Source organism: Brachionichthys hirsutus, chromosome 10 (genome assembly GCF_040956055.1).
Source record: "Brachionichthys hirsutus isolate HB-005 chromosome 10, CSIRO-AGI_Bhir_v1, whole genome shotgun sequence".
Taxonomy (NCBI): Eukaryota; Metazoa; Chordata; class Actinopteri; order Lophiiformes; family Brachionichthyidae; genus Brachionichthys; species Brachionichthys hirsutus.
In genome coordinates this window covers 6,814,553-6,883,919 of record NC_090906.1, presented here as the reverse complement: position 1 = coordinate 6,883,919, position 69,367 = coordinate 6,814,553, and the positions used below count along the sequence as shown (strand labels likewise).

Here is a 69,367-nt window from a genome sequence, read left to right as displayed (position 1 = left end):
AGCAAGGCATTAAAGATATCAAGCTTTTTTTGGAATCCGATCCATAAAAGGAGGACAAGACGAAGGCATCTTTTCTGTCATCATTTGTTGAGTTGGGTGCATTTGAAGCCACGTGGATCGCCAAGTGAGATTCCAGAAGAGAACTGTGGATCGATAGTTGCCACCTTTCACCCAGAAGGCTTAAAGCGACCCTGTAACTATTGTAAATACTGTATAGGTGTACCCGTGTCCTTGCTGACTGATGATGCCGACGCTGAAACGAGGCCGTGTGTTGCTAGCAAAACGTTTTCTAATTTAGACCCCAGCCCTGGCTGTTTTTAATGTATTATTTATTACTATTGCCATCTCTTTAGAAAACATCTCATCACAAAATCAACACTATAAAGCTTGGATATACAAACTGCTCTTGGCCATTCTTACCTTGTTTCCCCCCCCCCCCCAAACATTACAGTCTGCAAGTAGATCATCTGGTAGAGACTGACCACCTGTGTCTGTTACCTGTGGGACTGTCCACGTCCTCTCGCCGTGTGGACCGATCCAATGAACTAACCAAAGAAAGGACTGCTTTACGTTCACATCTGTCTGTCTTTTGTTTTAATAATGTGTTTGCCTGAAAAATAAAATATCAGAACGGCTTTGATGTAATCTGGGACGCAAGAAGTCTGACGGTAAACGGGACAATTAAATTAATTTCTGAAGTTATGAGTTTAGTTTCAAATGCCCCTTGGTCACGTTTTATTTGTTTGCTTTTAACTTTAGATGACTAATTCACAAACTGTTCTTGCCCACGGCGAGATGAGCGGCGTCGCTTCTCGTGGCTCTTGTTTGCTTTTTCTGAATGGCTTTGCGCCGTTTGGTTGGACGCTGCGAGCAACAGGCGGGGCTGCGGGTCTCTGGGTCCCCTCCTCCATCCGAACGAGACCAGATGTAACGCGACACCTGAGTCCGTGTCCTCCTCGCCACCTGTGAAGAGCCACGCGGCGCCGCAGACCACCGTGGGGCTGAAACGGATTGGAAGCCTCTAATCTGTCGTCGCGGCCGGACGACCCGCTCCATGCGCTCCGCATAGGAAACGCGTCACTCAAGGTACAGCGCGTTAGCTCGAGCTGCGTGCGTGCGTGCGTGCGCCGCACGCGGTTACGCAATAGCAGAGCTTCTATTTACTCCGCGTGGCTGTGTTCAACGTGCGCGAAGTTAAATGGCTGCGAGCGCGTCCACGTTTCGTGTGCCATACGGTCGCTTCTCCCGCGCCCGTTATTACGCGCGTTGCAGGATTTCATTCATGGTTCGCATAAAGTCTCGTTGCGTGGTTCTCCGTTCAGGAGCGGAGCTTGTAGTCCGAGAAGAAGAGACTCCTGACTGGGTTGGACAGGAGCTGCTCCCCCCCCTCCCCTGGGGCTGTTGCTGCCTGGGAGGCGGGGGGGGGGGAGAGTTGGGTGTTTTACGCGTTGGAGTGAAAGTGAAGCGTCCAGTCGTCACGAATTCAGAGGAAGCGGGTGGAGAAAGGACTTCCACAAAGGTATCAGTACCATAACCCCCCCCCCAGAGCCAACTTCAGAAGAGTCCAAGTATCAATGGTTGGAAGCTAAAGGTGCGTGGAGCGTTCCCTCCATCACCTCTGAGCGACGTGGACGCTGCGGTTCAGAGCCATTCCAGGGGTTGAACGTGTCCAATGGTGGGACAGGCCAACACAAACACACCGGAGGACATCTACGGAGGACATCTACTGAACCTTCAGGGTCACTGACACTGGAGACGACGTCCCCTTGTCAGGACATCACGCTGTTTGACGTCAGCGTCGACTCGGGCGTTCTCCAAACGTTGTGTTGCTCCTGCAACGGGTTGAGCTGAAAGAAGCTTGGGTTCATTTCAGTGGTTACAATTTCCAGAGTAAATCCCGCTTGTGAAAACATGGAAACGTAATAATCTTTCTAGCATTCTGCTAAAAACATGCTTGTTTGTCAGTTAAGATTTGCGAGTGGACGCCCATCCTGGAAGTCGCCCAGATTCTCCACACGTTTTAATGTTAATCAGGTTCATGCAATTATGTGAACCTGATATTCCACTAATTGTTACTTTCAGGTACTAAAACGTGCCTGAGGTTGTGTGATGTTGCAACGTGTTGTAGATCAGACTCCATTTATTGTTTCTCTCTATTATAAAAACATTTATCCATGATTCACTTTTAGTCGTTGGGCTTCAGCTACATAGACCCCCCCCCCCCCCCCACCCCCCATTAATTTTGTTCCCCCTCCTCAACCAGGAAATTCCTGGATCTCTTCTTTCATTCGTTCTGAACGACTATACCTCTTTCCTCGTCGTCCAATCCCACCCGCTGGCAGCTGCTGCCTCCGTTCTTCAGTCTCATCTGTCATATGTTGAAACTGACGGCAGCTTGTGTGTCTATTGTCTAAGATACACTCGATAAGAACCCCTAAATCCATGCAGTATCGAACCGTTACTCGTATAAAGGTGATAAAGAATACATTATTTTAGTTTACAGGGACTCAAACAAGCCCGTTACATTTGAATGCACGTATTTGCATGCAGTGGTGGAACCTCGTGGAGAATATTTAGGTGCAAATTCAAGGTATTTTGTGTGTGGGGGGGGGGGGGGATTATATTGCTGCACTGTAAATATTGTACATTATATTAAAACGTTGTGGTTATACATGATGCATCTGGTTATTACCGTACTGGTGAACTCCACTGAGGCTGCGCTCGTTTCTGCATGCTGCTTGGAATAGCCAAGGCATGTGATTCCTCTCTGGGTTCTATTTCAGAGCGGCGTGCGCTCTTCGCAGCGGACCGATGAATCGTCCAAAACACCGTTTTATCGCTCCGTCACTCAGACCGCACAATCAGATCGACGAGTGATTGTGTCTGTAGCTGGTTTAAAGTAAGTACTGTGTATACCATATGCGTTTGGCTCATTCTGCCTTTGGAATAGCTTGTGCTCACTTTGGTATTGACCTGGAACATTGACAAAGTATTTCATCATGCATCTTCTTTTTTTTTTTGCGTTTGCTTTGCTTTAAAGTATAATTTGGTATGATGGTATTTTTTTCTTGAATTAAGGTTTTAATGAACTCTACAGTTGCACCAACCAGAGACGGGGACACAGACTTTCACAAAAGGCTTCTTGATTCTGTTTGCCTTTATGCATGAGGTGTTTTTTTTGTGTGTGTGTGTGCGCTTTATGATGGCATTCAGATATTTGAAAAATTAAGGTTTTAGTTAAAAACTTTCCAGGTTTCACACACGTGATGCACAAGCTGATGTAATAATTGACCTTTCTGCGACACGCCCCCTTTGTGTGAAAGAGCGGATCTGCTCAGGGCTGGAGTCTTCATGTCAGGGTGATTTACGCATGTTCACATTCTTACCTGCTAATAAAACCAGGTGAGGGAGGAGCCGTTTCTCGAGTATCAAGGAGATGCAGCATCCATTCTCCCTCGCTGAAAGAAATAATACTAGTCTCGTTTCTTGCCGCAAGTCAAATACATGTTGTTGCCGTTGAATCTTTGGTGCTGGGTTTGAATTCTCTCCTGTACAGCATCATAAACCTGACATACCATAATGTTGTGCCATGCACCTGTAGTCATTGGTCACATGGATTCTGTTTGGACATGGTTCACGAACGGATGTACGACAGATGCTCAGCGTGTTTGTTTTGTGAACACTGACCTCAAGCACACCGCTCCAACAACGACCCGGTCAAGGTTTAGCCGTCGAGCGTACATTTGACTACCAGAGTTGAAGTCCAACTCATTCCAAGACTGGCAGTAAAACATTCTGGTATGATTTTAAAGGATTGGATTCACCCATAATCTGCTGTCATCTTTACCTCCCATTAGGGTGTCTGTGACCTCTTCCCTTCTCCCTTGTGACCTTGGAACCCTGGTACACCTCCTGCCCATCGTCTCTCCTCCGTGAGGGTGATCCATGGCGCTGAACAAGCTTGCGAGGTTTGGGAAGCAGCTGCTGAGGGTGAAAGTGGTAGACTGTAACTCAGAAAACTCCCATCTGTCCCGATGCCTCAACACGTTTGACCTGGTGGCGCTGGGTGTTGGCAGCACACTGGGCGCTGGTGTCTACGTGCTAGCCGGTGCTGTAGCGCGAGAGAATTCAGGTACGTTGAGTCAATATAAATGTTTATTTTATTTTTTAATTACAAGACAATTCCTAAGGCCTCAAATCAAATGTTATCCTTCACCCCCCCTGTAGGTCCGGCTATCGTTCTGTCTTTCCTGATAGCAGCCTTAGCTTCAGTCTTGGCTGGTCTCTGCTATGCAGAATTTGGAGCCCGGGTTCCCAAGACGGGCTCAGCTTACCTTTACTCCTATGTTACTGTCGGGGAACTCTGGGCCTTCATCACTGGATGGAACCTCATCCTCTCCTACATCATCGGTAAGCACTTTAAAGCATGATCTTCTTGCTTCTGTGGCTGGAATGGGAAGATGCAAAAAACAGAACCAAGAGCTCGGTGACAAAATTGGAAGGACAAGCAGAACGTGTTGGCTTCAAGTGGTCTCTATTTTAGGTACCTCCAGCGTGGCCCGTGCTTGGAGCGCTACGTTTGATGAGTTGATAGGGAAGCACATAGAGCAGTTCTGCAGAACCTACATGACTATGAGACTGCCGGGCATTTTAGCAGAGTACCCTGACATGTTTGCTGTTCTCATCATAATCATCCTTACAGGTATGCAACTTTTATTTATTTCTTCCTTCCCCTATCTCTACACACATTTAGAAATATAGTGTATCCACAATTACTTTTAAATGTTTTTTTTATTATTATTATATTTGATTTAGTGCACATATTTGCAGTAGATTATCAATTTCAGTACAATTTCATTATCTTTTCTTTGTCTTTATTTTTAAGGTCTGCTGGCATTTGGGGTCAAAGAGTCTGCGATGGTGAACAAGGTTTTTACCTGCATCAACGTTCTAGTTCTGCTGTTCATGGTGATCTCTGGACTCGTCAAAGGTACCTTGAAGAACTGGCAAATAGACCCTGAAGAAATCCTACGTAGTAACTACACCGGTAACTCCAGTCTCAAGTAAGGTCATCATTTGCATATTATTTAAATGAAATTTGACATTGGATCTGATCTGCAGTGCGTTTCAGATGAGAAGGCTTCAATTGCTCTGAATAATTAGTTCTTTCTTTGCTTTTTGCAGTCTGACAGATCTCCTGCCAGCCAAAGAGCATTTGGGAGAAGGTGGCTTCATGCCATTTGGTATCACTGGAGTCCTTTCAGGAGCTGCTACCTGCTTTTACGCCTTTGTCGGATTTGACTGCATTGCCACTACAGGTCAGTCCTGCATGAACCAACCTCTTTTTTTATTTTTACCACTTGTCAAATCATTTCCCTTGGCTAATGTGTATGTTTAATTTTGGGGTGCAACTTAATCTGGACTTGGAACAATGTCAATCCCACGTCTGTCTATAGTTCCAGGAGGGTTTTTGTTTGTAATCAATGCATTTAGCCTAATTGTGCTCTTGATCGAGGTGAAGGACATGACTGATGTGAAGGGGAACATACCCCCCCAAACAGGTGTGTAAAATATCAGTGATCTGTGCAGATTGATACTTCGGTTATTTCAGGTAATGTAATGTTCGACCAAATGATACGCGAATGGTAGGAACTACTTCTTCTTCCGCCTGGATGAGTGTGTGCTGCGGCGTCTGTTACTCAACTCTGACTGGAGAAATGAAAGAACGGAAAAGGAGCCGCGCGTGGACCTAATTTAGCTCCACAAGCAGCCAAGACTAATATTTGTGGAAAAACGGGAAGGAGTTGTTGCAACACACCTCAAACAATACCACAACCCAGAATACGAGGCGTTTAAGGTGAGCCGCCTGTAGAGGAGGGGTGCGCTGCGTCAGGTGCTGCTGTAGGGCGAAACAAGCGTCCCTCGCTGCGTCAGGTGCTGCTGTAGGGCGAAACAAGCGTCCCTCGCTGCTGCTGTAGGACGAAACAAGCGTCTGATGGAGTTTACATTAATGAATATACTGGTAGCTGTAAAATAAGTAATCTATAGTAATAAACTGCATGACTTCAGTTTGGAGTGATACTGTAATATATGCGTCGCTGGGATAATCTAGGATAATATCACATCTGCAAAAAAGGCTAGATTTAGTCACGTAAGGTTTCCAGAAGTGAATATAATTAATATATAAAATGTAGGCATTGACAATCTTGTGCAATTTTTGTGATATTTAAATATTTTACTGCCAAGTTCAATTTGAGTCACCCAGTATTATAAAAACAACAAAAACAGAGACAAAAGAAAACATGATAATGTTATTATATGCAAAATTCTAAACTATATTCAAGTTACCTTCCTGACTACAACAACTGCAGCCTGCATTCAAGGTAACACTTGCAGGTCTCAGTTTCATGTGACGCACTAAAAACAAAATATTAAAGTATTCCTTCTTTGTACGGCATTTGTTGTCGTAAATAATGTGTCTGAAATTAAAAATGCATTTGGTCATTCCTGCATTCTAAATTGTTTGATAGGTCGAATTGTATTTTGCCACTCAACAGGAATATAAAAAAAAATCTTAAATGAAAAGCTATAAAACTTTGAGGACCAGAAGTGTCAGCACCTACTAAAGTAACGAAGGGAAGGGAAGTTGTACGTTTTTAATACACTTTTAACAGAGCCCATCTGCTCCCTAGGCGAAGAGGTGAAGAACCCCCAGAGAGCCATTCCCATCGGCATCGTGTCCTCGCTGCTCATCTGCTTCGTGGCGTACTTTGGCGTTTCTGCCGCGCTCACCCTCATGATGCCGTACTACCTGCTGGACAACAAAAGCCCGCTGCCTGCAGCGTTTAAATACGTTGGCTGGGATGGAGCTAAATATGCCGTCGCTGTCGGCTCTCTCTGTGCTCTGTCTACCAGGTGCATACACACACACACACATGAACTGGTCTGTCATCAGTTTAAAAACTGTACCCATGTCATATAGTTCCCCATGTGTGATACACATGCATACATTTTTGTGAAGGTTCAGGACCAAGAGGGTTTTTTTTTTAATCTCAGAGGAAACTTGATCCCACAACTAAAAATAAGATCACTGCTAAAAATATTGGACCATGTGATTGCGTACGTGATTGTGCAACTAGAACTCGTGTCGCAGAAGGTCAACCCACACTAGATCTAAATCAACTTTCAGGATTCTGATGGCTCTATAATTGTGGTATTGTAGTACGTACGTCTCTGTTCATGTATGTTGAAAGTATTTTGGGTGTATGTGTTTATGTCGTACGCCCTGTGTGATCTGGCCTATGGCTGACTGTGGGCTGCTAATTAAGTTCATGGCTGAGATTGGGCCCCCCCGCAGCAAAACGCCGCTAACTGCAACCCTCACCTCTGGCATAGGGGCAGGCGAGATACTAACACGCGTGTGTTCATTGCCTCCAGCAAGGCGGAGGTTGTGTAATCGCCGGCGTTTTGTCTGTCTGTCTGTCCGCCCATCTGCTTGCAGGATGAATCTAAACGCTCTGGCCAGATCTGGATGAAATTTCCAGAAAATGTTGGGGAATCTTACCAGAAATCATGCCCCTGCTGCTCTACATTGCTGATAACCTTGTGTCCTGTTCTCCCACCACAAATCTGTCCTGTCTTTTGCTAATTCTTTCCCCCTGACCTGATTTCCCTTTACTTTTTGATGCTATAATGTCGGTTAAATCTCACGTTCTCAACCCCCCCCCCCAGTCTGTTGGGTTCCATGTTCCCACTACCCCGTGTCATCTTTGCCATGGCCCGAGATGGCCTGCTCTTCTCCTATCTGGCCCGGGTCAGCGAGAGGAAGTCTCCAATAACAGCCACCATGACGGCCGGTGTCATGTCTGGTAAGATAAATATAGGATACATATACGAGGTGGATGGAGGACTTACTTCGAGTCTTCCATTCCTCCTACAAGCTGCACTGACAGCTGGGATGCTGATTAGTGGCTCATGGTGGTTTTTGTGTTGGTTATGCAGTTCTCGCTCGGATTAACTCTATTTCTTCGTTTCCATTAAAGCCATCATGGCCTTCCTCTTCGACCTGAAGGACCTGGTGGACCTGATGTCTATCGGGACGTTGCTGGCCTACACATTAGTGGCTGCCTGCGTGCTGGTGCTCAGGTCAGTGGACAGATGACACATGCATCATATTATTGTTGTCAGTTAAATTAAAGTATATCTCATTGCTTGTAACTTGGATGTGTTTTCTTATCCCTGCTTAACCAATGAGGTGAACTCTTACTTGAATGAATTTAACAGCGGTTAATTATTGGTTATTACAGCTTATTACTCATGGTTACTTGCATCAGGTACCAGCCGGAGCAGCCCAGTCTGGTTTATCAGGTAGCAGATACCCAGGAAGACGCAGAGCTGATTGACAACATTAGCGCCCCCAGCATGGGCATTCTGCCCGGCATGGAGGAGAGGTTCGACTACAAGAACGTCCTGTTTCCAGACCACCCTGAGCCATCCAGGCTGTCGGGCTTCACCGTCAACATCTGTGTCTCTATCATGGGTAGGTGATCGTTATGGTGGCTGTATATTATACACACTGCGTGAGAACTTCAGGGAAGCATCCAGACGAGTGTTTTGTGAGTCCCTGAGTGTTACTTTGTGCACAGGCACACATTAAAATAGTGAGCATGCATTTCTGCAGGGGTGTTGATCCTGGCATTCAGTATCCTGGCGGTGCACGGAGGCATAGCGGTGTGGAATGTCATAGCGCTCACCATCATTGCCGTGATATGTTTTCTGCTCACCTTTATCATCTGGAGACAACCTGAGAGCAAGACAGAACTGTCCTTCAAGGTTTGATTCCAGAAACTCCGTCTGTCCGGGACACTGTGAATTTAAAGCAGTTTTTTCGGGGCAACACCCATGACCCTTTGCTATTATCTGAAGCCCACTATAATTACCTTCTGTGATATTTCATTCTTTAGGTTCCGCTGCTGCCCTTTATTCCCGTGGTCAGCATGTTTGTCAACGTTTACCTCATGATGCAGCTGGACAGAGGTACTTGGATACGCTTTTGTATCTGGATGGTTATAGGTACGTGGTCTTTGTTTCTATCATCATGAATGGTTTTGGTTTAAATTCATTATCAAATTGTAGATTTTATATTGGTAACTAAGGATCAGGATGTCTCTTGATCAAGAAAAAAATCAAAGAGCCCATTTGACCTTTGACGAATTGAATGTCAGTTTTTTTTTTTTAAGATCATGCCATTTGGAAGTTTAGAGAAGCCGCCATTTAAACTTTGTGTTTTTTCACAGTGTTTGCGGTACGTCAGTTTTACCAAAGTACCGTAATTCTAAATTCAATCAAGTCTCTTGGGGTTTTATTTTCATATTGGCTCAAAAAGATCAAAGACATTTCACCTCTTACCCAAGAAGCTTCTTCAGCCCAAAAACACCTTCCACAAACTGAGGATTTGTCTCGGTTTTGCTTTCTCAGGGTTTGTGATCTACTTCGGTTACGGCATCCATCACAGCGCTGAAGCAAACGTGGCTCGCTCCTCTCCGGAAACGGAGATGAACAGCTTCGAGCGTGAGCGCGAGTCGGAGGCCACGTCGCCGGAGAAGGAGGCCTTTCTGCACTACGACATCAACAACGTGGAAGAGGACGATGGAGATTTGTAGGAAGCGTTAGAACTTGCTGCTTGCCTGTCTGAGTGTTTTCGGCTGAACAGCTTCCAGTCCCTCACTGGTATTAATCTCTTCCTGGGAAAGTAATCAAAAACATAACTCTGCCCTTGAAAAACCCGTTATTCCCGCAGGGTAGACTTATGCAAGCCAGAATTGACATTAGTCCATTATTTTCTCAGAAGCTTGCTGCCCTTTTTTTGGCTGCCTGAAGCTTGGGCTGCTCGTAGGCTCTCTGGTCTAAGGGCTCGTTTTGCAGACAGGAAGCACGTTGGTGTTTCGGGGAGATTCAGACGAGCACTTGTTTCTCCTTACGCTGGTTCATAGCTACTTCTAAAGGGACTGTCTTGGTTGCAATCCCGGCGGCTTGCCCATGTGCACTTTGTCTGGTACGCACTAACGTTACACTTGCCACCTCTAATGTCTTGCATGCTGACTTCCTGCTCTGACAGTCCTCCCTGACAAGTGAGAGCGTTGCAATGTGAACAGCAATGCAAATAATATATAGAATTTCCCTCCTTCACTGGCAGAAACGAATGATCAGACCAAAGCTGTAGCATTCAGTCTGTTTGAGGCCAATGCAAGGCACCATTTTTTTTAAAAATATATATATATTGTGTAATTTTATCCTGGCATCATTTGAGGATTATTCAATATCACTTTGTGGACAACAAGTGGATGTTTTAGGAAAACAAGACTGATTGCAAAGCCATGGATTTGGCTTATTTTATGATGCAGAATCCTTTCTCCTTCTGGAGAGTTCCTTTCTCTGGAAAAACGCATGCAAAGCCTGACATGAACTAAATCTTATCAGGAATATTTGAAAGTGTCGGTTTGTCATCCTCTTTGCAGTGTTATTAATTACTCTTATGTGGAGGACATATTTTTAACCCTTGGTAAATATATGTAATTTGATGCAGGAGTATCAGGTGAAGTCGGTCGAAGTTGCTGGATGTCTGTTCGTGCCATTTACATTTGGATAATGCTTTTTTTCACAGTGCTGGCTGCTGTGTCGTTTAGCGTCTTTAGCTAAAAGCATTTTAGTCTCTCTTTTCACAATCTAAATAAAATCCTGGTCAAAAAATGTTTCCTTCATGTTCAATGAATTTGTCATTTCACTTCTGTTTTTTTGTGTTTAATCGTGTCTTGTGATTTTATTACCCTCCATTCTAAAATGCAGTTGATTCCAATGTCTTACTTAATGTTAAGTCAAGTACTAAAAATAAGGATTTTACCCCATCTTTTCACAAACCTGAAAATGTTAATCGCCCCCTTCCAGTTTTGCATTGCACACTATATTGCCTGCCTGTGCCTGTGCATGATGGGTACCCGTCTGAAACTGGGTGCATGTGGCGTCCGCTGCTGGCCATGTTCTTCTGCTCTAAATTGGGCCTCTGAGAATAGCCATCAGCAATGATGAGTTATATTTGCTGATGCTCCAGAGTCTAAGGGGCCCCCATATAAGTGTCTATTAAACAATGGTTATATTTCTTCTCGGCTGTGACTTGCGGCTATTTGTGTATCTCTTTGTTGTAAAATGTGCCACCAAATATCAAACACGTGATTATCTGTTTGACGTTTTTTTTGCTGTGACTTGACTCATTCAGAAACGTCCCCCCACGGCAAAGTACTGATAAAGATACGTATACCTCTATAAGTGATGACGGAGAAATGATTGCTTGTACAAGTTCAAGTACTTTGTTGTTTCGCTGCATGTTATAGGTCTGATGCTTTGGACATGAGTTAACAAAAAAAGTATTGTTCAAAATTTTCATTGACAAATTAGGAATAATATTTGTTTCTTTAGAAGGAGAATTTGAGACATGTTTTCACATTTTTCTGGCTGACATATGTGGGACAGTGAATGTCGTGTTCAGCTGTTGGTAGTCTGTGCCAAACTATTAAATACAACCAAACTGAACCTTTCAATGCATTCACAGTTTACAGCAAATGGAAGAAATGTACATTCAAGATTGTATATGAGATGTAGTTTATTATTTCTTGCAGTAAATTATTTGTAAATTGGGGGGACTGCATTTCTAATGTCGCCGTGTTTGTGTCTTATTGTGGTTCACATGTTTCAGTGTACGGTAATGAAAACTTCATCCTCACTGTTGGATGGTGCGATGCCTCGCCTGACTCACTTTAAAGTGCACTTATCATGGCTCTATTACGCACCATTGTGACAAAGCTACCTTTATTCAGGTTGATTAGTGCAGCCTTTCACGATGATAAGTTTATGCGACGTTTGCGTTGCTGTTTCATGTATTTTATCAGCATACCAAATATGCAACTTCCCAAATTTGCGTACTTGCTGAGGAATGGTGCTGAATTTTTATACAAAACAGTCAACATTCAAATTCAGAAAGTATCTTTCTCTTTTGAAACTTTGTTGATTGCAAATCTGCAGTTTCAGAATGAAAGCGCACGAAGATGACGTTTACTCAGTCGTCATGTTTTATGTCTTTGTCAGTTGTGAATATTCACGTCTGTCTTTTTCTCCATTAGATTTTGGTCTTTCAAATCAATACAAAGGGATGTTTGAAAATCTGTCTCGTGTTATAATTTGTCTTACATTCATGTCAAACCGGAGCATCTACTTCTGAAACAACTACAGAAACAGCACACCTGCATTAAACTGCCTTTCCTTCAACCTGTCACGTTACTAGACTTTATCCATCACCGGCGTTGATGACGTACACCTGTGACAGAATAAGGCTTCCATGACGACTCTTTTGCGCCACCTGTTGGTAGCATTAGAAACACGGACAGTGGGACTGAAATCGATTGCTACATTAATAAATGTATTTTCTTTCTTTCAAACAAAAGCCTGACACAAAGTATTTTACGTTATAGTATCAACGAGTAGGATAAACCCGTGACGCGCCAGGCGGATAAAGCGCGCATTAACTTATTTGGGTTTGTTTGTCCTGTTTTTCCGCGTGTTTCAGCCACACGTGGTGTTTCTTGTCGGCTGTGACGTCACGAGAGCCTGATTCGACCGGTGCGTCCGTTTTACGCAGCGCAGACGCGCAGTTTCCCTGAAATCATCCGGCAGAGAGCGCAAATGTGTTGCGAGCTGCAGCCCAGCGCGCTCCGCCAGGTGTCGGCTCAGCCTCAGCACCGCTCCTCCTCCTCCTGCTGCTCCTGCTGCTCCTCCGATCCGCAGCATCTTTCTCTCGCCTTGCACTGTTTCTGTCAGGGGAGTGAAGGAGGAGAGACGCGCTTTCGTTTTTGGGAACTCCCGCATTTTGACCAACGTTATTAAATCTGGAGGTAAGTCCCATCGCTGAGGGGGAAATCTTCCCAGATACTCTCAGCACGTGACGCGCGTAATTTTATTTATCTTAGATGAATGATTTATCTAATTTATTTATTTATGTTGCTTAAAGCTCAACGTGGATCCGGTAACCCTTCGCAGGATAACGGAACCCGAATCACGTGAGCTGCTGCTCCGGTCGTCCCGTAAAGGCACGCGTGAGGTCGGTGCGTGGATGGAGCGGGTCATGTCTCCGTGGGAGATGTTAACGATCACGCAGATTATCCAGGATTTGCACCATGACTCCGGCAATGATCCACTGCTCTGAGGAGTGGATACACTTCTACACTTCAACAATTGTTGTGCTTTATTTAAAAAATGTGTTCTTAATAGGAGTTATAAGTAGTTTGTGCTCTAATAATCTCTGGCACGTGACTAAAAGCAGCAACTTTTTCTTTTCTTTTTAAGTTACAGTTGTGTCATAGTGCAATTACACAGAATTAGACTGCATGGAGGGGTGTTTTTGAAACTACAATAACGACATGTTATAATTAGGCACCGTTCACTTTACTTTAACAGGGAGGTTGTAATAATTATTGGCAAAATAACAGAGTTATTTTAGTCATTTGCACTGATTTGCAATTACTTTAGCCCCAGCCTCGCCTTCAAGCCTGGAGGAAAGCTGCAGGTCATGATAGAGCAAATAAAAATGAGCAGAGATAGAGAGAGAGAGTGTGTCTTTCACACTCTGCTGCCTCTTGTGTCTGATGGTGACGTTGCCCTTGACACTGTGGGAGTCACTTTTCCTGTCTTTGCTTTGCTTAGTTTACTTGTGTAGACGATGTAAGTGAGATTAGACTCCGTGCTGACGTGTTCATGATACATGTGGGTTGTGCCGTATTTTCATTCATTGGAACTGTCTCCTGTCGTTATTGATCATATCGGAGACATCCAACATTCATGCATCTTCAAACCCATTTTGTAAAGTCTCGCCAGCGGCTCCTGCGGGTCTACGTTGAGGGTGGCCCTGCATCGAAGCAGGGCAGCAGAGCCAGTGGGCCTTTGTAACTGCACTGCCTGCTGAAGCTGCTGTTTCAGATGCTGAATGTGTGGTTGATTCATCACATCTGACCTCTGCAATATCTGTACACCAATCAATTTAGCTGACCTCTGCAGGAAAAATCACCAGCGTGTGTGTTTGAGCTGCTTAAGTGTGTGTGTGTTTATATGCAGGTAAGACAGTTTGGCACTGAATCTGGGGTTGCAGTGCTCTGTTGCAACCTTGAAGGTCATTTGACTGGCCAGAATAGAGGAGAACAAGGACAAGGAAGGGGAGAATTTGGATTATAAGTGAAGTGAAGGGGGGGGGGGATAATGTTCTTATGTCTCCCAGTTTCATTTGAAGGAGTTTATTTCCAAGGGTTTCTTTTCATTTGCTTTGATATTGTGTCTGCCTGTGCAGCGAGAAAAGAGAATGGCTCTAATAGGAGGAGGCTGCAGTTATTTCACTCTCACCTGTGTAGTTATAGTCCTCATAGCTTGTTTCTTTTTTTTCTCAGGATGAGATGTGTTTGCTAGTGTTGGTGTTTGCGGTTGTCTCGCGACCTTTGTCTCAGGAGTGCTTTTGTCCTGTTTTTAAGACACTAATTAGATGAAGAGGTGTTGTTTGCATTTATGACAGTCACTGATCCAGTTTTGTAAGGGCCGTTCTGTTTTGTTTCTGTTATTTTCTTTCAAAAAATGTGATGAACTAAATGGGGAAACCATTTAGTTCATCACATTTTTATTTATTTATTTTGCTTTATCACATCTCAAAATCTTACCGAGCACTCCCCCCCCCCCCCGTCCTCACATGAGATGGGTCGTAACTCGGAGTCTTATGTGCATGTCTGTAAATGAAGAATAAAACACATGCATACGCGCGTCCTCAGTTCCACACTGTCTTTTGTCTACAAGGTGGCGATGAGCTTGTCGTAGCTCCACCCCTGCAGTCACAGGGTGAACAGAAAGGCCCGCCCCCTTGGAATCACACATTAACACACAACTACACACGCACATACACTCCTCTCTGTCCCGTTGGGAGTAAACATAGAAGATCTTTTTCCTCGAGTGTGTCAGTGTGTTTCTCCATTTTGGGAACATGCGCTGTCAGTTTGAGGGAAAAGCATTTTTTTTTAGCTTAAGGTCATTTCAAGATGGATTGGTGACCAAGCAGCGACTGTCATAAGCAGATTTATGCTGCTCTGCATGAACTCAAGTGTGCAGAGACAGACCTTTGCTTTACTTGACTATAAAAGAGTCTACATACATTTTTCATGACACATAACACTGCGTTGCTACGCTGTTTTCAAGCCTTGTTCATTTTCCACACAAAAAATACTCAGAGAATAGCAGTAGCACGTGTGAATCCTTAAACAGTGGAGCATTCCTTTTCCCCGTCCCACAATGCCTTGACCCAGTCACCGCTCTCAGCATCCCTAATCGAAGGTGTGAAAACAGTCTTTCTGTATTGTTTTCCTTTTTTTAGGCTTATTATAGCCATCCCGAACTGCTCAACTCTCCATTCCTTGTTCACCTCTCCCTGAGCCTTTGCAAGTCATCCCTCCCCCACACTCATGGGGTTTGCCTCTTGTGCATTACACATGCATACACACTCCAACACATTACAATACTAACTAGAATCCTCCAGATCCATTCTCCTCCCTCTGCACCATTATTTATATATTCTCTAATGCACTACTTTAATGTGACTCAGTCCATCGACGTCACATTCAGCTTTTCTTTTGTCCGAATTGTTTTCACCTTCGCTAGCTTTATGTCTGTCTGTCTGTGTGTGTGTGTGTGTTTGTGTTACATGAATAAAGCGCACACACTTTCTCATGGGGAATTGTTTCATCTACAGCTGCTGTGCATTTCTAGTGAACTCATCTGTCTTCCTACCTGTCCCCCTCTTTGTCCCCTCACACAGTCTTACCCACCAGCCATGCAAGAGTTAACCTTTTTCTCTGCGACAGGAGTGAGGGTAGTGGGTGGAGGGGCTTTGCTGGTAACAATGCAGTGCAACCAGCACGGACAGACACCCATTTCCCCCTCTTTTTCCTTCATGCCACCCCCGTCTGGATCGGTGTCAGTGTGTGTGTTTCAGCTGCAGGCCTCTGACATCTTCCATACTGTTAGTAGCGTGTGTATTATTTTCTAATCACTCTCATGTTGCCATCGGTTCTTCCTTTTTTTTTCATTCCCAATTTATCTTCCCACTCCTGCTGTTATCTCTTTGTTTCTTTTATTTCCTGCACATTTGTCTCGGCTTGGTCCGTCTCAGCCTTCCTCGTGGGCTGCGGAGCACAGCAGAGAAAAACAGCAAAGAAAGACCGTCTCTGACTGATTAGATTCATTCCCAGTATATGGAAAATGTCATCAGCAGATGTGTTTCCCATGATGGAAGGATTCCTTCAAGCTCTCTTTCTCTCTCTCTCTCTCTCTCTCTCTCTCTCTCTCTCTCTCTCTCTCTCTCTCTCCCTCTCTCTCTTTGTTTCTGCTCCAACAGCTTTTAGCTGCTCTTTGTGTTGGTGTGTGAGCAGGTAGCGCTCTTCTCATGTTAGTGCAACTTTCAACATAGATGCTTAAAGTATGACGCTTTTATTTCCAATCAAATTGCCTGGTTTCTTTTTTTTTTTTTTTAAACAAAGAGACAAACCTTTGCTGGGTGGATGTTTAAACACATGCATCCATTCTTCATTCAGCTTTGGATAACAATAAATCCTGTTATTTCCAATTGGTTATTTTTGCACCATTAGCATGTAGTAAATGCCTACTGTTTGCAATAAGGGAAAAGAAATCAGCTTTTATTGCAGATGATCGGATTTTCTCATTCTCCTTATTCGGTTATCTATGATCACCCATCCTGACTCGAGTTCCTGCAGAAATCCTGTTACAGTTCCCACTGCAATATAGAATGACTCCCCCTGGGCTACAAAAAAGGGCTTCTGACTGTGTGTATGTGGGAGCGAGGTCAAAGAGACAGAGTGAAAGGATTATTTGTACAGACGCATTATGCTGATGCACCAACAATAAAGATGACAATTGGATTGATCACTTCACCCTGCCCTTATTAACTCCATATTATTAAGGTGGAAGAAGCACCGGAGACAATGCTCAATGGAAAGTAGAAGCTGCACTGTGTTCAATTCAGGGAAGGCCGAAGACAAGAACAGAAGGGCAATCAAGCAACTTGAACTATTCCTGGATGGATATCTCCGTTTTGCTTCGCTGTTCTCGGTGGTGTTAATTCATTTGCAGTGCATATTGATTTCATGCTCGGTTCACAAAATGGGAGTGCAATTTAGTGAATCATCACTTGTGTAATTCTGTCTACAGGTTGTCTCTTCTGTGAAAATGGAGCTTTTTACGCTGCTATTTTTGTTCATGTCGTGCAGGAAAACAAAAGATGGGACGAGAAGAAATGGATGACTAAAGCTTGGCCTTTTTTTTAAAATAGATTTTCTCACTAAGCTTGACGATTGTGTGTGAATACAATACAAATTGTCTGTGTGAGCATTAGCAGGTTCATTTGCCGTACAGAAATCTGAGATGTATTCACAACTTCACACTTTCACACGTATATTTTAGCACAATTTGGCCTCGGGAATTTGTAGCAGGACAAAATCGGGAACATGTACAAGGACATGCAGGAATGATGTCATTAGAGACTAATTACATGTGTGCAAAGACACAGCATGCATTCTATTAGAGTGTGTTCATCTTAACTGGCACACTGCATATCCTGCACTAAATCTAAATACGCTGTGTGCTCAATCACAAGAGTTATAAATTATAGTTACGCACAAGTCAGCGCTCCGGCCATTTGTTTCTGTTTTGGTGTGCCGGAATTCACACCTCTACAGAAATGTGTGTGTGTGAGCAAGAGAGAGAGAGGGCGAGAATGAGAGAGAGAGTTCCCCTGGGACCAGAGAGCTATAAAATCTGTCTGGAGGGAGGAGAGGAATAAAGCAAAGTGCCAAAGACAAATGGCTTCTGTAATAGCCATATGTGCCGACAACAAAGGCATCGAGAGAAGGAGTCTGCTCGTGTGTTGACTGTGTGTGTGTGTGTGTGTGTGTGTGTGCCCCTTAACAGACACATGCACATGTTGTTCATGTGTTGCAGCATGCACGCTTTCACAAGAGAAGCAAATGAGGGTTGGAATTTAGAATGAATTGGGTAAACTGATACATATTCTTTATTATATATGAATAACATCTGATGATGCTTTAACCTGATATGTATGATATCATCCGATCATTTTCCTGTTGCTTGGGGGGGATGTGTTGAGATGTTATTTACAGGCAGTGTTAAAAGTCTGAAACAAACACCATCTTTGGAGTGTGAGTGTTTCAGTATCTTAAGATTCAAACTACGTTCCATTAATCCAATTTAAACCTCTGCCATCTCCCCACTCCCCCAAATAGCTTTCATTGAACAAAAGGAAATATCGAGTATTAGGTGAGATATTAGATCATTAATGATCGCATCTGTCTGCTCTCTTCAGCTTCGACCAGGAAGTCGCCTTAGGAATGTGCTGTGCTTGCTCATTCTATGGAAGTTTAAATTCTTCTGGGTCGACTGCCATCCTTTCTGTATCCATCTGCATGTCTCCTCCTCCCACTTCATGTCTGTGTCTCGTTCTGTCACCCACGCAGGCTCGTCCGCATTCACCACGAAACGGAAGCACGCCATATTTAATTCTTCCCTCCGCTGTCAGAGAGGCGAGATGTCATCCAGTCATTTGTCACATTATGAAACAAGCTTTTTGTAATTTTATAGCAGCACTTGATAGGATAGAAGCTCAAATGCCTGTCTCTCGATGAATCTGATACTTCAGTGATAATGTAAAAGAAGAGCCCAGATTTCTGTCACCTCACATCTCATATATCTTTATCCATGGATGAAGGTTTAGTTGTGAAAGTGATGCATTGATGTGAATGTAAAAGCTATATGGGTGACCTTCACAATAACCCATGGCTTTCTATAGCTAACTGCATTCACGGGTAGAAGACTGAGAGGTCAGGATGTGTTTTCTCCCAGGGGCATGGCATCGTCATGACAACTGAAGCCATACTGGTCCATTGGCTTTGCCTCCTGCTGTTTTCTTGGAGAAGCTTAAACAGATTTCTTACCTCAACGATCTCTCACAATTATGGGGGGGAAACCTGCCTTCATTACATTACCCCCCTCTCTACTTGAATACTGATATCAGGCATGTCCTTTCTGGTATTTATATTCCATTAAAACATCCATCCATCACTGGGAGGAGACTCAGGTCCTGTCAATCAGTCATGGCCGACAATCAAAGTGGAGAGTGGACCCGAGAGAAAAAGAGAATGAGCAGACACCAAGAGAGAAAGAACAAAAGTGAAAACACTGGAGTGCAAACAGAGAACTAATAGGGCAAAATAAATGGGAGGAAAAACAATGCAAGGAGGAGAATCCGATGGAGGAAACATCAAACCAACCCTGTTAATGGTCGTCCTGCTTCCTCCAGTCCCTCCCATTCAATCATCTTTCATTGTACTGCATGAGCACCTGGGAGAAGATGTTAAAAAAAAAAACCAAATTATCATTATTATTATTAAATGGGTGTGTCCCGGAACATCCCAAGTCACACATAATGTTTTATGTTTTTGAGCACAGTAGAATTTTTAAGTATATACTCAGACAGGATCTTTTGTTCTCTGTCTCCTTGGGCTCCGTGTATTGTCTGCCTCACCGTGGAGTGATGAGCAGTTTATTCCGGATCCACCACTGTCACCGAGTTTAGCTCTTCGCACCTCAAAACTGCTGTCATCAGCACAGCCTCCAGTGCTGCATAAGTGCCACAATCAATGTGGTACCCACGCTGCAATGCAACTCTGTCTCTTTGTCTCCCTCCATCCTCCTAGTTCGCTGCCTGTGCGCTTGCAATTAGCAAATGATTGGTTTGTACCCATTTAGAGGTAAATATTGTAGTGTCTCGTATCATTGGTCTCGGGCAGAATATGCACAGAAAATCTTACTTTGATCAATGTCTTCCAGCAGTATTTGATAGATAAAACATAGTGATATAAATAGATATCACAGTAGGTGAATATATACTGTACCTTTGGGTGTTAAAACTTTATGTTTGATTTTCAATATTGCAGTCATTTTTTTTTTTTACCTTATTCGGCAAAATGTCATTAGAAAACACCCATTACTCTCTTTGTCCTTTCCGTCTGCATCAGATATTCATTCACTTAAAAACAATCTGTAGCATAAGCTATCCCATTTTTCTTCGCACCTGTCCATTTATTTTATGGACCCAATCAACATCCATGTTGTCATCATGAAATGATGAATGCATGCCTATTACTGCCAAGACCTGTTTATTGTAAATAGAAAGAATATAATGTCTTTGCCCTTTGTTAAACCTTCCTTTTTTGTCTTTTATTTCAGATTGAACAGACCTCCCAGATCTCACACACAGCTTTCTTACCTCACAGTAATTTTAGGACAAGGGGTGAGTCGAAGTGGAAAAAAAGATTTGATGAAGTGGAAGTGACATTTTATCCTTGGAATAACCAGCTGGAGGACCATTATCACACAGACCCTGTAGAAGAGAGCGAGAGAAGAACCTTCGTAAGTCCTAGATGGCCTCGGCACCTTGTATGCGTCTTTGAGAACACGGCATAATTGGTTCAATATGAGTGTTCCAACTGGTTACCAAGGAACCAGGGTCAATGCTGACAGAGGAGAAAATATTTTAAACAAAACCCAGAGTCACTACCCTGAAGCTGGGGATGGCAATGCCAATCTGTTACCTTCAATTGCTGATCAAGAAGGTCAGAGACTGCTGAAGGACGCAGAGTACAGCACAAGCGCCATTCCTCCTTTGGTCTCTCGGAGCGAATCTCCCGACAAGTTTGCAATCTGGAGATCTGAGCAGCAACTAATGCAGCCTGAGCTCAGAGAGTTTGAGCTCTTAGAATGTCAGGAAATCCATACATTTCAGGGAAACAGAGATCAGGGGGGCAATGAAGAGTATGAGGAAGACGAGGGAGGAAGTATGAGAGATGGCAAAGATGAAGGTCCCATGTCTATATCCTCAAGCTCAACAACCAGCTCTGCTTCGGTGAAAGAGAGGAGAAATGACAATAAAAGCAACAAAATAGAGGGCCGAATAGAGGTGAAGAAAGTTATGTGCCATAGTACCGAGGAACTAGATGTACGTGTGACTGGCTCAGAAGAGCAAAAGCACATCAGGTCAAGCAGAACAAGAGACAGGGAAAGATGGAAAGGAAGCCTGAAGGAGTCCAAGTCCGAAACAAATGTCTTTGTCTCCAGTCTGTCAGCTGTTTGCCTCAGTGGGAGCTTATCGGGTCCTCTGGAGAGTGGTGAAGTGGAGTCTCCCACCAATCTGTGCAACTCAAAGACCAACCCGTATTCCAATACAAGCAGCACTACCTCAGCCCAAACCAGAAGAGGGGCAGCTCCTATTGATGCCAACCAGAACTTCCCACTATTGTATCCTCAGGAGAACCATGACCATGCTCAAAACTACAGCCAAGTTCAGAGACAGGTAGAGGGACTTCATCGCAGAAATGGATCGTCCTCTGATGGGGGGCTAGGCCAAAGGAGGAAGGCTGGGTTTGAAGAAAGGGCGATGCCACCTCGACGGCAACAGCTCGTAAGACCCCTCTGTCAAACTGAGATAGGAAGGGCCAGGAGCTTACCAGAACCCAGTGCTCATAAAAATGAGTCGGGACAATTGTCTTCCGTCAACCTCCCCACAGAGTCTCACAGTAGCGACTCAAACAGGAAGTTTACAAAGTCAGCGTTACGCGAGCCATCAGATTTCTCTTCTCTCTACAACACATCTGTCTCACAGCTCAGACAGCCCAACCCGTTGACCCAGAGGGACGTTCCTCCAGCAGAAAACCCGCCAGACACAGCTTCATGGCGTAATTCAAGTCCTTCCAACCCTTCTGCTTCAGAGAAGAGATCACAGACTCAACTCACATACAGAAGAAATTGCTCGAGTCCCAACAGGATGGGAATTGATTCCAGGTCATCCACCCCTCCCGACTCCCCTCTCAGGACACCCCTGGGTTCACCACGCAGGCAACCCTCCATGTACATTGTGACCAGGAATGCCTCTGGTGTCGTCATCCCGTCGGGATGCAACCTCGGTTCTACAACAGCTCAGGGCAACAGTAACAGCTGTTTGAGGGCGCCACTCAGAACCAACGTAAGCACAAGTGGAATCCCCAAAGCGCCTCTCAACAACCAGCAGAGCTCTAACCACAACTCCACCTCCAAAGAGAGCTCCCCATCACCCAAAACGAAGCCTAAAGGAGTTCGCCCCAAAATCATTACCTATGTCAGAAAGAATCCTCAGTTTAAGGCCCAGGCTTCCGACGGAACTTATCAGGTATCATCTCTACCATCCCGGCTCTCGACTTATACACAGGGACCAACAGCCACTTCCCTAAAAGACACTCCTAAAGACCCCTCCAAGCCTGACCCAGAAACCAGAGGAGCCCCAGTACTCAGTGCCTCCAATCTGCTTTATGAAAAACATCGGCAAGAGATGCAGGCGAGCATCTTTCCATCAGGAATGCTGAGCAGGAGTATCAGGCCCCCTGGACGAACGCAAACTGTGCCGCCTGCACACACACACAGCCACACAGCACCCTCTAAACTGGGCTGTAAAATAGACAGTGTCTACGGGGCATCAATGGAGGTGAGTGTTATTTGCAGTATCCAGTTTCAGTTTGCATTCTGATTTGCCTTTTCTTTAGTCCTGTCTCAGGCTATCACGGAACATTCGCATGAACAGCAAAGGACAACAATAAAGCTTAATTATGACGGTTCCCTTATCAATTAGCAGAGAGTTAGTAGAACTCATTAGTAGAAAATAAACCGTTCTCATATACAGTTTGATATACTTTAAATACACAGAGACACCTATCAAGTTAATTGACTCTGCATCTCAGTCTCACTAGCTGGTGCCTGTAATTTCTGTCCCACAGTCAACCATGTATAATTGATCACAGTTCTTTGGCATTTTATTCCCAGTCTCGCAAGTGCTGCTCATTATCGCTTTAAAATCATTCCTTATTGATTCTGATTAAATAGCTTTATTGGGCATTCATATTCATGCAGCCAGACACCAGCATGTGGAAATAAATAGTTAAAACATTTATTTTTTAACATATGAACTGTATGTTAAGATTTTGTCCAGCACACAAAGAATAATTTAACACTTAATCTTGAATGTTTTGCCTGGAGACATTTATGTAGTTTTCCGGCAGGTATATATTATATTGTCTTTTAGCACAAATAATGTAATATCACCGATAATATCACAAGAGTGGTCTCTTGTGATATTATAAAGTCTCTTGTTTCGAGGCAGAATAATTCTAAATAATAATTGCCTTTAAATAAAGGAAAATAAGTTCTATTTAACTTGTCCTTTTACTTCAATGCGATTTGAAATAGCTTCAGAACTCCAGCACTGCTTTAAGTAAAATAAGATGATTTCATGATATTTTTCACGATGTTTATTCCAGATGGGAAAATCTGCCAGTTTTAAGGGGAGTGCTTCTGAGGATGCCCTGCAGACCCAGACAGCCGCTCAGGTCGGAGGAAACGGCAGTCTCCTGCGCGCTGGCCGAGGTCTGCGCCTGGGCCTGGGGGCGGTCGCCAGGACGACCGCAGGATCAATGAAAGGCAGAGGACCAGGTCAAGGACAAAGATCAATGCTGGTCTTCGGCCAACCAATCCAAACTGTCAGTCCAGCAACAAATCAGAGGAGCCAGGAAAATGCCGGTAAATAAAAATGATCACCATATTATCTGCATGAAAGCAAATGTGATGATGATGATGAATATATTTATGAGATAGAATGTTAGAGTACAAGTACAGTCACACAGTAGCATGTATTACAGTACAAATAACGTCAAACATCCGGTCTAAGAGGAGCATTTCAAAAAAGCCCTTGCGGGCTTGTTTCCGTTGAAAGTCCTTCGTACATAATAAATGTCAGATTATTTGGCCTCTTTTGAGCAACTGTGTCTGAATTTCATTTCAGCAACCCAAAATGTGATACACTCGAGAGTTATGTGATCGCTCTTCTCCTTCGCTGTTTGACTGTTCCCCTCAAAGTGGCATGAGATGAAGGAAAGTCATTAATATGCGCTCTCTGAAATTAATTTTTGGCTCATCTAATTGGAAGGCTTTAAGGAAGACTCTGAGGGGACTTCTTCTGCTGCAGAAGGCTGCCATCTCCGAAATAATATAAATAAATAAACGGAAGCTTGCTCACTCATATCAAATTTGTAATTCAGATGATCCAGATGGAAAGTCTGACTGCAGGTATATTGAAGTGTGACATTTGCTCATCACCCCACACACTGCCGTTTGGTTATGGAATTCATCACTTCCATCTATATTCAATCTGCTCTCTCTCTCTCGCTCTCTCTCTCTTAATTAAACACTTAATAAAGATACAAAAATAAAACCCATTTTCCTCGGTACACTCAAACATACAGATTCATTAAATTGCTCAGCAGTTGTGTTCTGACGTGCCTGCCAGGCTTCCTCGTCATAATCCCTATTAATGCATATGCACGGTGTCTCAGGGCCGCACAGCCCTCTGGGAACCACAACCTTTGAAGTGCAAAGCAATTAGCACTTAAGTAACATCAATATCTTCCCCCTGGAATAATCTTTCATCCCTGCTCGACCCTACACACACACACACACACTGCATGGAGAAACACCAGCTGTGTCGTGCGTGTCAGTGTCTGTCTGTGTGTAGATTATTATGGGGTTTCTGTTGTTTATTTTGCATTTTTGCTTTCTCCACAGAAATCCAGGAATGATAAAAATTTTCCGCCTTGTTTTTTTCCCCTTTCTTTATTACCCTCAGTGAATATCACAGTTTAATGCATTTGTAAAAAGGAAATCTCTGTCAATAATTAATTCTGTCTTTGGTGCAATAATAGAGACGATTCCCATGCAGGGAAGAATGTTTTTGCTGTTGATGAATTGTGCATGAGTTTGTAGGATTAATATTTTTTAGAGCCATATAGTGCCCGAGGAACGGCCCACGGGACTTTATAATGAGCTCTCATGAATGTTATTCCTAGTTTGGTCACGCGTAGGTCATTATGTAGGAAATCAACAGACGAACGAGACCAAAATAAATAGTTTTTATTCTAACAAAGAAAGTCAGAGAGAGCGGACAGTAAAAGTCATATGAATAAATTCATACTCATTTTAGATCCTTATGAATAATGTGTGAGCTCATTCAGCAGTCCGTGATAAGGAAGATGTTTGCCAGCTTCACTTCTCTCCCCTCATTTTTCAGAGAGGACGAGTTGGGGGGGGGGGGGGGGGGTCAGGAGGGAAATGAGGACATTTAACTTTGACGATGCTGACCTTTTCACTCAGGAGAGCTTCAATCTAATAAACAGACCTCATAACAAAAGAGGGAGATCTTGAGGAAGGAAGGAGGGCATGAACAGTGTGAATGGTTGCTGATGATGCTGGGAGGGGAGGTACCCTGGAGATTTTGTTCCCTCTTTCTGCCCAAATTTGTTTATCTCTACCAAAAGAGCTTCTAATCTCCCTCCTGGATTTTTTGTCTTGTGTTGCTTTGATGGTTACCCTGCAGCAACGGCGTGAAGCACGCGGTTGTGCTGTATCAAGAGGAAAGGAAGCCCGTCCACTTTATCTTTGTAGCCAGCGTGAGATAATGCTCAGAATCTAAACCTTGAGCTTCAGACTGCGGCAGCCAACGTAACTCTTCTTGGATTTTCCCTCTGCCCACTGTGTGTATGTGTGTGTGTGCGTGTGTTCAGCCATGGCTGTTCATACCTGCACATTTCATCATTTTTTTGCTGTTAGAAACCAGAGATTACAGAGCGAGGGGGGGTTCTCACCATTACTCACTGACAATGTGTCCCACTATGGAGCTATGATTAGGTTTTCTTTCCCTCCCCCTTCTCTTCACAATTCCACTTCCACTTGTCTTCCTCTGCAAAGAGTCTTTCTCTGCGCTTCATTTTCTCTCTCTTTAATCCACCTTTAATTTTAGCCTTCAGGCCATAAATAATAACCAGGAATTACTGAACCTGTAAGATGGCAGATCTAAATATCTCAATTGTAGCATTAGTTTTCTGGATGCAAGGCTGGTGTGTAAATTCTTCCGGAGCCAAAAGCACTTATTAGCAGGCCAATGTATATTGTTTATGTGTAGTTTTTCTACTTTGAATCATACCACAGAAAACTTCCTGATAGCCACAGAGAGCTTAGTCGATGCATGATAATGAATGATTTTCCCTGATGAGGGGAAATAATAAATGTCACAGCTCTGCTGAATCCCGTGGATTTTCTTCGTATGATGGTGTTTAATGAGTATAAATAGTCAGTAAATGTGCGTCTGCTGTAGTCATAATGATGCTCAGGGATGGACTACATAAATTCAAAAGTATACCGACATCATTTTATTTTCAAATATACTTTTAACACACCAGAAACCTTGAATGGGATCCTTCATTTTGTGTCTCTAACAGAGGACAGAGTCTTTACCCATCATGATGCCGCTCAGCCCCCGGCTGCGATCTCCAGGTCTCCAAAAGCGAGCCAGTCGGGTCTGCGGCCCCCAAGCTCCAGCTGCAGCCGTCTCCCTGCGGGCCGCCTGGCAGCGTTTGGCTTCATCAGGAGCTCCAGCGCGTCCGCCGTCCCCTCGGTCCACCCTGCCGACAGTGCGCCGAGTGACCCCTGTAGGACAGCTCACCGTGAGTCCACCACCAGAGTGTATCATAGAATTTAAAGTTGTTTAAACCGATGTGTAACACATTATAATGACATCCTAACCCAAACTTTAAAATTAAAGGCCTACCAGTACTTTAATTAACGACATTTTTTTTTTTACAACTAACAGTGAACATTTTAAAATGTATTGATAAATCAGTTGGTGCGTTCACAAATGCTCATCACCATCCTGTTTCTGTTTCAGAATTCCTTTTATTAATGTAGGTTGCATAAATAGCCCCCCCTCCCCACGTTCATTATGCTGCAGTTTGCTCTCTCTGTCTTCTTCTCTTCCTGAGCTCCTCCCAACTTAAAATGTGTTCTTCAAGCTCTTCAACAGCAAACAGAGAGCTGCAGCTTTGAGTGGCATCGTTCTTATAATGAGAACTTTATTTATGGAATAGCTGTAAGGATACAGTGCAGTGCAGCTTTCATGATGTCATGATGCATTCAAGGTCCACGATTCATTTGTGAATCAGTCACACATGACAACCCAAAAGCGTTATTTATATTAACTGCAAATTCTATTGAAAATGAATAATACATCAAATTGTAATCATTTTTATTCCATCTTGATTATAACTAACTAACTGGGACTAAGCTTTTAATTTTTAGATCCCACCCTGTCAGAGATCCACACCTCCATCTGTGTGACAATGCAGTGCATTGACATGTAAAGGGTGATGACACAACAATGAATAGATAGATAGATAGATAGATAGATAGATAGATAGATACAAAATGACCCCATTCATGACAGCTCATCATGTTTCATCTGGTACAAAGCATGTAAGAACATCAGAGGACATGGTTCCCCCGACTCATCTGTTATTAAACGGACTCTAAACGAACAGAACAACAGTGTCATATTTACTGTTGTGTAGAGCTGAAGGCGGGTGCACGGTTATGATTTCTGCTGTGTTTTGCCACCCCGGTGGGTTAGTTGGCTGGATCTTTGGTAGCTGCATGAGTTTTTAATGCGACCTACATACGGACTGCTTATTCTTCCTCTCCCAGTTACAGTCGACGTAAGCACCTTCACCCTCACGCACGCCAGGCCCGTGTTATGTCATCACTCCGTTCCTTTATTCACCCCCCCCCTTTCTGTTCTCACACTTTTTCATTTTTCTCCAGTTGGATGAAAATGAATGCAAGCTGTGTTGTAATGTGGAGCAGGCACCCTTTTAGTGACTATGAGTTCCTTCTCCAAGGCACAACATCTTTATTTGTTTTTACGTACGAAAATGTGTCATACCTGTTTCATGCTGGCTTACCTATCAGTGTTATCATTGTTTCCATCAATTTGCTGGTAGGCATCAGACTCAGAAATCTAATTTATTAAAGCATATGGGATGGGCTGGATCTCGGATATTAGTCCAGTTAAAACATTAACTTCAAACTTCATAGTTTGGGTGCCGCATGATGAATATTAATATGTTGTTGTTGTTTTGTCATTTGACCAACTTAAAAGTTAAAAAGAAAGTGGAGACATTTCAGTCAGTGTTAAGTTTTATATTTAAAAACGATCAATCAGTGAATTTTTCACACAACATTTTTAAAACCTAAGATAAAGAGGGGCGGAATGTGGAATATTAAAGTGTATCAGAGTGACAATTAAAAAAACAAACATTTGTAGATAATTTACATGTGAAATACTGACAGGAGAGGATTTTTCTTATACTCAAACTCAATTTTAAGAGTTGCGTGATTGTCAGGTGAGTTCTTACACATCAATCTACCAAGCATGTCTTGGAACCACAGGAACTCGGTGCCTCCTTTAGCAGCAGAGAGAAGAAAGGCTCTGAGAAGGAAACATCATTGAGGAGTAGGGCAATGGGGAGGAAACGATTGCTGCACTCCAGCAAAGTGGGTTAAAGGAATTATCTCCGGAGTCTAAACTTCCCACTTTTTATATGAACGTGCAGCTGTGCTCATACAGGACGTGTCCATGTGGATTTGCGTGACTGTGAGGAGGCAGAGGCAAAGGATTGCAGAATATTGCAGAATATTAGAGGATTGTGTTCATTAAAATTCAGCAAACTAAGAAAACATGTTTTTTCTTTTATTCCTTAGAATCTAGGCAGATAGTCATGGTTTAAATCCCCCCCACTACTTTAAAAATTGGATATGTCTGCCAAAGAGCCAATAACACGACATGGATTGAGAATGTTTGCAGCATTGAAAAATTAAATTTAATGTGTCGTCCCAGAAGCAGTGAAGCAGTACTCACAAATACCTCCTGAGGTGAGCGAGCAATTACCTTTGGTAATTGGGGCTGTACTAATGTTTTAGTATTGTGTGAGTATTTTATTCTAAATTAAAAAAAAATCTGTGGATTACTTGGAGAAAAGGAAATAATAGCTGCACACTGAGGTAATCATTGCAAACCTGAAATTAACCGGACTGTTCTTAATACTAGTTTGCATATTTCGGTACACATGCAAGTACAATTTGAGCATTTGTTGCGCATAAGAGGGGATGTAGATGGTTTAATATGGCATTGATTATCCAATACCAGAATCCTCCCTTGAGCCGAGCAGCTTCAGTGAAGAGAGATCACAAATGCACATAATAAAGCAAAGGACAGCATGCTAATTACACTGTGATTGACAGGATCCATGTAATCGCTGATAGGAGAAGCAAGCAAGCAGAGGGCTGATGAAATCTGTGTCTGAGCCGCACCGACTCCGTGACGGAAGCACATTGGCCAAAAGCAAACATTGTGTTATTAGAGCACGCTCACCTCTATCCATCACCTCTAAAGGTGATAATGAAATCGTGCGAAGCAAAAGAAGAAAATGGAAAACTGAGCCGACAGCTTGACGCGTAGATGGCGAGCTGAAGGGACATGCAGATAAAAGGACAACATTTTGTTGGTCAAAAGGAGCAAAGAGGAGATGAAAGGGAAAATGGAGAGCAGAGAAAAGCGTGGATGGGGTTGGTGCAGGCAGGAAACAGGATGCCATACCCCAGATACCATGGCTCTGATCGGGTCTGTGAGTCATAGCTTGCTGTGAACAGATGGTTACTATGGTGCATGTGCTCATGCAGATATTCCTGTCTGCACACACACACACTACTAGAGCAGCAAATTGGATGGGCTAATTAGATATGGCTGCCATTCTGTGGCCGAGGAGCGAGAGAAACCAACTTGGCAGATGCTTGCAGCAGCAGCTGCATGAGAATGGTCTCAACATGCCTGTTCTTTAACTGAAAGACTCCAGAGGATTTTATCCAGCTCCATGTCGATCACCGTTAATGCACTTAAGAGGAATCCTGTGCTGTAAAAAACAACAACAACGGTTTTGAGAAGGATACCTTCAATTTACAGTAAATAACAATATAATCAAAGTATATGTGATAAACTGTAATAATCCTGGACAGATTTTGGAGTTATTAAAGTACTATTGTCTGTCCATCCACCCATTTTCCTAACCGCCTTTATATATAACATAAAGTTACGTATAACTTTAAATGATTGCAACTTTTTTTTATAGATATCTCTGTAACAGCAGCCAAATACAACACAACATTAACAAACTGAACTAGACAAGCTGAATGAAAGGTGCAGCAATAAGCTGATCTGCTACGCACTGACTGCTGCATGTAACGCTGGCCTTCGGTGCCTGGTTCAAGGACACTTCAGCAGCTGTGAGTCTAACGGTCACTGGGTTGGAATTCATCTGGTTACAAGATGACTACTGGCTCACAGAGGTCCTCATTTAACTCCTGAATTGGATCTTCATCCAGAAAAGACCTTTATCTGCAGACATTTTTTTTTTTTTTTACCAGCCCTTGTGTAGCCGTTGGTTTCCTCTTCAGGTTTCAGTAAACGCTTGTCCACTACAGAGCAGCAGTGAGCAGCTGTTAAGCTGCCATAGTCAGACCACTGGAGATTCAAGTTTACGTCATTTAGATTCGATGCTCCTTGCAATCAAGGGAGGAATTTGTTGTTGTTTACAGATCCAGACTTAAAGCTACCGATCTGCAGTGGGTGATGCAGAAGGAGGCCGAAAAGAAGAAAGTTTCTCCTTACTCCTCATTCCTACTCTGAGCCAGGCAGAGCAGGAGGAAGACTTTACTGCATGTCGGTCCCATTGTCTTGGCATTTGGGTTCTCGGAGTCCGAACTCCATAACCCTGAATCTAATTTACTCTGCACACACATTCTGTGATACTAACAAACAATGACACTGATTTGCATGCAACTAAAGCTCAGTGTTAAAATGAAACCAAATGTTCCCTGACTGTTTGGACAGATTTCCAATTTTCTCTCAGGAGAGCATGAAACATAAAATGGAGAGTATAATATGTGCATAAATTATACTTTGAATGATGGATGATGATGATGATGATGACAGGCATTTATACCAACTCAAAGCGAATCTCAGGAAGCGGCAATTAGCAAAGGACGAAAATATCTTCAGGCTTAATTTCACACAATGTGAACTGATCCCAGCAGATATCTGTCGGTGAGAACACGGAGTCAAACGTCAGGCACTGTTCAAATTGGATTTAACTCTTTCTGTTTTAACAGATCAGTTTCAATTTATATAAACTGTGTGAAGTCTGTGTGAGTGATTTATCTATTGGATTTCATGATTATCTGACAATTTCACAAAAACACAACAATTAAGCAGCAGACACATTTTCTTCTTTGTAATAACAATTTGTTTTTGTTAATTTCTTTGTTCAGTTTATGTTTTTTTTTTTGCTTGCAAGATAAATAATATATATTTTTAGGTTGTTACTTTCTTCACTTTTTTCTGCTAATTTTATATGGGATGTTATACTGTTATACTTTATTACGCTCGATTAAAAACAGTAAGAATTATTTTCCCATTACACTGTGGGTTTTGATTTTTACCTCCAAAAACATATGATTACAATTCTAATAAATAAATCATATAAAAATTAATATATCATTAGCTCCTTCTTGCAACATTGCTCCTTGACCAGCCACATAAAAAAATAAAAATGCATCAGACTCAAAAATCTAATTGAACGATGGATAACAGTCAGTTTTACACTGAATATCTTGATTTTTGCAAATCCACTGACCCTCTTTTCATCTCTTCCCAAATTCCCCCCATAAATCAATTCATATCTGCTGCTGTTTATTGTTGTTGGCAAATATTTGTACGGTATACGGTGACATTTTAAATATTCACTTATTTCACAAGGACTGCACATTTTTGCTTGCTCTGCATGTCAGCTGTTCACCTGAGTTTGTGCTGCATGCTGCACCATCATCAAATTCTTCAGGTCAGAAGAGTAACTTAGAATGTGAATATGCTGATTTAGCTAGTGTGGACGGGTTTATGCCATGAAATGAAACACCTCCGAGGTGGAATATTTTCAATCAAACTGAACTCGGTACTCTCGTGTGGCTATATTGCCACTTTCCACCAAGGGAAATCCAGCAGTGAAGATAGAAATTGATCTGAGAATGTACAGATTGTGTGTTTTAATATCTGTTTATACAGAGATACAAGCATCAGCATTTTTCTACTTCCATTAGTTTTGCTGGTAGGTGCAAGATGCTTCAATAGAACGGCATCCCACTGAGTGACTGAGAACCATTTTTGTCATCTGTTGCCACTTGAACATGGTCCCCTTTTTATGTGCTGTATTATTCATCCATCGTCAAACTACCCTAAGATAGCCTCTACTCTTTCACAGCGCGTCATTTTCATTTTATGCCTTTGATTAATTTGCTTACTTCATCCTGATCCAGTATAAAATCCACTTCCTTCTTTTTCCTGTCCCTTCTTTGCTATTGGCATTTTGCTTTACTTGCCAATCAGCTCCTGGAGTATCTTGGGGATGATTAATGAAGGGTTAAATAATACAAGGCCACATGTGACACAACATGAGCAAATGAGAAAATAAAGGCATCCTGCAACTCATATTTTGAATGGTGATGGATGCCATTTATTGCCACTTTTCAATGTAACCTGGTATATTATGTAATGTAAATTGCTCTGTGGTATACATTAGTGATGGGTTAATGATATACCCATGTCTTGATGTCCCTGCAAGAAAATGAATCCCCAAAATGGAATTTGTGGAAAAAAAATGTTTTGCCTTATATACAGCACCTTAACTCTTCATGTTCGTTTAATAATTGCGACCCTTCGACACCGGTGAAAAACAAATTGGAAGAGGAATAGTTGGAAGCTGAGGTGTGTGAAGAAAATAAATTAATTTAAACAGACTAAAGCCTAAAGATATGCACCAGTGCTGTTTACCTGACTACATAAAACGCACAGTCACCTCTCTTGTCTCTACATATTTCTTGCATATTTATTTGTTTCCTGCTTTTTCTGAAGACACCAGGCTCCCTGCAGTGCGCAATTCAACTCCTGAGCACCGGAGGGAATGAAGTGAGAAGCAATATACACCAAAGGAAACTCCTGAGACAGCTGCTCTCATTTCGTGTTTTTGTGTGCTATTTGCCGTCACGTTTTCTAAATTGCCCCAATCGCCGTGAATGCTGGGAGATGAGCGCCGTTGCTGCACCTCGCCATCACCATCTTGTGGTTTTTTACATGCAACTTAATGTTTATTCCAGCTCTGGAAAAGCGCGGGCAGTCTCTTGTGTCATTATTGACTGAGGATGAGCAAGGATATACATAAATGTGAGAATTTTTGCTTTGCAACAATCTACTCGCCGTTTGATTGTCACCGCACTGTGGCACAGGATAAGCGATGACGATGATCAGTGCACGTCTGTGTGAGTGTGCATTGTCTTTTCCTGTGTGTACATGCACTCGTGTCGAAGCATCGATGTGTAAATATCTGTTGGAGCATTTCTTACTTGTATGGATTTAAAATGTAGATAAAACAGACACGGAGATCAAGAGATAAAGAGACATTTGAGATGCTTTAAGGAGTGTTAAATGTCTGAAACAAAATAAACTTAGAGAAAATGTGATTCTGTTCCAGGTCTGAGTACGAGTGAGGAGCCTCCTCTGCTCAGAGTGACCACCAGCCCTCCATTGGCCGATCACCAGAGAGGTCCACCCTGCCGCAGCGTCAGCCTTCAGCCACCCTCTACTCCAGTCCTGCCCCGGCGCTACCTGCCTCCACAGCCACGCAGCTCTCCCGGAGGTCAGTGGAGATCTCATAGGAGGACAGAGCATGAAAAATATCAGATCAGGATGTCCTGTCAACATTAGCCAGAGCAATAGAACGTGTTTCTGAAAGGAGCAGGCAGTGCACGCTGCAGCTTCACGCAGGGAGAGATGTAGATTTCCACAGGGAACAGACGGGCTGTTCTCACATGTACGGTGAAAAATGTAATACATGATGTACATTATCAAGTGGGTTCCAGCATCTAGGCCCATGGGAATGTTTGGAAAGTGTCAGGCAACGGGATTAAATGTTGTGATAGGAAAAAGTGACTGTTTATTTCACAGATGCTGACAATCCACAGTTAAAACATGCCGTGCTATTAAGAATAAGAATGAGAATGCAACTCCATAACATTTTATTTATGTTTTATTTTACTTTTAATACGTTTGCATTAGGATGTCAGGGCATTCATTGTATTCAGTACGGATAAATTCATTTTGACTATTTATTCCAGCGTATGATGGCAGCATTTTCCAGCCTCGAGGAATATAAAGTCTTTTTTGTTTTAGAGATTTGGTGAAATACTGTATATGAAAATACAGACATATTTAGCCTGCTCTGCGTAGCCTGCTGCAAACCAATGTTTACAAGCTCGGCTGGCTCTCAGTGTGTCGGGTGATTGGACCAGTACAGGAAGTGATGCTTTTTACACACACCTTGCAGTATCACACCATCACAGTGTGAGGATATACTCACACTCACTGCATGTCTTTGGATGGAATGAGAGACAATGAACTCTATCAAGTTCAACACACGTTCGTTCGCACAGTTGTGTTGCGCTGTTGAAGCAAACGGCTTGATGATGAATTATTGATAAAGAAATACCCCAGGATGCCCGTCTGTCTGAAGATCATACAGTAAAAACACTTCTAAACTTCATATTCCATTTGTTATCTCTACACAGTAAACACACGCGCAGGGTTTTTTAGGGTGGATTTGTTCCAACCCCCCCACCCCCCATTACAGGTTTAACAAGTTTAACTAGTTTTTACTTTCCTTTCCACCCTCCCTGCTTCACAACAAATACACAACAAACCCTAACCCACCACCACCACCACCAGAATGCTCCACTTCACTTTGACCAGGAGTCCTGTGGGACATAGTTAGAGGGCACAGCAGGAGCGAGGCTGCTGGAAATGAAAGCGTAGGAGAAAGATTGAAGCAATGGAACAAGAAGTTGATGGAAAATGATAGTTGGGTTTGATGCATTAGTAATTCAGACATTCTGAAGATAAATCAGCTTCTGTGTGAAGTTAAATAACATCTGTGGTTGGATTGTATCTCTGTTGAATGACAGTTGGCAGGAAGGATTTTCAGCGGAATTCTGAAGTCGCCCGTTCTCTCCCATCTTCGCCAAAGAGGCTGGCGGTGGTTCCGCCCAAACCTCAGTCCCCAGGTGAGTCTTCTCTCATTTCCAGAGCACAGCAATCGCAACAAATATGCAAGTGGTTACGAACAGCTGCCCTTATTCTCCTTTCAGCCGATAGCGATGGCACGTTGGCATGCCATGAGTGTAAAAAAATACATCTCACAGGACCAGAACGTTCAGGACAGGACTTTTCTCAGCACACTTTAAAGCATCAATGATGGCTCCATTTTATTCACGTGTGTCTGAGTGCGTGAGCGTGCGCCATCCTCCTTCAAACCCCGGGTATCATCTGTGCAAGAGACAACGACTGGCCACTTAAAGCTGTCCTGTTGTAATTTAACCTTCCGTCCTGCTGCTCCTCCTCATGCAGTTCACTGTTTTTCCATAAATAGTTGTATTCATATTTAACCGACTCACACAGACACGCGGCTGAATCCGTGCCGTCTGGATGTTTTCTTCTCTTGGCTGTACTATTTTTTCACAGATTGTAGAAGGCTTCCATCGCTTCTTACAGAGTTGACACGCATTCCCTCAGCCTAACACCTCTCCTCCTTTTCCCACTTCCCTTTTTCTCACTAAAGTGCTGCCGTTAATGTCCTTGTCTGAACGGCACGTTGAGCTGGACCCCGTCTTCTCCCACGCAGACACTAAAGGAGAACTTTCGCCTCCTCCTTCCCGTTCTCAGAGCGGCAGCATCTTTGAAGCTCTGATAGCCATGTTTTTAACGATGCACTTCAACGCCTCAGCATGAGCACATGCATAGACACGGATCATCAATCACCTTGGATTAGTGCAGCGATTGTCTATCAAATAACTAGCGGATTGTCACAAGCATGCATTCTCACACACTGCATTTACCCTGCTCACCTTCTCTTCACAAAACAATAATGATAGACAGTGGAACAATTCCCGGCACTTCTGCAAGCTGGGATGTTCCTTTACTTAAGGAGACAGTGCATTGACTTATCCTAACCTAATAATTCTATTAGCAATTAAAATCCTAATAATTAACCCTAACTTATGCAAACTTTATCATAGAATATCAGGACTTACATAAAGGGAGACTTATATTTTGTCCCCCAAAGGAAACCAGGAAAGGCATTTGCCTACAATGAAGCTATCAATACAGATTTATTTACTCACAACATGAGTAATACACACAGATGTACCAACAGATGTCTGCACCCCGTTGTTTTTCTCATTGTTTCTCGCGTAGTTATTCCTCCTCCATTAACATGCTGCTAGCGCCTGCATCCAGCCATATAAACTCATTTGGCATTCATACAGTTCTACATATCCTCAGGAAGAAGCACATTTGTGTTTGTGTGTGTGTGTGTGTGTGTGTGTGTGTGTGTGTGTGTGTGTGTGTGTGTGTGTGTGTGCGCGCGCGCGTGCGTGTGTTTTAAGACTTCTAGTCATTTTCAAAGAATAAGATTCTTTATGTGCCTGCAAGGCAAACTTACTGATGAAGATTTAATACTGAAACATTTACTTATATTTGCATTTTTGCACAATTTTAGAAACAAAGCCTGGATTATTAGATGTTGTTAAAACAAATGTTTCTCACTTTCTGCTTTTTCATGCTCATTTCCTTCAGAAAAATGCCTCAATGCAGGTTTTAGTCACATACATTCACATTTGCAAGTACATATCTTCAAACAATTGGTCTTAAACATCCAACAAACACGGAGGAGGTCTATGTCTTCCCCATAGTTCTGCGTTATGTGTCTGCACTCTGTCCGCTCATTTCCTCGCAGCCCGCAACCTATTCCATATTCTATCCCCCTGCCTCCCTCTAACCAATCTTTCACTCATTACCTGGGACCCTACACCTCACCCTAGCCTCAGGTTGTCTTGGAAACGGCTACTTCATGCTTCAGCAGTCCTGGATGTGGCAAGTGAAGTGAAGCTGCAGCGATTTAGTATATTTCGCGTGTGCAGACATTCAGTCTGTGCAAACGTACAGAAGGAACATTTTAAAAGAATGCACTCACTCCCTGTTATTGTGTTGCAATGCTGTGTTGTCTACACAAGCTATGTGCTCACGATACAGACCCATCGACCGACACGGAGGTCAATCTGACCACCTTTATGTCAACTGCAGTTTAATGGTAATTTCCCTGCAGTATTAATGGGATCTTTGCTTTGAATATCCCACACATAGTACACACAGCAAGCAAAGATTAACAGAGTCTATGCATTATTTCATACTGCTAAATCCTTTCTTGATACTGATGAGATTAGATGGTCCATCAGACTGGGAGTCACTCCAAGGCTTCATCTGGAAGGAAGATTCAATTAATTTAGTGTAATTTGTCATGAGAACATCGTCATTAGCAATAGGTCAGGTCAAGTCTCCTCTAAGCCCGTAATCACGCATTTCATTTTTTTAGATATTTAAAAAATGAGTTCATCAATAATAGATAGAGCATTTACATGTAAATGGCTTCATATCATTTTCCCCTGTGGTTTCCCTGAGGAAGAATGAACATTCTCACGTCGACTTATTTCCAATTAGATTTAAATTTCTGTGTTTGTTTGTTTTTCTCCCTCTCCCTGCAGTCCAGTCTTCACCGCGGCCCGCTGCGGCAGTGCGAGGGTCAGCTCTCCCGGGGTCTCCTTGTCAAGTAGCTCCCCTGAGACTGCAGCAGGAGAACCTGCAGAGGGAGAAGGAGGAGGCTCAACAGAAAGAGAGGCGAAGGCAGGAAGAGGAAAGAGAAAAGGAAATGCAAAGGGAAGAGGTGAGTTGTGGGGAAAACCTGCAACGATACTCAGAATTGGTGCTATTTTTGCGTACTATATTTTATGCCTTTTATCCACATAGGTTCATAGGCTGCAGGGACGCTGTGAGCAGCAGGAAAGGCAGCTTAGAGCACTAAGAGATGAACTGAGGAAGACTTCCTTGGGTCTTGAGGCCTTCATTATCACCACTCAGCATTACTGCCTCAAGGTAGAGAACACATACTGTATTCAACACCATGAGGTGAGATTCCAGCATGCATCCTGAGCGGGTTGCTAAGCGATGGTGTCTGTGGGGAGGGTCCTCCAGAGTTCAGTGTGTCACTGAGCAGGCTTCATCCAGCTCTCAGTGTCGGTGGGATGATTAAGTTTCTGAAGTGCTCGAGCTATAATGCTGCTGTCAGGCTGCAGAGGAACTTCCTGACTTCTTCATGACTCCTGTCTGAGTGCTGCAGGTCCTGTCCCACAGTTCAGGGACCTCTACTGGGAGGTCTGTTTAGGTTAGAGCTCCACCTGCTGGATGCAGCCGGATTCAACAAGCTGCATTATCATCCAATAGCTCTTTAGCATTTGATAATTATTATTCTTAATCAAAAGGCCACATCAGCAAAATAGACTTTACACATAGGCACATGTTTTTATTAACATACTTCATAATTTAGAAACTAGAATTAGTAGTTTATATGGTACTTGTAACCTGCACTACATCACTGTCTTGTTTCTTTAACATTTTCAGAATAAAACTGCCGAAGAAAAACAAAGAAAATTGTCCTTGGAGATGCAAAAGATCAGAGAAGAAATGGGTGAGTGAGAATCAATGTTTGACCAAAGAAACTAAACACCTAACTAATCAAATAAAAGAATAGAACCTTTTTCATAGCAGACATTTTACAGGTAAAACACATACATTACAGATGATATAAACAACGACTGGTCGCTGAAAGTGGCGATAGTGACCCTCATTACCAGCCACGGGATATCGGTGGCCCCACAACGAATGTAGCTAAAATGGAATAATGTTTTTATTAATTATACACGGGACAAAATTGTCTTGAATAGGGTCTACGTGTTGAGGAAGCAGTTTCTTCTTTTCTTTGTGCTTTTTTTTAAAACAAATTAATAAATCATGTTTATATAAAATATAAAATGAATGCAACATAATCCTGAACTCAAAATCTCAAATCAAAGTTTTCTTTTTTAGTATTATATCTGACTAGAATTATTTAGCCCAACATAAATTTGTACAGTCTTGAAACTATGAGTATTCTGTATTCCATCAACAACAACATCATAAAATATGGACTACTTCATGCGCAGCGTCCAACTCAGCACGATGGGAGAGACTCCATCGGGAAAAGACAGCGCTGGAGGTGGCGTTTGAACAGGAGCTGCAGGAGCTGCAGCTGCAGCAGGAGGCAGAGCTGCTCGCTGTGGAGGAGGGACTCAGGAAGTGTCACTCAGCGGAGGCAGAACATCTGAGGGCGGAACATCGGTCAGAGATGGAGGAGCTAAGGACTCAGCAACAGGAACAGGTGAGGGGAAGACATTTTTATATTAGCTTTGATAAAATGTGAATAATTCTGGTGTCAAGTCTTAAATGGGTATTGTTTTGTACGTGTGTGTGTGTGTGTGTGTCAGGTGGAGGAGATGACGATTAACCACCAGGGAGCCAATCAGGAGCTCAGAGACATGCATAACATCACCATGGCAACCCTGCACGAGGAGCACGCCCGTACAATGAGAGGCATGAGTTCCAACCTCGCAGCATGAACCCAGCACTGCTCGAAACATCAACAAACCGTTTTCATTGTGCTTCTGACTGTCTGCAGACCTGAGGAAAGCCCACGAGCAGCAGAAGGTGCTTCTTGAAGAGGATTTTGAAAAACTCAGGCTTTCTCTACAGGTACGATTCAATTAAACATGTATGTCGATGAGCGCTGCTGTGTACTAATGTGTTGTTTCTTACTGTTTGTTGTCTTTGGATGTTTGTGCAGGATCAAGTCGACACTCTCACGTTTCAGAACCAGAGTCTTCGGGACAAAGCCAGACGATTTGAGGAGGCTTTGAGGAGGAGCACGGATGAACAGATAATTGTATGTTTCCTTAATAACTATCCAGATTTGATCTGTTCTTTCATCTTGTCTGTTGTTTTTGTCCTTTTACTTTGGGAATGTGCTTGTGTTTTCACAACAGGATGCTCTGGCTCCGTACCAGCACATCGAGCAGGATCTGAAGAGCTTGAAGGAGGTCGTGGAAATGAAGAACCAGCAGATACACCAGCAAGAGACGAAGATCTCTGACCTGGAAAAAGTGGTAGGCTCAAATGAGCTGTCCCAAACCTCCGTCACAAATATGCACACTGGAGACACGTGGTTGTCATCGTGCACGATTAATAAACTTTTGCTCCGTCTTTGTGTTCTGTTTTTTGAGCAGGCCCAAAAAAATGTAACCCTTGAGGAAAGGGTCCAGGTTCTGCAGCAGCAGAACGAAGATCTGATGGCTCGTGTTCAAATGAACCTAGCCCTCTCCAGGTCATTATTGCATCATCATCACCACTAGCAACAGTAACATGGGGTGTCATGCTACGTGCTCCTTGATGCTGGATTCATCCGTGTTGTACATTTCCTGCAGGCAACTGTCGGAGGAGAACGCAAATCTGCAAGAGTCTGTCGAGAAGCAGAGCACAGAGAAGAAGAGGCTGAGTCAGAACAACGAGGAGCTTCTCTGGCGTCTCCAGACCAGTCCCCTGATTTCCCCCGCCTCCTCCCCTCTGCACCGCTCCTTCTCCTCCTCCCCAGTACCATCATCCCCGTTCTTCTGCCATTCACCGCTCGCAGGGTGTGACTCCCCAACCCATTGCCACGGCCGCCGCCAGCAAGCTCAATATGACTCTCCCTCTCACAGAGCCACCACCAATCAAAATCTCTCCCCAGGGCCAGACACGCCCACTCACGGGGCAGCATGCAATCAGAATTACTCCCCTGGCCCAGCCACGCCCACACACAGGGCATCAGCCAATCGCTCTAACTCCACTTCCTGTTTTAGCTCTTTGTAGAGACAAATAATCTCCCGTCTCTTTTCTTCCTCCGTGTCTCATCTCTCCTAGTTTACTTTCCTTTTTGAACAGTGTCACATTATCGAAAAATAAGGGCTTTGGTTTCAGGTCATGGGGCAAACTGTAAAGATGGGGTCTGACCACTGCGATTAGATGTCTCACATCTGTTGGTGTCACGTGAAACTACAGTGTGAAGCGAGAAAACGAATGTTGCATATTGGAAAATGTAGTCAGCTGAGTTCAGTCCCATTTCCCCAATCCCATCTTGTATGTAGGCAGGAAAGGTGGACTGTAAATACTTTAAGATAGTCTTAATATAGATAGATAGGACAGTGTTGACGTGTAGTGTAGCTTCCCTGCGTGGGTAGACACGAGTCCCCGTAGACAGAAACAGTACAGACGGAAAGTAGCATGCTTTAAAAACATTGGCCATGTCCTTGATTAACAGACTTCACTGGGAATTATGTCCTCATAGAATATTCCCATGGAAAGATGAACTGCGATTTTTGTCCTCTGGTAAACTCCCCAACAAAGCGCCTTTTCCTCTTGCCACCAGCAGAGAACAAACCGCATATTAGGGCTTTGGAATGAATATCAGTTTATCAAGGCGAACCATAATTTGAAGCCCATTTGTGGCACATTTGACATTTTGTAATTCGTTCAATGCCGATAGTTGTCCTTGCCTGGGACCAGCCGACCTGGAATCCCAGCTAGTTTACCTGCAGAATAAAGAGGACTTACGTTTTCAGAGTTTGCAGGGTCTTCCTACAGCGTCTCGCAACGCAAACTGCTCTTCAAGCCGTAATCCCTCAGGTCAACTTGCAAAAACGACATCTGCCATTTTGTATTTACCTCAACGGGAATGTGCAGTTTGTTGTCTCTTTAGCTCAGCAACAAACAGTATACCGTAGTATATAAAATGCACAACTACCAGGGAGTCCAAGTTAAAACCTGACAGGATGTTTTAAATGTTGCTTTCATATCCACTTTATTTGTTACATGAATTTTGCTACTTAAGCAAGAGTGTACTGTAAAAGTCTTCCAGTCTTATATGAAACGTATTATTGCTGTAAAGTGTGTCGTGAATAAGCTCGAGCTGTGAGGGGAATCATTGGTGTTTGAGATGCACCCCGGATGGCATTAGATGTAGTGAAGGTTTTTGTGGCTCGTCATTGCACATGCATAGACGGGGATCTATAAGCTATTTAAGTGAAATCGCTGTTCGCCCCTTTTGGATTGGCTTCACAAAGATTAGTGTAGCTGTGTCTGAACCTGCGCTGACCTCTTCGTAACCTCTGATGATTCTTCTTCTTGTTTATCAAAATGATGCTTTTCAGCCATCGAGTATTAAGATGAGACTTGTGCTACGCTGTGCTCTCAGTGTGCCGGAGTGTATCGTTCAGGGAATTATTTTCAAAAACTTTCAACGTACATTTTTGTACAGCTTCTTTACAGAACATCAGATGCGCTCTTGATGTTTTCCATTTCTATGAAATCCAACTGATGAACCGAACTTTGTGATAGAAAAATGTGAATTATTTTGTAGTATTCAGACCAGCATCGCTGCCTCCTCTACCGACAAATTTACCCTCAGGGTCTTAATCCTTCGCCGAACTTTGAACAAGACAACTCAGAGAACCACAGTATTATACAGCGTACCGACAGTGATGTAGTTGTACCTCCGGGTTTGACGCCACATGAAAATGAACAGCATGTGGATAAATAAGGCCAACGAGAGGGAATGAGGGTCAGTCTGTACCGACAGCTATCATGACACTGCTAATTGGGGCCGGGGTGGCGATGGCAACGAAGGAGGGCAGTACCGAGGCCTTCAAATCTCTATCGGCCCCCCTGGCATCATTTTCCAGTTGGTTTTAAATTTGGAGGAAAGGAGTAAAGACACCTTCAACCAGCATGAAAGGTTGACATTTCTGCGTCTTAAGTAGACCTTAAATTGTGTTACTTGTTTACAGGATAGTAAAATGATTTTTGAAAAAGCAATTCTTACAAAGATTTTTTTGTATGAATCAAACACAGGGTTGATTGCTCTTAAACAAAAGAATGTCAAGCACAGAGTAGTATTTGAAAAATGTATCTCAGTTCTCACTCAGTTTTGTATCTACAATTGTGATTATGAGAATGTATTTGCATAATGATTATTTGTAAGAATTCGTAAGTAAGTCGCTGTGTTTTCAGATGTTTATGATTACACTTCACCTCCATTATTTAATGGTTCTTCAGGACCCAGCTAAATGTCACTTCAGGTCTAAATTACAGCCTACAAGGAAACAACTAGACTGCTAAAGACAAGTCTATGTTTACAAAGGACAGTTTCAAGTTACTCAATTTCTCATAAAATAATTATTAACCTTTGGATGGACTATGAATTCTAAACTTGTGTTGCAACGACCTTTCAATGTGTCCTGTGGACACTTTTGCATCTCACTATGTACTGAATGTCATGTTGCTCATCATTCATGTGATTTTGTTTAATACAAAAGGACCTTTGTCTTAACAATATGTAGCAGCTATTTCTAGTACCTTGCTTAGCCTCCCCATATGAAACATGGGTAATTTATCTAATTCAGTGGAGATTGAAATATCCCTGTTCGTGTTTAAATGCTATTGTGGCTCATTTTTCCACGGTTATTTAACATTTGAATTTGTGGATGTAAGATACACAATTACCCCTTAACGATTTTTTTTCTGGCAGTGATTGAATGTAAATACATTTACAAAAGGAGTTGTGTCTTAGTGCACCAACAAAGTTAGTGATGCATGTATTTCTGTCTACTGTTTGTTACTCCCCCATTCTTTTCTTTCTTTCTGGACAAGGAAAGAGATAGTTACACATGTAAGATATACCGAGTATGTAGTTGTTTTTATTTGTACTTATTGGGGAGAACACAATATTAAACATATTCAAGACAAATCAGGTGATGTCCATGTGTCATTATGGATAAGTCGTGGAAATACACTTTGAAAAAACTACAGTAAAACCTCGGTTCACAAATGTAATCTATTTGACTCCATTCGTTGACCTCAAATATTTGTAAATATAAAACTGTTTTTCCCATTTACCGTATTTTCCGGACTATACCTCGCTCCAGAGTATAAGTCGCATTAGTCGCAATTAATGCCTCATAAAGAAGAAAAAAACATAAATAAATCGCACCGAACTATAAATCGCACTGTAGTTTGTTTTGTGTGCTTTACGTAGCACGCATATAGTTTGTGTGCTCGCTGCGCCCAGGACACACTAGTTTTTTGTGTGTTCTTCGCGTAGCGCGCAACACACACACACAAACTAGATATGGTATGTTAACAAAACACATTAACAGTAATTCAGATGAATAGGCAGCTGGGAGGCTGAATAGGCAGAATTAGCAGAACAAGCTCGCGAGTCTAACAAGAAAGTTGTATAATATTGTACAATAAGTAAATATGTAAAGTCTGTCGCATTTATCTCTTTTTATATATCCAGCAGCAATACTGTGACATTCAAGATTCTTCAAGGATCATATAATAGATAGAATATGGTAAAATTCAAAAACAGGAAGATATGAGATAGAATTAAAATAGAACAAAACCACAACAATTAGCTTACAATTTTAACATTTAATATATCCAGGTATGAAATATGACATCATGTCACAGCATGCTAATTCAATAATTTAAGGAGCAATTTCACCGTTTTTTTTTTCTTCTAAATGCTATGCGAACCATTAAAAATTATATAAACTGATTGAAAATCACAGCGGTAAACAGGCCTGGCCTGGCCTGCGTAATTATACTACATAAACCCCACCCAAGGTAACTGTACTCTGACCCTACCTGACTCGTGTTATTTTATTGGCTGAGTCACTGAGGTGTTACTTCCTCATGAAATGAGAAATAACATCCATGGGCAGCGGGAAGATGATCGTGGAGTTCTTCTCCGCTGCGATGGTGTTGAGAGTCTGCAGGTAGCGAAGCTGCAGGGCTGACGGAGACTCTGCGATCACGAGGGACGCCTCCTTCAGGGCACGAGACGCATTCATCTCACCCTCGGCTGCAATCACCTGTGTGTAGATCAAGAACTCCAGTTTAATGTTGCTCCAAAACTAACTGGAATCGAAGCATCCAAGTCAGCACTTTATATCCACTGTAGTTATTGTGCCACGTTTCCTGACCTTGGCTCTGGCCTCTCGTGTGGCCTCAGCTTCAGCAGCCATGGCTCTCTGCATTTGATGTGGCAGCTTTACATCTTTTATCTCCACACGCTCCACCTTGATGCCCCAGTTGTCGGTGGCTTCATCCAGGTTGCTCTGGAAAAGGCAAAGGAGAAAGAGAGGAGGCCTACATTGATTAACTCCAACAGATGAAACTCACTCATAATAGTGTTAGAAATAGATATAAAGACCAGATGAAACCCAGGGGAATGTTTTTTTAAACTTTTATTTATCTTTCTTTCAGAGAAATTTGAAAATATCAAATGTGTATTCAGCAAAGGAGATGTTTGCTCATAGATATTTTATATTGGAATTAAATCTACAATTGAAAAGACTCTTTGTGCGCAAATATATATTTTTTAAATCCCGTCAGTAGTAATTATGTACAAATATATTTTAGCTTCTGAAAACTCTATTGAAACCACATCTCAGATGTAATGAGAATTAGATTTTGTACCTGCATGCTGTGAGCAATGCCTTCACGATCAGACAAGAGCTCAGCCAGGTTCTTGGTCCCCAGGACATTTCTGAGGGTGGTCTGAGCCAGCAGACGGGTGGAGAAGTCGGCATTGCTAACATTGGCCACGGAGGCAATGGGGTCACTGACCCGGAAGTACACCACTCCATCCACAGACACAGTAACTGAGTCCTTGGTCAGGATCTGGCGCACAAATATAAGATAGCCTTTGCCGAATGTTCACTATTTTGAGTGACATTATGATATTTTGAACACATTTGTGTTTGTCTACCTCCTGAGGTGGGATATCAAATGAAACTGTTCGCAGATCTACTTTCACAAAGGTATCAGTGCATGGCAAAACAAAGAAGATTCCTGTGGGCAAACAATAAGACAAAGAATAATTTATATTTTGAAAAAGAAAATATATGAAATATCCTGTTTTTTGATACACAAATGAGATTTTTTGCATCTACCTGGTCCTTTAGCTTTCCTGTCTGTGATGCGGCCCAGTCGGAAAATTACAGCACGCTCATACTCCTGAACAATCTGCAAAACCGGAAGACCACAACACAAGTTCTGTTATTAACATGCTCGTGATGTGTGTGTGTGTGTGTGTGTGTGTGACTGTTCAAATGTGCAACAAAGGAAATTTTGGCTTCTGTTCCTGAATCCACTGTTGTTTATTGAGTTCACTCGCCTTGAGACAAAACCAGATGGTGAAGGGGAAAAGGATGATGACGAAAAAGCCTGCGATTATGCATAAGATCCAGCCGCAGCATCCCAGAGCTCCCGTTCGCTCAGCTGGAGACAAAGAGGACAACGGCGTGTGTGATTGATAGCACACCAGCTCCATTTAAATGCCTTACAAATATTAATTACACAATTAGTTTTACCTCCCATGTTCTCTCCCAGAGCGATACCAAATGCCACACACAAAGGCACGCTCACATGGATAAGTGCAAACAGTAAACTGTTTACTCAGAATGAGTCACAGATTCCGGGTCTCATGGTTCTTTCTTTGGTCAAGGAAATGTGTTTTATAATGGAAAATCAATGTCAAGCTAAATGTACAAGCGTCTTGTGGACATTTCACAATCACATTTCATAGTACACTATTTTACTTTTTATTAACTTTTTTTGAACCACAGTTCACTTTTGTTTAATCTGAGCTGAGGCAACAAAAAAATGATTAACTGAACTTGCGTTCAAATCATGTTTACAGTCTGTCATGATCCTTTTTGTCGCTGTGAAAACAATAATTACGCAAAGCTGCTCATGAGCAAATAAGTCCATGCTGAAAAACCTTCACAATGTAACATGATAGTCCCCTGCCCACATGACTTGCATAGCAATAATACAGGCAGGTGCCTATAAAGGGGAAACACACACACACACACACACACACACACAAAAGGCTTTTGGGACACCTTATCTCAGTAACATGTGATTTCTATCTCCATGACAATACAGTTCTACTTTGCCCTGAGGCTCTGTAACTGCTTTCCAACTACGTAGGTCGGATAAAAATGATCTGCTCTCACCTCTCCCAGCATGGAAATACAGATTATAACATCAGAGAAGAAGAGTAAAGAGAATGTGGTTCATCTTACATATTAAATCGTCATTGCTTATTCCTCTCCTCTTCTGGCTCTCCATTCTATCCATTTCCATGTACTTGTCAACCTGAGAGTGAAGTGCAGCCGAGTTTGTTTTTTGAAGCAATTCTAATGAGGAGGGTGTCAGCCAGCCTTTTAAAGCTGCAGCGCTGAGAGAAGGTGGAGGTGTTTTTCCATCTCTGAGTTGATCATTGATCATTAACAATTGTAGGGTTATTATGACGTTAACATCCAACTGGAAAATACAAGTAATTTATGAAGAATTGTTTATGATGTGTATTGCCTGATGTGGCTATTCCATTGAGATTATAAAAAATATAATCAGTATATTGTGACATGTCTGTGTAGGTTCTAGGTCGAGGTTCAAACTATAGAAACCATCTCTGAGCAGAGGAGGATTAAGACACCATCTATCAGCAAACTAAACATCAATCAAGGTTGGAAACGCAAAGTCTAAAAAGAGGAATACCACAACGTATCAAAAGAAATACTACAAGAAGGACAACAGCTATTATAATGAGAACAACACGTCAGGACAGCCAAAGGCCAGTAAACCAGTCAGAATCAGAAACACCATCACGAGCCATGGCATCCCTGAGATCGGACATACTACGGAGTGCCATATCTATAACGTGATAGTCAGCATCGTCGTCAGGAATCACAAATTCACAATCCTCACATAAGTACAACAAGTTGATCCCACCAGGACACAAACACCACCCTGAGGGGCGGCCAATAAGTGGTAAAATCTACAGTTTCAACTTGAAGTATATTTTTAATGACTCCTACTGAAGGAAACATTTAAAGTCTTATCAGCAGTAGATTTGGGTTTGAACTCGGGTGGGACATCAGAACCCCAAACGCAGTCATGTGGTTCAAAATGAGCTTCAAACTGGGAATTATGGTCTACTTGTGTCCCGTGGGGGGGGGGGGGATCTCTGAGAACGAACATGGTGGGGCTGGTTTTGTGTGGAGGACAGAATGAGTGTGTTGTCCGTCAGACGAACCGGGGAACACACACACACCCGACAACAGGAAGGAAGGGTGTCATAATACTTTATGACTACACAACCACATTCCACCTGTCAGCACATAGGAAGCCTGTAAACGGTGGAGTTAGCACACTGATAGCCGTAAAGGGCAGAGAACTTTGCTGTGACCAGTCAGTCATATTGGGAGGCAGACCGAAATAATACCAGGTGACGTTTTGTGTAAAGCGGTTAAGACGAGCGAAACAGGTGAGATACTTAAAGTGATGCCATATCAGTCTAAAAACACAGGAATGTACCTCTACTACGTAAATACATAGACAAAAATATTTAAGTATTTCTTATAAGATATAAAAAAATCTGTTTTGTTTGGGGGCCGCCAATGTTGTTTACGTCGCAAGGCATTCTGGGTGTGACGTCACGTGAAACGGCTGCAGCGCCCGGCTCGCTGCTATTGTTTAGCATGGCAGCGATGTTTCAGCAGCGATTCAGCTACTCCGTCATCAAAGACGTGAGGAAGAAGCCAGAGATGAAAATAGAAATGAACTTTAGATTTGGTCGTTTTGTTCTCCGTGGTGTCTGCGTCGCCATGCCAACAGAGAGAGCGAGAGCGCGCACTTCACTTGCGACCAATCTTCACATCCAGACCGGAATAATGAAAGAAACGGTCTCCATAGCAACCTGAGTTAGCTTAACGTCACTCGAGGTCAAGATAGCGAAACTATCTCTTCCGGTTCTCACTCACGTAAAGCTAATACTGTACAACAAATAACTGGCAGCGCTTCCTTTAGCTTTTTACAATAAAACAAGTATAAAATACATCCAAAAGCATTTTATACTTCACTTGTTTTTAGCTTTTACCCAGGTACCTTTAACAGATTTAAACCTTTTATAACGAATGAAATCCAATTCTTACCCATAACACATTGAGCTCATACTTTTTAAAAATCTATTTTCAATCTTTAACAGTACATTATGAACTTTATCAATACATTTATACATTTGTCTGGGTTACAAATAGTTATTAATTTTATTCACTTGCCACACTGACCCTCACTGTCAACACAAACATGACATTGAGAAGAGCACCAGCAAATGAAATGTGTAGAAATAACAAGAAAACATTACTCATGATAAAATGAGACAAAAAAAACCACATTGCACTTCAACCAGAGGGTTCAAGTTCAAGTTCCGGCCCAGACAGGAATACGGAGTGTGGACTGGTGGCTGGAGAGGAACCAGTCTACAGCCAGGGCACTGCCGAGGTGCCCTTGAGACAGGGCCCCTTGTCCTTATTTTGCTGGGGGCCCCCAAACAACCTGATTGAGGAGTTTGCCGACATTTTTAATGTATAATTTTCCCGAGGGCCGCGGCTCCAGTCGCCTTCATCCGCTCTCTGCGTGCAGGAGGGGGGTGTCCCTCCAGGCAGGGGCGGGCTGGGGTTGAAATTCAGCCCGGGAGCTCGGCTTGGAGAGGCCTTTTATCTGATCGCACAAAGGGCGCAAGTGGAACTGCAATTTTAACACCAATACATTATGAGCAGTATATCTAAACATATGAATGTATTTAATGGTATAAGCAATACAAAAAAAAAAAACATGCATCTTATCAAAATCTAAGCAAATATTTTGAAACAAGACTTCAACTTCTACTGACTTCAACTTTCTCTCCTGACTCGAACTGACTACTGGCCCAGTTTCCCTTTTCTGTGCATCTTGTACTGCTTTATCTGCATGAACAGAACGTCAGTAATAACTCACAATCACAGCGGTAAACAGGCCTGGTCTGACCATAATTATATACATAAACTACAAGGTGTAAAACTGTACTCTGACCCTACCTGACTCGTGTCATTGAATAGTGTGTTTTTTTTTGGATGAGTCACTGAGATGTCACTCCAGGTCCAGCAATGGTCAGCTGGAAGTGACTCACCCGAGAAGAAACGCCTTATCCCGGCCTTTCATCTACAGAGGAATAACTCTGTGGGATAACCTGCCTCAGTGTCCCTCTTATACTGACAGGAAGCAGGTATTTAAAAAGAAACATAAAAATCATTTTCGATCATAACTGTTGTCTTGTCTCAAAAGAAAGTTATATTTTTTTATTTTTGAAGATTATTAAACTCTTTGAGTGCCACTTTTTTTTTTCCTGACGAAAGAAAAGACTTTATTTTATTGGCTGAGTCACTGAGGTGTCACTTCTGCATGAAATGAGAAATGATATCCATGGGCAGCGGGAAGATGATCGTGGAGTTCTTCTCTGTTGCGATGGTGCCGAGAGTCTGCAGGTAGCGAAGCTGCAGGGCTGACGGAGACTCTGCGATCACGAGGGACGCCTCCTTCAGGGCACGAGACGCATTCATCTCACCCTCGGCTGCAATCACCTGTGTGTAGATCAAGAACTCCAGTTTAATGTTGCTCCAAAACTAACTGGAATCAAACCATCCAAGTCAGCACTTTATATCCACTGTAGTTGTTGTGCCACGTTTCCTGACCTTGGCTCTGGCCTCTCGTGTGGCCTCAGCTTCAGCAGCCATGGCTCTCTGCATTTGATGTGGCAGCTTTACATCTTTTATCTCCACACGCTCCACCTTGATGCCCCAGTTGTCGGTGGCTTCATCCAGGTTGGTCTGGAAAAGACAAAGGAGAAAGAGGGGAGGCCTACATTGATTAACTCCAACAGATGAAACTCACTCATAATAGTGTTAGAAATAGATATAAAGACCAGATGAAACCCAGGGGAATGTTTTTTTAAACTTTTGTTTATCTTTCTTTCAGAGAAATTTGAAAATATCAAACGTGTATTCAGCAAAGGAGATGTTTGCTCATAGATATTTTATATTGGAATTAAATCTACAATTGAAAAGACTCTTTGTGCGCAAATATATATCTTTTAAATCCCGTCAGTAGTAATTATGTACAAATATATTTTAGCTTCTGAAAAATCTATTGAAACCACATCTCAGATGTAATGAGAATTTGATTTTGTACCTGCATGCTGTGAGCGATGCTTTCACGATCAGACAAGAGCTCAGCCAGGTTCTTGGTCCCCAGGACATTTCTGAGGGTGGTCTGAGCCAGCAGACGGGTGGACCGGTTGGCCTCTCTCACATTGACCACAGAGCCAATGGGGTCACTGACCCGGAAGTACACCACTCCATCCACAGCCACAGTAACTGAGTCCTTGGTCAGGAGCTGCCGCACAAATATAAGACAGCCTTTGCCGAATGTTCACTATTTTGAATGACATTATGATATTTTGAACACATTTGTGTTTTTCTACCTCCTGAGGTGGGATATCAAATGAAACTGTTCGCAGATCTACTTTCACAAAGGTATCAGTGCATGGCAAAATAAAGAAGATTCCTGTGGATAAACAAGAAGACAAAGAATAATTTATATTTTGAAAAAGGAAATATATGAAATATCCTGTTTTTGATACACAAATGAGAAAATGTTTCCGTTTATAGCGTCTACCTGGTCCTTTAGCTTTCCTGTTTGTGATGCGGCCCAGTCGGAAGAAGACAGCACGCTCATACTCCTTAACAACCTGCAAAACCGGAAGACCACAACACAAGTTCTGTTATCAACATGATTTTCATGTGTGTGTGACTGTTCAAATGTGCAACAAAGGAAATTTTGGTTTCTGTTCCTGAATCCACTGTTGTTTATTGAGTTCACTCGCCTTGAGACAAAACCAGATGGTGAAGGGGAAAAGGATGATGACGAAAAAGCCTGATAATATGACTAAAGTCCAGCCGCAGAATCCCAGACCACCTTTTCGCTGAGCTGGAGACAAAGAGGACAACTGTGTATGTGATTGATATACAAATTAGTTTGGAACATTCCCGTGGAAGTAGGAGTCCCAAGAGAATGCCTTGAACTGTAGCTCACACCGGCCCCATTTAAATGCCTTACGAGTATTAATCCCAGAATGATGTTTGTAGATTCTAATATCCTCCGAATCATGACAGAATAATACTTGTGGTTTAATTAGTTTTATTTTTTACTTCTATGTTCAAAGCGTAGAAGTGACAGTGCTGAGAAAATAGTTTTTCCCGGACTATGTCGTTAAAACGACTTCACACGGTAGCTTCACCTGCTGCCACCATGTGGTTGACGACTGCAAATGAGTGCCTGTTGTGCGCATGCGCATACGAGTACTCCGTGGCATTACGGGAAAAGGTCATGTTTTTAGCATTTAATCTAACGTCTCACAAGTTGTTTGAACGACCAGTATCTACATTCGAATGACTTTATCAAAACGTTCGAACGTAGATAACTGGCAACAGGCAAAACTCTCACTTCTACGGTTCCGTATTTGTGCCCACAGTTCACTTTTGTTTAATCTGAGCTGAGGCAACAGAAAAATGATTAACTGAACTTGCGTTCAAATCATGTTTACAGTCTGTCATGATCCTTTTTGTCGCTGTGAAAACAATAATAACGCAAAGCTGCTCATGAGCAAATAAGTCCATGCTGAAAAACCTTCACAATGTAACATGATAGTCTCCTGTCCACATGACTTACATAGCAATAATACAGGCGGGTGTCTATAAAGGGGAAACACACGCGCACACACCTACACACACACACACACAAAAGGCTTTCGGGACACCTTATCCCAGCAACATGTGATTTCTATCTCCATGACAATACAGTTCTACTTTGCCCTGAGCCTCTGTAACTGCTTTCCAACTACGTAGGTCGGATAAAAATGATCTGCTCTCACCTCTCCCAGCATGGAGATACAGATTATAACATCAGAGAAGAAGAGTAAAGAGAATGTGGTTCATCTTACGTATTAAATCTTCATTGCTCGTTCCTCTCCTCTGGTTCACTGTTCTATCCATTTCCAGTTTAGTGTAGCTGAGGAGTCTAATTATTGTCCTGGTGTTTTTGGTCCTTTCTTCGTTTCAGAACAGAATGAAATGCTTAACTTTACATCAACTCACATCCTGCTAAAGTGAGAAAGTGTTTAACCTTCTTCAGATATTTTAAAATGAGCTCTCACTTGACTGCATTCATTTAAATAACTGGCCACACCTATGATCTGTTTGTTGGCTTAGTAAAATTCCCCTGACTGAGAAGCAACACCTTCACCTGTTGGAATTTTACAGATAGAAAAAAAAGAGGGGAATATTTTAGATAGCCTGTAGAGTTCTGAGTTTCCTGTGATCCGGTTTAGTTTTATGGCGACAACAGCTTTAAATACAAACTCAATTATTTGATCACTATTGAGTTTAGCATTTATTAATTAAACTAGTCTTTGACTTTACTTCTGACTTTTACTAAGCTGATAAAATAAAATAACATCTGCGACAATGTACCTTTAACAACAGCAGATCATGGGCAAGTAAAGTGATATAAATAAACCGTAGTTTTGTCAATCTCCAGACATTTTATTTAAGGGAGTTTCCTCATAGCTGCAACATCACACATATTCTAGATACAGGCCTGCAAGCAGCTGTTTATTGACAAAATAATAAAAAATAAAAAATGAGAAAAGCATAACAGTGTAACAAATAGTTTTTCCATTACTTTCAAAAAAATAAAGCAACTGTCTCTGAGTCTGTTGAAGTTCATGTTAAATGAAATAAAATATTCACAATGCTGCAAAGCATTAGCAAAGAATACAGTCATTAGACAGCTCAAGTCCACACATCGGCTGATAAATGATCTAGGTTGTACTATAGCAGTACACACAGAGAGATATCTGTCCAGAAAAACTCTGTACACATACAAATTGTAAACTGTTGACAGCTCCGTAAATATTGAATGAAAACAACACATTTGCCTTCAGCACAAAAACGCTTGATCTGATCTAACGTATGGTTTGAATTAATGTGGCCTGCTTCAAAACACAAATCCACTAAATTTCTAAATTCATCAAAATGTGATGTCGTAATACAATATTCAAGTGACAGTCCAACCGGTATCATGAAGAAGTCCTATCAAATGGGAGTGGACACAGAATACAACAAACAGGATGCAGTCGTGGACATGATATCATGTGCCTTTGCTAGTTTATCCATCATTCATGATTCACTAATAAATGTTAATAAACCTGATTAAAAACAACCAAATCCAGCTAAGATTAAAAATCAAAGTCTACTTGTAAAATCTAACAACTCGGACAAAATCTTTCACGCCTGATGACCGTGAATAAAAGGAAGACTTACACCATCTCCGCCTTTATCAGCGCATAATTGTGTTCCTCGTGGAGTTAAGCCACTCTGGCTGTAACATACACGTAACTGAAACTGTCCAATCTGGCCTGCGTGACTCAGGGTTCAAGGTAAAAAAAAACATCTCTGGGGTGGGGCGAGGTGTGTGATGGGGCGGGGGGGGATGGTCAGATTCATAGCTTGTTATGGAAATCACTGCCAACCCAACTGGGGGTGCAGGCCTGGCTGGATGGCAAAGGGGTTTCCTGGGCCTGGAGGGTAGTTGGTGAAACTGTTGGGCTGAGGAGGAAAGCTCTCCAAAGCAGATGTAGTATGAGCCTGAAACAAGAGAATGAAGAGTCGCTTTGCAGCAGTAGTTTTATCAAAAGGACATTTAAATACTTCTATTGTGTGAGAGTGTGTGTGTGTGTGTGTGTATGAGTCTACCTGCAGCAATGCAGATTGCATGGCTGGGTTATGGAGGCCACTAAGGGCAGCAGGGGAGGCAGAGGGAGCGAACCCTGGCACCCCAGGGAAGGACAACAAGCTGGGGAATCCACTGCTCCCTGGAGGCTGAAGCCCACCACTCAACCTGCAACACACAGAACCACAACCATCAAACTAATATCAATGGAATTATAAACTCTACTATTGACATCATACTCCATGTTTTATTTATTTGAGCATCAAACATTAGGCATAAATTCAAATGAAAAAAAAGAAAGCAAAAAAATAAATAAAATAAAATAAACACTTTTTCCGAAACATACATGTTTAAGATGCTCAAAGGGAGTAGGATGAAGTGTGAACTTATAAAATCCTACCCCCCCTACTGCAACAAAATGCTACTAACAGCACTTGCATTCTCTTTTAAAGTTAATGCGATAAAGTTTTTTCTCTTACTATTGGGACCTAACGAATAGTAGTAAAGGTGGTGTCTAATTGGATTGGTTATGCTTCTATCAATATATAAATGTAGTATTTTTTTTTTTTTTACACACTTTTTTCCCCCCAATGTCCACCTTGCTTGTTCGTTCCTTAACTTTTGTCAAATGGAAATCACCTCTTTAAAATGCTGATTAAAGGTGCGACTTGAGCTCACAAAACACGTTCGACAGAGTTACAGAAGAAACTGCCAAAATGAATAGGTTGATGAAATAGAGCTGTCAGAAAAAAACAGACATGAAGTTGGCACCTGACGGGAAGGAAAAGTAAAAAGGGACTTTACGCTTCATAGGTGAGGTAGTTCCACTCCGCACACAAAATTAATGGATATAATTAATGACATTATTATCCTCAGAAGTCAAGATGGGTGTCACATGATGTAATTAACCTCGAGCAAACCAGGTCAAATGGGTAAAGAGTGAGTGAGGGTACAGTTTTTTATTATAATAATAATAATAAAGGTATGTTCTTATCTCTCAAAGTGTTATTTCTACAGTTGCATCGTCAAGGGTTCTTCAAAATTCAGAATGAAATTCTTTTGTGATCGTTGGTTATGGAGTAACTTGTTGAACTGCCTAGAAAATAACTCCTCACTTGGTTAAAGCTTGAATATCTTGCTCACAACAGTTTGCTGAATTATTTATTTCTGCCTTTAGTCAACTGATGTTGTAGGAAAAGATGTGAATTTGATGTGTGTGCAGTTTCTGTAGAAGAAAAACACGAGACGCGATGTTTGACAAACACGGGGAGCATGGCAGAGATGGACGGATGAAGAATGTGAAGCTTTTAAGGCTTCTTCCTGATTCTACCGGAAGAAGATTGGAAGCTTCACAGCCTCAACTAAAGACCCTACCGGTGACATCTAGTGGTCAGCTGCTCTTATAGCAGCTATAAACTGAAATAATTCACACTAACGACCAGTTGCCTGTTTGGATTGAGATAAATTATTTAGCTTTCGGCTGAATATTGGAATTATTTTTGTTCTCCAGTCCTCCCCCTCCCTGGTTCCTTCTTCTAATTGAAAATGTGTGTTTCCAGCGCAGCGTGTCATTCCTATATGTGTGTGTTCATTGTGTACTGATTGTACCTGCATTCTGCTTCCTGTAACTAAGAAGGGAGCAATGGCAGCGCGGCGGCGTTCGCTGCAGCCCGATGGTCACTCATCAAATGTAATGTCGTTATCGTACCGTACTTGTGCTCTGCTGACAATGACAATAAAGTCTATACCATACCATACCCCAATCCCTATTTTTAATCCGACCCCTTGTTTTCAAGTCCCCTCACTTTTGATTTGCACCTCAACACAGAAAAACAAGAGGAAGTGGTTGAAATGATGCACCAGTCTGGTCACACACTCCCACAGCAGTTTGACAGCAGATTTCGTTTGCTTGGATTGTTCATGCATCCCATGAAACACTAAAGTAATCTGGTTCTATACAAGCTTGTTCCTCCCGCCATTGCCCAAAACAGCATGAGAATAGTGGGTAAAACATATAAATAATGATTTTTCAAGTGAGCGTTACAACATTCCGATTATATTGGAATATCAACATTGATCAAACACTCAAATTCTCAATTAATTTTTGGCTTTGTCTATATACCTTTGGTACAAATGTATAAAGAATCACATACCCAGGCTGGAAGTTGGAGCTGAATGCAGATGCAAAGCCTGGCAAAACTGCTGAAGGTGATGGAACTCCTGCCGCGGCTGCAGCTGCAGCGGCGACTGCCTGCAGTGGTGCCACCGATGCCACTGAAGCTGGAGTAGCCCCTGGCAGTCCCATGAAAGAAGACAAGGCAGGGCTGCCAGCACTGTGCCCTCCCGAAACTCCCAATCCTGGAAAGGCAGCAGGCCCAGGCCCAGGCGGGAGGCCTGGGAATATAGAGGGGGCAGAAGTGAGGCCCAGACCGAAAGGGGAAGCTGCACTGGGTGCAGCATTGGGAGCCAAGCCTTGGTGGTAGATGGAAGTTGGGGGATGGTTAGAAATCCCGCTTGTGGGGGGCATTGCAGGCATGGATGCAGGGAGGGTGGAAGGAGGGAGGGAGGAAGAAAGGGATGGAAAGGGGGTCAGGCCAGGATAATGAGGCAGCACTGGGCTTGAGGAGAGAGCTTGAAGGCCCGTAATAGCAACAGGACTGGGGAGGGAGACTTGAGGAGAACCCGAGGGGTGCGACAGTCCGAAGGACCTTGCAAGGGCAGCTTGTGCAGATCCTGGAACCACCAGGGAGCCGACACATGGCGTGCCAGAGCGAGAGGTGCCCTTGAAAGCAGAGGGCACGGGGCTGTTACTCCCACTGGTGCTAATTCCCGTGTGTCTGTTCAGAACTCCAGCCGTAGCCATGGCAGCTTGAATCTGTGCAGAATGAACTGGGGAGGGTTTGGGACTGGAACCTGGGGTGGATGGCCCAGGAGTGAGAGGTGGTGGTCCGGAGGGGGTGCAACTGCGGATCACAGAGCCAGAGGTGTTACCTGCTTGTGCGTGTATGCCAGGAAGGGCGGGGGCTGATGAGTGGTCTGTGTTAAAGCCTTTCTGCTGAGTCGAACCCATGGAGTTCATCTGAGAACTACACGGGGTGCTTGGTCTGGAAACAACATGGAAGGGGGAGGAGGAGAATCCACCTGGGACAGGAGTTCCACAAGGCGTACCTGAAGGGGTGTGGGCTTTAATGACAGATGAGGGTGTAGGGGTCGCATGGCCACTTGGGGTCTGTGGTCCCGCCTTGATCACAGACGGGGATGGAGCAGGGGAAGGAGAAGAAGCATTGGGATTGTAAGAGGGCACCATGCCGGGGAAAACGGGTGTTATGGGTGTTGTAGGAGTTTGCTGGGCAGGAGAATTCTGGGGTGCGCGGGTAGGAGTAGAAGGCGTGGATCCATGAGGAATGAAAAGTGGCCCGCTGTTTACTCCAGGTGTGGTCTTCTGTGGATTGCCTGGTTTGGCGTAACCTGGAGGGAGAAAGAGATCACAGTTTGTGCAAAAACTAGCATCATATGGCATGGCGATACTTCTTATATATTACCATATAATTACATTTCATTATTAATGTTTTTTTCCTAGATACATTTCAAATGGAATAATAGGAATAACTTAAATGTCAATAGCATGGTGAGACAGCCAGGGCAAAGAGGAATGGCCAGAGAGCATCCCGGCGTGCAACTTATAGAAATGCCGAAACATTTCAAGATCGTATCCTGCCTTCTTCTTACCCTTGGGGAAACATGTTATATGCTACTTTGACCTAATGTTGAGTTTCCCCACCCAGGCCCTAAAAATGTATTTCAACTGCCAAAACTGATGAGGCAGCAGCATTCAAATAATGTTGTCCAATGCGGGGCATGTTAAATGCTAGCGCACAGAAAAGAGAACAAAGAAAAACAGAAATGACATTAGTTTGAGTCTATTCCCAGCCCATGCAAGCAAATACCGTACCGGTCCTCCCAATTCACCAAAACACACTTGACAATGACTGACCAGAAAACAGCAGCACAAGGAAGCTTTAGTGCAATAAAACAAGCTTCCAAGTACAAATGTTACTGACTGCCGACTGTGGAATTTTCCCACTCTGTCTTCTTCATCTGCAAAATAACACTAAAGCTATCGCTTCATATCAAATATAGAAAAATGTGATAGAATTGAGTGAAATTAAGGCTCCCCCCCCCCCTAAAAATGATGATTCAAAAGCTCTCTAGATTCTCTAAATAAAGGAATCCGATACCCCCCCCCCCCCAGTGCAATAGCTGCGTATGTTTCTGGTCACTCAGTGTATGTAGGCCAACAGAAATAAGCACATTCTTCTCTTGATAAAGGCTGAGAAGCGCTGGTAAGCAGCATGCTAGGCAGTTAGTCAGCAAGCGTGAAGGCATGCCTATATGCTGCCGCACACACTCTCATACCTGCTACTTTGTGGGTAGAGTTGTAGGGGGGAGGGGGCACACTGGCTCTTATAACCCCTCCCACAGAAATATGGCCTGCGTTGTTGTATGCACCTGAGTAGCAGTTGCACATATTAACAGTTTCCACCACACACACACACACACACACACAACCATAAGAATCACCCTTCCAATCTAAATAAGAGAAAAAACAGAAGAGGATTACGGCCACATGAAAAATTTCCCTTTAGAATTCTGACTAAAATCAGAAGTTAAAAAAAAGAGCGTTTTTCAGTTTTGAAGACAGAAAAAAGTTCCGCGTTCTGACTCCTCTTAGAATTCTGCCTTTGTCTCAGAATTCTGATTTTAAAGTCAGAAGTAAAAAAATAAAAATAAACTTGGAATAAACTTGTTTTCAGATAGAAAAAGTTTATAATTCTGACTAGCAGACTTTGTATGTTCTCCCTATGTCAGCGTGGGTTTTGTCCACAATCTCCGTTTTCTTCCTGCTTTGCCAAAAACATGAAATTTAGGTCAATTGATGACTCTAAATTGTCTGTAGTGTATGAGTGTGTGCATGAGTGTCTGCTTGTCTGTGTGGCTCTGTGATGCACTGGCGATGCACTTGGGGTGTTCACCCTGGCTCTCGCCAATAGTGAACTAGGATAGGATCTAGCAATTCCCGTGAACCGCAAAGGGGAAAAGCAGAAGAAAATGTATAGATGGGACTTAATTCTCAGAATCCTGATGGTAAAGTCAGAATAGAAAAGCAATAATTGATGTGGCCCTAATCCTCTTTCCATTACAAATAATCCAAGATTGTAGTTAAAAAAAACACACACATTAAGTGCACCCAAAACCACTCCACTCCACTCCACACAGAATGATTGATTTCCCAATTTTATCAGACTCTTTTCAAACCTTTTCCTTGTGGCTTAGGTTTTTTACAGTGTTTGATGACTACCCAGGGAAATGTCCTTACTTGGGGCTATGGTAGCATGGGGTCGGCAGGGCGGTATAGGGTAGGGCACCGGCCGATGAGGGTTGTAGGTTGATGGGAACTTCACAAGGGGGAAGAGAAAAATAAGCCGTTGTTACTGACACTGCTGGTACAAAAACAAGCAAATCATTTTCTGATTCTCTCAGCAACTACCAACAGCACAGGAGCAAAGGGAGAATCTATTCATTCGTTTAGCCTGACCAGATCACAAGTCAGTCTTCACTATCGTTTACATTTTGACAGATATTTCAACAGACCACCCACCGCAGTGGAAAACTAGCACTGTCCATGCATTGCCAGACTGAGCCACCTCCCGCCTGGCAGAGGATTAAAATCTATCGATTCCTAATTGCATACTTACAGGTTTAAATGGTCCAATGATTCGTGAAGCAATTCCCTTCCCATCCATATTGCTAGCGGGGTCATCTTTCTTATCTCCATCTTTCTTTATTGGAGGTATTCCCTGTAATTATAAAACACAATTTGAAAAATATTGCATGGACCAGTTCATTTTTAGCAAACCCAAAGCAGGCCTACAACCTGCACATACTCACAGGGAACGTGCCGCTGATCAGGCTGGGTCTGCCTTTAGGGTATGGATTTCCCGGTATTATACCACAGGAGGAGATCATGGCTACAGGAGCCTTGCAACCAACCTTACAGACCTTATGAGATAGAAGTTGCATCATTTAAAAATTGCGTGTGTGCATACTTGTTTGTGCTGCATTGCATTTAATATAATAATAATAATAATACAATTATTAGGGTTGTTAAAAACAATGCATTAACAGACAAACATCCACCCATTTTTTGTAAGTGTTATCCCAAACAGGGTTGCAGGAGGTTAGGCTTGCCAACTCAGCTCACATTGGGAGACAAGGAAGACCCTCAAAAACTAGCCAGTTCATCACAAGCCCAACAACATACTAAAGAAAGATTCACATTCCAACTTATGGCCATCTTAAGAGTTGTCAATTCACCAACACGGCACGTGATTGGACTGTGGGCAGGAAACCATGCTGATCACGCATAGTTGTTATCAAAAAACAATTTACATCACCTTTTCAATTTTCTTATCGCATCAAACACTTGTCTCTGTATATCTAACTGCCAATAATTCTTTCTTGAAATTTTACAGCAACCAAAGGGATCCCACAATGACCTTTTGATACCAATACATATGTAACAGTAATACAGAAAAGGCTTTCTAGGCTGAGCTACCTAAAGCTAAAACAAAACAACTAGGTCAAATTCGACAACTTACTTGTTCCAGTATCCTACGAGCTCGCTTTTTCTCAGACAAGTGTATTCGAAACAGATCCTCCACAGGTCGATAATTTTGGGCATCTGAAATGTTCCTGTATTGGAACAAATTACCAGTAGTTGACTAGTAACAAATTAATCCAACAATGTCATGGCCAAACTGGCTGACATTACAAGACAACATTTGCCTTTTATATATAATATTTTACGATCAGTTCAGGATATGATGATGATGATGTTTTCACTCACAAAGCTATGAGTTCCAGGACGATGAGCCTGTCCTTTGAGAAGGTGAAGCAATTCAGGATGTTTGCAACTTTTGTTGTCGGAATTGCGACCATTTTCTAAGCGACAAAGGCAGAAACATGTTTAAATGACACTTGTGAATGAAACACACAAATGACTTTACAAATTTTTACACATGCGTTTAGAAATGTATTTAGTTAAACATAACTTGATAATATATCATAAAGAATAAAACTGTTAATGCAAATAAACATTGCTACCAAAAAAAATAGGTTACTCACATGTTGTAAAGCCTTAACTGCTTTTATCTGTGGCTCTGCCCATGAGAAGTACTTCAATATCTCCATCACCTGCAGATGTTTAGGACCACCTTACAATAGCAGTCCAATGTTCTCTCATATGATTAAATGAAAGGACATGACAATTATGAATGCCATTTTTAAATAATAAAAAACAGGAAAGGAGTTTTCCTCTTAAATGTCGCCATACCTGAAGTCATGTAATACATACAAACCTTTCTGTAATAATGTCATTTTACACATATATTGCAAACTTTTAAAAGCAGATCATTAAATTTAAATTAAAGTGCAATGGGTGAAAGATTAATCAGGATCTGAAACTCACAAGGTGCAATAAACTGATTTTTTTCATGTTATGTGTGGGGGGAACCTGTCCGAGATCAAAATGAGTGTCGTAACATGACAGTGTCGCCGTCTTGTTACCTGTTCACTGGAGAAATATCCATGCACCTGCTCAATGCCTTTAATCCGCTGATCGGTCAGGACGCACTGAAATACAGAATGAATTACAAAGACCCGAAGTTAACCAGACAATCAATTTAGGATTAGGAAAGCTTACCTTCCTGATCTCATCCAAGACAATATCAAATGATTTCTTATCCATTTTTGAGATAAATGTGCGCCTTTGTCAATTAAAAAGTTATTACTGTACACTAGACAAACGATAATTGCACCCTTTACAACACAACAGATAAGGTCATACAACAGAACGTATTCGGATGACTCTAAGTCCGAGTGTTAAGTTTAAGATTCAATGCTACTGGTTTAAATTCATAATGCTGCAAAAGCATCGTTTGCAAAAAGGGATATTCGTATTAAACAATTAGCTCTGTTAAAAAGCTGCATGATATTTGCGGTCCTTTGCCACGTTACAACTTCCCACCAGAACAATGAATTCAAACCATGAGAAGGAAAAGCTACAGCGCAGCAAAACCTGTCTGTACCAGTTCGCCCACAGCTAACAACAAGCTAGCCAGCTACAATTGCCCTAATTCTGAACGTAGCTTAATAAAAGACGCAAGAAATGCAAATAAAGATGTTCATCTGTCTATTCAAGTAAAATTCTATTCAGCTAATGTTGATGATACTGATAGCGACGACAGAGTGACTATATTCATTTCACACAACCCCGGGAGGAATAGCAGTCTTGCTAGCTTCCAATGACAGCTGGCGCTAGTAACGTCAACATAAAAAAGGACCCGTATTAGAATGAAAGGATGCCGTGTAGAAAGTTAGATAAAATGTAAAAACAAAACTACAATAGTTTCATTAAAAAATGTATTTTCGTTAAGATTATAACATATTATTATTTTATTGCTTTTATATGTTTTTGTTCTATAATTCTTTTTAAATATCAAATACTAAATTGAGTCAGGCTATTTTTTTGACAGCGTACAGGAAGTAAACATAACTGCATTTCAAGTAGAAAAAAAAGTGTAGCTAATTTGTTGTTATATTGAAAATGGATCGCTTTTCATGGTCAAATGGGCTGTTAGAAATAAATGAAACTTTAGTGATTCAGCAGCGAGGTGTCAGACTCTATGACGGCGACGATAAGGTATGCTATTGGTTTACTTTTCGTTAGTAAGGTACAATTGTGACCACTCGAGAAGCTAAAACCTAATAAGATTGAATAATGCTCTCAAGTTGATGTTGAACTGAAGGTTACGTGGGAGACTAAAGGAAAATAAATGTATTTTCCTGTCAGGCTAAGTTGGATACTGGAGTTGCCTTGTTGAGCACTCATCGGTTGATCTGGAGAAACGTAAAAAATCAGGTGAGAGAGCAGTTAATACCGCATACTTACCACACTGATTCGATTGATCGAGAACTGCAGTATTGATCATAGACATTTTCGTTAGAATTGTGTGTGTTTACTTCTGCGTTCCTCTTGTCGTCGGCAGGAATGCTGCATATCCATGCCCTTATCCCAGTTCATCTTCTTTGAGGAACAGGCTGCAGGAATAGGAAAAAGGTGAAGTGTCAGTGGCGTTCAGTAATAGCAATTAGATCTAAGATATTACCATTACCATTACATTAGAAAGGAACACACAACATTTTTTTGTGTGTTTTGTATGTGAATGCTGTTTGGACCCCCCTAAAAAAAACTAAATCAACAGCTGACTATCATGATCTGTTGTTTGAAAATAACAACACATTTTATCTGATGCTGGCTCAAGGGTACATGAATTTATTATGGAAATTTGTTCACATAATAACGAGTGGTTGTTTTTTGTGGAGGTCTTAACCCCCTTTAATTCAAAGGCCTTGGAAAAGTTTTTAAATAGACCTTGAAGTTGTTGTTTTTTCATTTTTGTCAGACTCTGACTTCCACAGTCAATAAATGCAGACAACAATACTGCAAACAACATTAACTCCAGTTTACAAGAAATAATTGATGCATTTCTAATTTATTTCACCATAACTATTTATTGTTTATCATTTATCCTGTAGTGCAAAAATTGTTATCCACCTTCACCCCACACCTTCCAACAAGGAGCCTGGTCCCTATCAGCACAGCAAGTTCTCCTTCATTAAACTGTCCTTCAAAGAACATGGGCAGATTGAGGTACTCTCTGTCATGAAAGTAGTCAAAAGGGTTTTCAGTATTAAGTATTTGTAGGTATTGTTTGCATAATATTAAGCATTCCTTAATTCTTTGGTGTCTGTGTTTGATCATTCATGACCTGGAATTGATACGCAATCGTGTGCTTGCAGTTTTACAGGAGGCTTACTGAGGAAATGACTCAGAAGAGATGGGAGAACACACCCGTTTCACAATCCATCTCCACAGGAACTGGTACTCAGGTCAGAAGATGAACAGATACTTATCCTCAATCGACTTGAATCTATTCCTTTCCACCGTTTGCTAAAGAATGAAGTTGATTAACCTGTTTCCACTCCACATAGACCGTAATAATCCAAACTGTTACGCAACATGTGATACACATGGCAGCTACTTCAGTTCATATTATGGTCACAGGATGGCAGTGTTGTTAAATTTAGGAATGACATAAAAATATATTTTAGAGCAGTATCTGTATGTACTATGTTGAATTGTAAATAAAGTTACTTATTGCTATTTTACTTGATATAGTGTAATGTTTCTCTAAAGTGCATTGTACAATTTTGTACATATAAATGTGAAGTGATAATGAATAAAATTTACGTTTTTCTTTGATAATGTTACAGCGGTTGATCCTCCTCACGTTTTGTTTTTTTCCTTGTCATTCAAAGCTGTAAATTGCTTTTTTGTACTTTTGTATAGGCAGGAAAGACTCGTGCCGTGGGAATTGTCGGCATTGAGAGGAAGATAGAGGCAAAGAGAAAAGAAACAGACAAAAACATTTCTGAGGTATTGTGAAGCAATAGTACTGACTGTCAGAAATACTCAATGTCAGAACGGGAAATGGCGATGCTACTTTAATCTACAATTATACATTTGAATGTGAAATAAATATGTTCTTCCGTCAGCTTCCTCTGAGCGGAAGATTTCTGTTATGAGGAAAAATGTAATTAAAAGTGGAAAATAATTCCTAGATCCACACAAAATTGAAGTTGGTTCTTTGCTGACCCACACACCAGACTTCTACTAACTCTCAAGCGCCTTCTAATGATCAAAATAAATAAATACCAGACACAGGATATGTTTGTGTAGTAAGTAAGAATGTTATTTAAATGATCTCCGCTGCAGTTCTGTGTAAATATTTATTGAGAAACTTCTGAGTATTATAACCCATGTACTCACTTTTTCCAGGCCTTTGAGGACCTCAGTCAGCTAATGGTGAAGGTAAAGGGAAACGTGCATTTGTATTTTAACATTTTCCATAAGATGTTGACTTATAGTTTCTTTTCATTCACCTCATTGAAGTCCACTTACATTTAATGTGTTGACGATTAAACTGTATCATCCATGGATATCGAACTTGTGTTAAGCTTGTATGCTCCCATGTGGCAGGATTTGCTGAATGATCGTCTGCTCTTACTACCAACAGGCCAAAGAGATGGTGGAGCTGTCCAGATCGATAGCCAACAAAATCAAAGACAAGCAGGGAGACATAACAGAAGATGAGGTGTGACGCACAACTGCTGTAGTTTAAATTCACTGCCCATATAGTAAAAGTTGTGATCAATTACATTACCTACAATACTCCTCACACTGACTAGAACACATAGTGTGTTGATGATGAAATCTGATGTGCATGAATACAACATTCCTATTACCGGTACTGCTATTAAACCATTAATTTTGTTTTTGTCAAGTAATTTGCTATTTATTAAGAGTTATGCTTGGTTTTACAGACAATCCGGTTCAAGTCGTACCTACTGAGCATGGGTATAGCCAACCCTGTTACCAGGGAAACACATGGATCAGGTACACATTACCATTTGCAGCTGGCTAAGCAACTGGGAAATATGCTACAGGCCCCTCTGGAAGTAAGTGTGAATTTTGAGTTCCAAATATTTTCTGCCTACTCGGGCTATGAACAGATGCTCAATTCAACCTTGCTTACTTTGTTGTCTTTACTCCATTTCTTCCATTTTTCTCTCAGGAGCGTGGCGGCATGATGGCTCTCACTGAGGTTTATTGTCTTGTCAACCGGGCTAGAGGGATGGAGGTGATGCACACATTCAGGCTACTCTCAAAATGCCTTTGGTGGTCTGTGTGATACTGAGCGTCCTTTTTTGTTTTCTCTCCACAGCTTTTATCTCCAGAAGATTTGGTTAACGCGTGCAGGATGTTTGAGTCTTTAAAGCTCCCACTGAGGTGACTTTGAGTGCTGTTTAATGTATCTGTGTTCGTATTGGTACGTTAAAAACCGGGTTCTGTGTTTACTGGAGGAGTACATGGGGAAGGGTTGGATGTTTCGCAGAGGCCAGGCTCTTCCTGTGTGGCTTCCTGTTGTTGGAAGTGGTGTCCAGCCCTCTTCAGCAGTCATTTCCTGTCACTTCCTGGGGTTTCAAAAGAAGCACTGGCCTGTTTCCTTTGCCATGCTGGTCTTAGTAACTCCTCGATTGGTCGCTGCGCTTGAACCATTTTTTTTTTTTTGTATTACTTTGATCAAAGTTTATTTTTGCATAAATCTCACACACATAAATAATCTTTCCTTCTTTTGCCCTGTCCACTCTGGAGGCTGCGTGTGTTTGACAGTGGTGTGATGGTGGTCCAGCTGCAGTCTCACAGTGAGGAGGAGATGATATCCTCAGCGGTGGACAATGTAAGCTTTACTGTTACAAACAGTACACTGATTGAACAAACTGCATATATGGTTAACAAAATACATATAAATAAACTGCAGCAAGATTTTTTTGTTTTTTTACATGATTCACCTCTTCATCTTCCTCATCCTCAGGTGTCAGATAAAGGTTCTTTGACAGCAGAGGAGTTCGCGAAGCTCCTGGGTCTATCTGTACTTCTGTCTAAAGAGAGGTACATCAAAGACTCATCGTGTCAACCTACACTTTAATGCTAAAGGAATTCACCCGCCTGCCTTCAAGCAACTTGAGCTTTATCCCATTCTTAAACCATAGGATTTAATATGTCGGTCTATTCTCCAAACTGTTCCTACAAAGTTGGGAGGATGGAAATGTCTAAAATGTCTTGGTATGCTGAAGCACTGAGAGTTCCTTTCACTGAAGCTAAGGGGCCGAGCCCAACTCCCTAAAAACACCCTCCTCCATGAAAATGGAGGTACAATGCAGTCAGACAACCGCCAAACCCAGACTCGTCTATTCGATTGCCAGATGGGGAAGCATCACTCCAGAGTACTGTTCTGGACACTGGACTCCCGCTGTTCTGGAGTCCAGTGTCGGCACGCTACAGCTGCTCGGCCATGGAAAGCCATTGCATGAAGCTCTCTGCGCACGGTTCACGAGCTAACCTCAAGATGACATAAAGTTTGTGGATGTCTGTAGCTGCTGATTCTGCAGAAAGCTAATGACCTCCACACACTATGCGCCTCAGCATCTGCTGACCTCGGTCTGTGATTTTACAGAGTTGCTGTCATTCCAAATCGCTTCCACTTTGTTATAGTACTAGCAGTTGATTGTGGAATATATACCGTAGTAGTGCGGAGACTTCACGGCCGGACTTGTTGCACAGCTGGAATCCTGTCACTGTATCAAGGTGGGATTCACTGAGCTCCTGAGAGCAGCCCATTCTTTCACAGATGTTTGTAGAAGTGGTCTGCATGCCGAGGTGCTTGATTTTATACACCTGTGGCCATGAAAAGTGATTGGAACAGCCGAATTCAATGATTTGGATAGCTGAACAAATACTTTTGGCAATGTAGTGTATTTTACTACACGATATAAAGTGAGATAATTCATGTTAATTTCTCGGCCCCCTCCTCTCTGTTCCTATGCAGGTTGTTGCTGGCTGAGAAGATGGGCCACCTGTGCAGAGACGACTCTGTTGAGGGGCTGAGATTCTACCCCAACATGTTTTGACCCGTTTGCCATCATCGTTACGATAATGAGATAAAACAAGTGCAGAGGTGAAGAAGAGAGCTGAACTCCCACTTCTGATCGACTGGATGGTGCTGTGACATTACGTGTATAAACTGAGCAGGCATACTTCTGCTGTTTTTCCTATCCAGTCTGATGAATATCGATTATCGGTTGCCGTTCTTTCAGTGATGTTTTTAAATCCACTATGGGTGTCAAGCGCTATTCTCTCTGTGTAGGTCTGAGAGAGGGAAAAAAAGCCTTTTCCAGTTCAAGAGTTCTATGCAGAAAAGTGTTGACAGTTTTGCTGTATTTGGTGGGGGGTTATCAATATTATTGGCATCAGTCTGATATTGCATTTCATTGATGAAACATTTTTGGGTTGTTATTACACCTTTTTAAAAGCAGCATAAACTGTTATGAAAAGATACAAATGTTTTCCTAAGTAAAACAAAAATACTTTTATGCAATAAATGATAGGAATCAAGCTGCTGTTATGTTTTATCTTCTAAGAAGATAGAGAACATGCTCACATCTAAATACCATACTGACTTTTTCCCCCTTCAAATCTCGTACATCCTTTTCTCTCCAAGGACTTTGACTCTTTAGACTTTGTCTGTGATGCATTAGTCTGGTTGTTGCTGAATGTAACACCAGATTCTCGCTTTTTTGAATCTGAAGTGCATCACTGTTGGAATTGTGGTCATGCAGTTCTTTATTGAGCAGACCAGTGATGGATATTTCATCTCCAAAGAAGCGTCCTGTTTTGTGCTGGCTACACTGCAGCTGATT

General features: G+C 42.3%; 7 protein-coding genes across 8 annotated transcripts in view; 4 read left to right on the top strand and 3 right to left on the bottom strand.

Annotated features, from left to right (window-relative positions):
* Positions 1 to 696, top strand: part of paxbp1 (PAX3 and PAX7 binding protein 1) — a 7,539-nt gene extending 6,843 nt beyond the window's left edge. Inside the window, exon 18 of the mRNA XM_068745040.1 lies at positions 1 to 696. This exon is cut by the window's left edge and continues 74 nt beyond it. Within this exon, the coding sequence (XP_068601141.1) occupies positions 1 to 47 (47 nt within the window). The 3' untranslated portion in view covers positions 48 to 696.
* A 266-nt stretch (positions 697 to 962) lies between these two features.
* On the top strand, positions 963 to 12,215 carry LOC137900895 (high affinity cationic amino acid transporter 1-like). The gene is made up of 13 exons (XM_068745041.1): positions 963 to 1,086; positions 3,858 to 4,132; positions 4,228 to 4,410; positions 4,544 to 4,702; positions 4,886 to 5,063; positions 5,185 to 5,318; positions 6,693 to 6,915; positions 7,732 to 7,868; positions 8,043 to 8,145; positions 8,334 to 8,539; positions 8,681 to 8,832; positions 8,964 to 9,072; positions 9,478 to 12,215. The coding sequence occupies exons 2-13, from the start codon at positions 3,946 to 3,948 to the stop codon at positions 9,660 to 9,662; spliced, it is 1,956 nt and encodes a 651-aa protein (XP_068601142.1). The 5' UTR covers positions 963 to 1,086; positions 3,858 to 3,945; the 3' UTR covers positions 9,663 to 12,215.
* An 8,426-nt stretch (positions 12,216 to 20,641) lies between these two features.
* Positions 20,642 to 41,059, top strand: LOC137900248 (microtubule-associated tumor suppressor candidate 2 homolog). Its single transcript, XM_068744310.1, has 15 exons — positions 20,642 to 22,681; positions 23,511 to 23,682; positions 26,520 to 26,734; positions 33,704 to 33,872; positions 35,194 to 35,292; positions 37,828 to 38,006; positions 38,090 to 38,215; positions 38,741 to 38,807; positions 39,322 to 39,536; positions 39,643 to 39,748; positions 39,834 to 39,907; positions 39,999 to 40,097; positions 40,198 to 40,317; positions 40,435 to 40,535; positions 40,636 to 41,059. The coding sequence occupies exons 1-15, from the start codon at positions 20,642 to 20,644 to the stop codon at positions 41,057 to 41,059; spliced, it is 4,206 nt and encodes a 1,401-aa protein (XP_068600411.1).
* Positions 40,615 to 47,429, bottom strand: LOC137900006 (stomatin-like). 2 transcript variants are annotated; one of them, XM_068744045.1, is made up of 8 exons: positions 47,341 to 47,429; positions 46,428 to 46,531; positions 46,204 to 46,276; positions 46,020 to 46,102; positions 45,728 to 45,931; positions 45,232 to 45,366; positions 44,894 to 45,120; positions 40,615 to 40,670 (listed from the first exon to the last, which is right to left on the bottom strand). In XM_068744045.1, the coding sequence occupies exons 1-7, from the start codon at positions 47,399 to 47,401 to the stop codon at positions 44,932 to 44,934; spliced, it is 849 nt and encodes a 282-aa protein (XP_068600146.1). In that variant the 5' UTR covers positions 47,402 to 47,429; the 3' UTR covers positions 40,615 to 40,670; positions 44,894 to 44,931. The 2 variants fall into 2 exon arrangements, with proteins under 2 accessions (XP_068600146.1, XP_068600145.1); XM_068744044.1 differs by lacking the exon at positions 40,615 to 40,670 and having other exon boundaries at positions 43,922 to 45,120.
* Positions 47,430 to 49,255: 1,826 nt separating this feature from the next.
* On the bottom strand, positions 49,256 to 53,308 carry LOC137900073 (stomatin-like). Its single transcript, XM_068744122.1, has 7 exons — positions 53,136 to 53,308; positions 52,020 to 52,123; positions 51,812 to 51,884; positions 51,618 to 51,700; positions 51,326 to 51,529; positions 50,830 to 50,964; positions 49,256 to 50,718 (listed from the first exon to the last, which is right to left on the bottom strand). The coding sequence occupies exons 1-7, from the start codon at positions 53,185 to 53,187 to the stop codon at positions 50,530 to 50,532; spliced, it is 840 nt and encodes a 279-aa protein (XP_068600223.1). The 5' UTR covers positions 53,188 to 53,308; the 3' UTR covers positions 49,256 to 50,529.
* A 1,406-nt stretch (positions 53,309 to 54,714) lies between these two features.
* Positions 54,715 to 62,732, bottom strand: proser1 (proline and serine rich 1). The gene is made up of 12 exons (XM_068744866.1): positions 62,688 to 62,732; positions 62,552 to 62,617; positions 62,111 to 62,179; positions 61,833 to 61,927; positions 61,585 to 61,678; positions 60,875 to 60,985; positions 60,682 to 60,783; positions 60,303 to 60,381; positions 59,342 to 59,434; positions 57,079 to 58,393; positions 54,949 to 55,093; positions 54,715 to 54,840 (listed from the first exon to the last, which is right to left on the bottom strand). Exons 1-12 carry the CDS (start codon positions 62,730 to 62,732, stop codon positions 54,715 to 54,717), a joined length of 2,340 nt encoding a protein of 779 aa, XP_068600967.1.
* An 823-nt stretch (positions 62,733 to 63,555) lies between these two features.
* vps36 (vacuolar protein sorting 36 homolog) lies at positions 63,556 to 69,039 on the top strand. The gene is made up of 14 exons (XM_068744512.1): positions 63,556 to 63,686; positions 63,837 to 63,905; positions 64,033 to 64,103; positions 64,583 to 64,697; positions 64,847 to 64,936; positions 65,397 to 65,483; positions 65,886 to 65,918; positions 66,124 to 66,201; positions 66,431 to 66,565; positions 66,682 to 66,747; positions 66,832 to 66,896; positions 67,263 to 67,347; positions 67,483 to 67,559; positions 68,497 to 69,039. Exons 1-14 carry the CDS (start codon positions 63,591 to 63,593, stop codon positions 68,576 to 68,578), a joined length of 1,149 nt encoding a protein of 382 aa, XP_068600613.1. The 5' UTR covers positions 63,556 to 63,590; the 3' UTR covers positions 68,579 to 69,039.
* Positions 69,040 to 69,367: the final 328 nt, after the last annotated feature.

Bases quoted from the DNA above. Each gene is read 5' to 3' on its own strand.
- LOC137900895 (XM_068745041.1), top strand. From the start codon at position 3,946: ATGGCGCTGAACAAGCTTGCGAGGTTTGGGAAGCAGCTGCTGAGGGTG. The intron at 5,064-5,184 runs GTAAGGTCATCA...TGCTTTTTGCAG, and splicing joins ACCGGTAACTCCAGTCTCAA to TCTGACAGATCTCCTGCCAG. The intron at 7,869-8,042 runs GTAAGATAAATA...TTTCCATTAAAG, and splicing joins GACGGCCGGTGTCATGTCTG to CCATCATGGCCTTCCTCTTC.
- LOC137900248 (XM_068744310.1), top strand. From the start codon at position 20,642: ATGAGTGTTCCAACTGGTTACCAAGGAACCAGGGTCAATGCTGACAGA. The intron at 38,216-38,740 runs GTAGAGAACACA...TAACATTTTCAG, and splicing joins CTCAGCATTACTGCCTCAAG to AATAAAACTGCCGAAGAAAA. The intron at 39,908-39,998 runs GTACGATTCAAT...ATGTTTGTGCAG, and splicing joins AACTCAGGCTTTCTCTACAG to GATCAAGTCGACACTCTCAC.
- LOC137900006 (XM_068744045.1), bottom strand. From the start codon at position 47,401: ATGGAAATGGATAGAATGGAGAGCCAGAAGAGGAGAGGAATAAGCAAT. The intron at 46,277-46,427 runs GCGAGTGAACTC...CCGGTTTTGCAG, and splicing joins CCATCTGGTTTTGTCTCAAG to ATTGTTCAGGAGTATGAGCG. The intron at 45,932-46,019 runs GTAGACAAACAC...TTTGTGCGCCAG, and splicing joins TTGATATCCCACCTCAGGAG to ATCCTGACCAAGGACTCAGT.
- LOC137900073 (XM_068744122.1), bottom strand. From the start codon at position 53,187: ATGGATAGAACAGTGAACCAGAGGAGAGGAACGAGCAATGAAGATTTA. The intron at 52,124-53,135 runs GTAAGATGAACC...CTTTGTCTCCAG, and splicing joins GAGCAATGAAGATTTAATAC to CTCAGCGAAAAGGTGGTCTG. The intron at 51,530-51,617 runs GTAGAAAAACAC...TTTGTGCGGCAG, and splicing joins TTGATATCCCACCTCAGGAG to CTCCTGACCAAGGACTCAGT.
- proser1 (XM_068744866.1), bottom strand. From the start codon at position 62,732: ATGGATAAGAAATCATTTGATATTGTCTTGGATGAGATCAGGAAG. The intron at 58,394-59,341 runs GTATGAGAGTGT...TTCTCCCTCCAG, and splicing joins CTCTACCCACAAAGTAGCAG to GTTACGCCAAACCAGGCAAT. The intron at 55,094-57,078 runs GTATGTGATTCT...TGTGTGTTGCAG, and splicing joins AGCTCCAACTTCCAGCCTGG to GTTGAGTGGTGGGCTTCAGC.
- vps36 (XM_068744512.1), top strand. From the start codon at position 63,591: ATGGATCGCTTTTCATGGTCAAATGGGCTGTTAGAAATAAATGAAACT. The intron at 64,104-64,582 runs GTGAAGTGTCAG...TTTATCCTGTAG, and splicing joins GCTGCAGGAATAGGAAAAAG to TGCAAAAATTGTTATCCACC. The intron at 64,698-64,846 runs GTACTCTCTGTC...GTGTGCTTGCAG, and splicing joins AAGAACATGGGCAGATTGAG to TTTTACAGGAGGCTTACTGA.